This window comes from Hordeum vulgare, chromosome 2H (assembly GCF_904849725.1).
Source record: "Hordeum vulgare subsp. vulgare chromosome 2H, MorexV3_pseudomolecules_assembly, whole genome shotgun sequence".
NCBI classification, from domain to species: Eukaryota; Viridiplantae; Streptophyta; class Magnoliopsida; order Poales; family Poaceae; genus Hordeum; species Hordeum vulgare.
This window is the reverse complement of record NC_058519.1, coordinates 116,405,767-116,477,855: the sequence shown is the minus strand read 5'-3', so window position 1 is coordinate 116,477,855 and position 72,089 is coordinate 116,405,767.

The following is a 72,089-nucleotide window of genomic DNA, read 5'->3' as shown; positions in this document are numbered from 1 at the left end:
CACAACTACACAGAGGCTTGACTCGTTTTGAGTCGGGTCGCTACAGTTGTATGTTGTCTTTCCTCTAGTGGTGTTATGTGAACGTCGACTACATAACACTGCACCATTATTTGTTCCTAGAGGAAGGCATTGGGAAGTAGTAAGTAGATGATGGGTTGCTAGAGTGACATAAGCTTAAACCCTAGTTTATGCGTTGCTTCGTAAGGGGCTGATTTGGATCCACTAGTTTAATGCTATGGTTAGCATTTGTCTTAATTCTTCTTTCGTAGTTGCGGTTGCTTGCGGGAGGGGTTAATCATAAGTGGGATGCTTGTCCAAGTAAGGGCAGTACCCAAGCACTGGCCCACCCACATATCAAACTATCAAAGTAGCGAACGCGAATCATATGAACTTGATGAAAACTAGCTTGACAGAAATTCCCATGTGTCCTCAGGAGCGTTTTACCTCCTATAAGAGTTTGTCCAGGCTTGTCCCTTGCTACAAAAGGGATTGGGCCACTTTGCTGCACCGTTTTTACTTTTGTTACTTGCTACTTGCTGCGAATCATCTTGTCACACAACTACTTGTTACCGATAATTTCAGTGCTTGGAGAGATTACCTTGGTGAAAACTACTTGTTAGTTCCTTCTGCTCATCGTTGGGTTCGATAGTCTTACTTATCTAAAGGACTATGATAGATCCCCTATACTTGTGGTTCATCAAGGAGAAGGACAATATTCCACTCTAGTGAAACCGTCACTAATGCAAGACCCACATGCTTTCGGAGAACAAAGTGAAGGCCCTCAACCTTGTGATCAAGATCAAGGACAAGATCAACCTCATGATGGTGGTTCACCAAGTGATGTACTCAAGCTCACACCTCCGAGCAAGCTCAAGATCAAGACCAAGCTCAACATCAAGAGCGAGCTCAAGATCAAGAGCAAGCTCCCGACGACGGTCAATGTCACAAAAGTGTTCCTTCTCAACTTTCCATGGAGGAGATTCGAGAAACACGTGATGCCAATAGTGTTGCCAAGCGTCAAAAGAAACAACATGTGTTGGTGAATGTTATGGTATCTTGCAGAGAGGGGTAACCACTCGTAGACAATTAACAAACTTTAGTGCACATCATGCATTTGTTTATTGCATTCAACCCCAAATGGTACAAGAAGTGCTCGAGGACATGGAGTTGCTGAAGCCATGCATGATGAACTCAACAACTTCGAGCGCAACAAAGTGTGGCAGTTGGTGCCAAGACCAAAGGAGAACCACAGTGTCATTGGAACCAAATGGATCTTTAAGAACAAGGAAGACAAAAACGGTGTCATCATTCACAACAAGGTAAGATTGGTAGCACAGGGCTACTCCCAAGTCGAGGGTATCAACTACGGTGAAACATTTGCTCCTGTTGCTCGCCTTGATTCTACTCGCATGTTGCTTGCATTTTCTTCTCATCATAAATTCAAATTATATCAAATGGATGTGAAGAGTGCATTTCTTAATGGTCCCCTTAAGAAGTTGGTATATGTCAAGCAACCCCCGGGGTTCGAGGATCCAAAGTTCCCCAATCATGTATACGTTCTCGATAAGGCACTCTATGCCCTTAAACAAGCCCCACATGCTTGTTACGAGTACCTTACCGAGATTTTACAAGATCATGGGTTTGAAATTGGGAAAATTGATCGCACTCTTTTCACAAAAAGGTCAAAGGGAGCTTATTCATATCCAGACTATATGTTGATGATATTATCTTTGGTTCTCCTAACAGAGCTTTCAATGAAGAGTTTGTCGCACTAATGACCAAAGAATTTGAGATGTCTATGATGGGAGAGTTGAAGTTCTTCCTTAGATTCAAAGTCAAGCAACGAAGTAAAGGAAGCTTCATCAATCAAGCAAAATATATTGAAGACATGCTCAAGAGGTTCAAGATGGATAATCTCAAACCGGCCAAGGCAGATACTCCCATACATATGAAATGCCAACTTGACTTAGTTCCCAATGGTAAAGATGTGGATGAAAATGTATATTGCTCTATGATCGGTTCTTTTCTTTACCTTTGTGCATCTAGACCGGATATTATGTTGAGTGTGGGAATTTGTGCATGATTTCAATCCACACCAAAGGAAAGTCACCTGGTGGATCTCAAGTGAATCTTTTGATATTTGGCTTATTCCCCAAACTTTGGCTTATGGTATCCCAAAAGGTGCCTCATTTGATCTCATAGGATTTTTGGACTCGGATTGGGTGGGAGGTGATACGTCTCAAACGTATCTATAATTTTTGATGATTTCACGCTGTTATCTTGCCTTCTTTGTATGTTTTATGTACCTTTTTATATCTTTTTGGGACTAACTTATTAATTCACTGCCAAGTGCCAATTCCTGTTTTTTCCGTGTTTTTGACTCTTTTCAGATCTGATTTTGGAACGGAGTCCAAACGGAAGAAAAACCCCGAAATGATTTTTTCCCGAACGGAAGAAGTCCACGGGGCTTTTGGGCCAAGCCAAGTGGGCTCCAGGGAGCCCACAAGCCCCCACTCCGCCACCAGGGGGAGGCGGCGCTGGGCAGGCTTGTGGCCTCCCTGGCCGCCCCCTGACCTAGGTCTTTAGCCTATAAATTCCCAAATATTCCGCAAAAAATTAGGGGAGCCTCGAAAATACTTTTCCTTCGCCGCAAGCTTCCGTTTCCGCGAGATCTCATCTGGAGACCCTTCCCGGCACCCTGCCGGAGGGGACTTTGGAGTTGGAGGGCTTCTTCATCATCATCATCGCCTCTCCAATGACTCGTGAGTAGTTCACTTCAGACCTACGGGTCCGTAGTTAGTAGCTAGATGGCTTATTCTCTCTCTTGGATCTTCAATACAAAGTTCTCCATGATCTTCATGGAGATCTATCCGATGTAATCTTCTTTGGCGGTATGTTTGTCAAGATCCGATGAATTGTGGACTTGTGATCAGATTATCTATGATATATATTTGAGTCTTTGCTGATTTCTTATATGCATGATTTGATATCCTTGTAAGTCTCTCCGAGTCTTGGGTTTTGTTTGGCCAACTAGATCTATGATTCTTGCAATGGGAGAAGTGCTTGGTTTTGGGTTCTGCCATGTGGTGACCTTTCCCAGTGATAGTAGGGGCAGCAAGGCACACATCAAGCAGTTGCCATCAAGGGTAAAAAGATGGGGTTTTTTATCATTGGTTTGAGATTATCCCTCTACATCATGTCATCTTGCTTAAGGCGTTACTCTGTTCTTATGGACTTAATACACTAGATGCATGCTGGATAGCGGTCGACTTGTGGAGTAATAGTAGTAGATGCAGAAAGTATCGGTCTACTTGTTTCGGACGTGATGCCTATAGAAATAATCATTGCATAGATATCGTCAGGACTCTGCACAGTTCTATCAATTGCTCGACAGTAATTTGTTCACCCTCAGTCTACTTGCTTTCATGAGAGAAGCCACTAGTAAACACTACGGCCCCCGGGTCTATTCACATCCATCGTTTACATCTCCGCTTTTACTTTGCTTTGTTACTTTGTTGCTTTCAGTTCTCACTTGGCAAACAATCTATAAGGGATTGACAACCCCTTCATAGCGTTGGGTGCAAGCTTTTGTGTTTGTGCAGGATCTTGAGATACTCCTCCGCCGGATTGATACATTGGTTCTCAAACTGAGGGAAATACTTACCTCCGCTGTGCTACATCATCCTCTCCACTTTGAGGGAACACCAACGCAGAAGGATTCCTAGTGTCGTCAACGTGCCCATTTATGGCGCCACTGGAAGGTCTTTTGTGCAGTAGCATTTCTGGCGCCGTTGCCGGGGAGGAGAAATCAAGATCTATCCAAGTAGGTCTCACAAACTCTTCTCTTGCATTTAGTTTTGTTGCCAGTTGCCTCTCGTTTTCCTCTCCCCCACTTCACATTTGCCGTTTTCATTCGCCTTTCTCCTTCGCCGTTTTCTCTTATCCTTGCCGTTTTCCTTTGCCGGTTTCTTGCTTGCTTGTGTGCTTGTTTGTTTGTTGAAGACATCATGTCTGAAAACACCAAACTTTGCGACTTCTCGAGCACTAATAATAATGATTTTATTAGTACTCCGTTTGCTCCCGCCACTAGTGCGGAATCGTATGAAATCAATGTAGCTTTGCTGAATCTTGTTATGAAAGAGCAATTCTCTGGCCTCCCTAGTGAAGATGCCGCATCCCATCTCAATACCTTCCTTGAGCTTTGTGATATGCAAAAGAAAAGAGATGTGGATAATGACGTGATTAAGTTGAAACTTTTTCCTTTCTCGTTGCGAGATCGCGCAAAAACTTGGTTTTCTTCGTTGCCTAAAAATAGTATCGATTCTTGGGATAGGTGCAAAGATGCTTACATATCCAAGTATTTTCCGCCAGCTAAGATCACCTCCTTACGTAATGATATCATGAATTTCAAGCAACTTGATCATGAACGCGTTGCACAATCTTGGGAGAGGATGAAGCTTATGATTAGAAATTGTCCTGCTCATGGCTTGAGTTTGTGGATGATTATACAAATCTTTTACGCTGGCTTGAATTTTTCTTCTTGCAATATCTTGGACTCCGCCTCAGGTGGAACGTTCATGGAAATCACGTTAGGAGACGCTACAAAACTCCTAGACAATACCATGACCAACTACTCTCAGTGGCACACTGAAAGGTCGCCTGCTAGCAAAAAGGTACACGCTATAGGAGAGATTAACTCGCTTAGTGCTAAGATGGACGAGTTGATGAATTTGGTTGCTAGTAGAAACGCTACCGTAGATCCTAATGACATGCCACTATCTTCTTTGATTGAGAGTAGCAACGCTAGTTTGGACGTGAATTTTTTTGGTACGAACAATTTTCGCAACAATAATGCTTTCAGAAGAAACTATGTTCCTAGGCCTTTTCCTAGTAACTCCTCTAACAATTATGGAAATTCCTAAGACAACACTTATGGAAATCATAACAAATTACCCTCTGATCTAGAGAGTAATATCAAAGAGTTCATTAACTCTCAAAAGATTTTCAATGCGTCCATAGAGGAAAAACTACTCAAAATAGACGATTTGGCTAAGAGCCTTGTCACACCCTGTTTTTCACCACAAGTATTTTATGTTGCAAAAATCAGAGCTTGTTAAAACCTTTTCAAATAATGTTGTGAGTGAAATGTAAGCCCTTGTTTGAGTGAATGCTTGCTTGTTTGATGACTCAAACCCATGAAAAACTTATTATTTTGCTCTCTTCAAAAAACCCTTTTTCCTTTATATCAAGATCACCTTCATCATGTTGGGATACACTACTAGCTCATGAAGCCAAGTGGCACTTCCAACCAAAGTTGGTGATCTGATCCACATATTATTTTCATTCATTAAAAACATTAATTGGTGATTTAAAATACTATTTTCCTATTTTATATTTATGTCTCTTTCTAAGGCCAGGAATGATATTCCCACAAGGAAAATTACTTTCCTGCCTTAGAAAATTCTGAGTAAATTCATGGAAGCTCAGAAGGACATATATTTTCCATATATAAGATTTTCAACCCTATTTTATATTAATATTATTTGAGTAAAACCCTGAAAACCATTTATGTCTGTTTTAGCTTTTTGAGATGTTTCCAAAGGAAATGATCTAAGTAAATTCCCATAAAATTACAGGAGCCCTCCCAAGCCATATTAGGTGCTCACATAAAATCTCACCTTGATCCAAGGTGGGAAAGTGCACCTAATGAGCACAAAACGCTCTGTGTCCAGAGAAGAGTTGGAACAACTCTACATTGCAAAGTTTCTCCAATGGAGCTGAAACTTTGCAGAGGTATTTGACACCCCAAATGAGGACTCCACACCAAAGATGGGATTTGTGAGACTCTGATTGGCCACACTTCCTTTGTAAAGGACAGTACTGGTCATTTTGAGGCACTTTCAAGTTTACAAAGCCAAACTTGTTCAATGGAGCTCAAATTTAGTGAAACCCCATGTTTTTACCCCAAGACCAAACCTGTTTAGTTTCAGTTCCAGTGGTGGAGTGGAAGCACCCAAAGTCACTATCGAACACCTACTAACAGGAAGGTAAAAACCCTCCTAGCCACTGTTTTACCCAATGGCAAGGCCCCAAACTTGGTGAGATAGAGCCCCAGAACACCCTAAGCACCCAGTCAACCAGCCCCTCCCCAACTCCAAGAACTAGTGACAAGAACTTCAATTTGAGCCGCAGGGCAGTATTGGCAACACTAGTGTTCCTTGCCTCCCTTGACCAGCTCAAGCTCCCAATAACACACAACGGCTAGGCACACTCCCAGCAACACTCATGACATGGAGGACACATCCCAAGTGCCCCAGAGCGCGCCAGCATGCCGTGGCATGCCAAAACTACGCTCTGGGCGCGCTGCAGAGAGCCTCCAACAAGGGGACGTCGCCCCGGCCAGTCCCAACCTCCCTAGTAATGTCCAAACGCTCCCCCGACAGCCATTCAGTGCAAAGCTACCACCAGGGACCCTCTCCCCTCGCGCAAGAGCTCAGGCGACGTGTGCCCGCGCGCGCCCGACGTGGCCGAGCATGCACGGTCGCTGCGGCTCGACCCCACTCGCTTTCCCTCTGCGGCCGATGCACCAGGAGGTCCTAAACCACGTCCCGAACCCGTGGTTTCGCGGCCAGCACCTCACTGTGCTCGCCCACGCGCCACGGTGAGTCACCGGCGCGCCCGAGTTGGCTCACCGCCACTGGCCTATAAATAGGTCCCCCCGGCACCCCAGCACCCTCCAGACAGCTTCAGCACAACCAGTAGACTCCCCCTAGACACCCAATTGATCTCGCAAATCCCCGGTGCTCGAGATCGACCGAGGCCCCTCTGCCTCGGAGCTCCGGTCGATCTCCGGCTACACGCCGGCTCCTGCGCTGCCCGACCTCCCATTACACTCCCCTTGACGCCAGGACCATTTCCTCCAACTTTCCCGAGCGAATCCGTGCCCCTAGCCACTAGTTCGATGCTAACCCGAAACCCTTCCGCCACGGTCGCCTCGTCCTCGGTGACCCAGACCACCTCCGGTGACGTCCCGAGCACGAGCAGGTAGGCGGAGGAACGACGGATCCATTCCCACTCCTAGACTGGCCTGAGGACAATGGTAGCCTCGCCGGCGTCCGTCTCCACCTCTCTGGCTAGAGGTAGGAGAAGGACACGACAGGTGGAGCCCACCTGTCGGTGTCCTGGGGTAGCCAGCGTGCGCAGCCGCTGACACTGACCCCAGGGGCCCGCAGGTCAGGTTTGAACCTGGCCCGCGTGCGCGTGGTGGCCGGTCTGCTGGCTGGGCCGGCTGGGTCTCCCCCGTGGCCTTTTTCTTTTTATTTTTAACCTGCAACTTAAATGATTTTTATAAAAATATTTAGCCAGTAGAAAAATATGATTCTTCCACCAGTAATTTTCTAAAAATGTGTAGTAATTGATTCTGTAGAGTTTGACATTTATCAAAAACAGAAACTGTTTTGGTATAATAAAATGATATTAAAAGCATTTGTTTGCTTCTGTTTGCTTTTAAATAAATATGCTTAGCTAATAAAAACCATAGGAAACATTTGCCAAAATAATAAACTGAATTTATTCAAGCTTTGCAATATTTTTAAAAGCACCTTGTGATCTGTTTTAGTGTGAGCTATTATTTATTTATTCCTTTCTCGACGGTAGAGTTACCGAGTGACGGACTCGAAGACCCCGGATACCTAGCTGACCAAGGCAAGCATCCCTTTGACCATGACTTGAGCACAAACATTCTTGCATGCTAGTATAGTTGGTATTTTTTCGTTGCATGTGAACACGTTGCCGGTTCATCATTGTGGTGATGGCACCGGAGGCTTCTTCAAAGCCCTTGCATGATGATGATGTTATACCATGTTGACAAGTAAAGATAGAGCATATTATCATGAGCATGATGATGAGTTAAATAAAGAGTTCATGAAAACCCCGTCGGCTGCCACTAATGCCCAGGGTGATGATGAGTTGGTGATCACTTTTGGTGAAGTGATGCACCGGTGTTTTGGTGTGAGTATGGTTTCGGAAATGGGATTAGATTTATGATGTGTCGACCGTCCCAACCTTACCAGTACGGCCACGATACCCCTGTATGGGACGGGGCTTTGTTGATTACTCTGGCCAGTACTAGCAAAGAGCCACATTACTAGTGGCGCGAGTGATCGGTGTCACTCTCGTGATCGGGTCGTGCCAGGTAGGACGACTATGCCATTATTATGAGTTCCAGGCACACCGTTGGTCCCCGCATGGTTGATACAGTCCAGAGTCGGTGCTCGTAAGACGTACAACATGTGGGCTGGGTACCAATCGAGTGGACCTCTTTGTCTAGTATCGTCAGGGGAAAGATGATGATCGGGTACTTACCTCGGGTATATGTGATATACCGCGAGTCGTGGATGACACGGAAGTTTCCCGTTTCTCGTGGGTCCAGCGTACTACCTCTGCAGAGTGTAAACTATTCGAATAGCCGTGTCCGCGGTCAAGGACAGTTGGGTGGTGCTGCTTAAACTACGTCCAGCGTTTCCGCATAAACCAAGTGTGTGTGTGGTGTTAAAAAGGTGTTGTTATGATAATCAAAATAATATGACCAAGTCCGATGACTTGGCATATAGGGTAAACCCAGATGGTTTAGTCCTCATTAATACATTGAGATTATGACAAATCCGATGACTTGGCATATAGGGTGAACCCGGTGTGTTCAGCCCTGGGTCAGATATGTCGATATCTGTAACCTGTTCTTAAAGAGTAATTCTTTAACTTGTTGCATATACCTGATCATTCCACCAAATTGCATTCCACCAAAGATATATGTTACTGTTATTCTTCGCTATAAATGTTCATACCATGGGTTGTTTGCGAGTACATTCAAAGTACTCATTGGCTTGCCACTGGTATATTATTGACCAGACATGGAAGGACCGGAGTTTGGCGGCGAGTACGCCGTCGGAGACGAACCTGGGATCTAGGACGCTTCCAAGTCAGAATGCCTGTCGGTGTAGGCTTGATGGCATGGGCACCGCTTAGCCCTTACGAGTTTCCGCTACTCGATGTATCTGTTTAATTTGGCTTTAGGCCTTGCTCTTGAACCCGACCTTTTGGTCGTTTGATGTAATAATTTCGGTACTTGGATGTAAGACTCTATTATTCAGTATGTGTGTTCAGTGAACATTGATCCTTGAGGTCACTGGGCACGGCGAACTCGACTTGCTAGTCGGGGTCCCCACAGAACTGGTATCAGAGCCATCCTGACTATAGGAAGCCTTAGATAGCATGGACGTTAGCCGAGAACGTTAGAACGCCAGCCTTGCACAAAACTTTTGCACATACAACCTTCTGACTTCTCTCCTATGCCTTGTAGATGGCTGCCGTACCTGAGACGCTTCTGGAGACCGGCTTTCCACTACTTCTGGTGGATTGTCTCGAGAAGTGCCACGTACGTCGCATGCCCATCTTCCTCTACCAAGAGCACTGGGTCAACGCGACACTAAGGAATATCACATGGACGTGATAGTGAAGGCTAATGACTCCCCGTCTAGTTGGTTCTTTGAAGGACCACAGATGGGAGAGCTGATGTTGGCAGTGGAGACGGCCGCACGAGAGGCGCTCGTGCGTCTCCGCAGCATCCTCCCTGAGATGGCTAATGAGCCTGTTACTCGTCACCTACCCTTCATTAAGGAAGGAGTGGATGAGAGTTGGACACTCACCCCAGCCACGGAGGATGGGATGCCATTAAGGTTTCAGACCTACTTCAGCCTCTCATCGGACAACCTGACGCACTTCCTGGTTAAGGAATCAGCCAAGCTTCGCCAAGAGCTGCACCTAGTCAAGGGCATGCTCCACACTGAGAAGATGCAGATCCGCAAAGTAAAGAAGGCAGGCGCACCTGAAGGGAGGACAGCTATTGCCACTAGGGGTGGTGTGTTACCGATCCAGGCAGTCCTCTTCGGAGTCGCCGCCTAACAGCAGAAGAGTACACTGAGATCTTCGCCGCCTCGTCTAAGAGACGCCGTGATGTGCGGATTCTTTCTTCCACTCCTATAAAGGAAGAAGATGTTGATGAAGACGAGGACAAAGATGAGGATCCTGTTGAATCCGCCTTTGAGACCGAGCAGTCCGCCGCGTAGGATTTAGTGTAGACAATTAGGAGTACCCCAAGCATAGGGTATCCATGTATCCATTTCTAATTTGCGTATGTGTGCATGATGTAAGTCACATATTGCCTTAGGCAACCTGTAAGTGACTACATCACCTAGTTTTTATGAATGCAATTTCCGTTTGTCAAAAACTTTGGTTTTGAAAACTTGGCACATGCACGTATTGGACCCCCTCTTACTAGGAGCGAATCCTTGTATTCCCGAGCAAGGTGGCATTTTGACCTGTCTGTTTCTATGACAGGATGGTGAATGAAACCCGCAACAACACCTTCGGCAACCCCGGCGCCGGCTCCTCAGGGACGCCGCAGGGAACCGAAGGAGAAGCTCACGCTGGAGGTCACCACGAGCAGCCTAGAGACCTTCCGCCACCACCTCCTCCTGAGGACTTGACGATGGCTCAGTTCCTTCAAGCTCTTCGGGAGGAGTGTCAAGCCAGCAATGCCGCTATTCAGCAGCTGACTCAAGTCCTGGTGGACAACCCGCCGCGGAATGGGAATGGCGGTGGTCGCTCTACTCTTTCTGAGTTCATGCGGACTACGCCCCCCATATTCACGGAGACGACTGAACCACTGGACGCCGATGACTGGATCCGCACCATTGAAGACCTCCTTGCGCTGGTCAAGTGCACCGACGATCATGAGAAGGTCCTTTATGCTTCTCACTGTCTCGGAGGCACCGCCAGGGCATGGTGGGATGGATTCCAGATCATGCGGATAGGGCAAGTCATCACTTGGGTGATGTTCAAGGAAGGATTTCGCGCGGCTCACATTCCACCTGGACTGATGACCATTAAGAAGCGGGAATTCCGAGCCTTGAGGCAGGGCAGTGGAACTGTTAAGGAGTACCTGCAGAAGTTTAACCTCTTGTCGAGGTACGTGCCCGAAGATGTTAACACTGAGGCCGCTAAGGTGGAATGCTTCATGGAAGGGTTACAACAGTCCCTGCAATACCAACTGGTGGTTTGCGACTGCCATACTTTCAGCAAGTTGGTTAACAAGGCGCTTATGCTGGAAGACAAGCGTCGTGCGATGGACGACACCCGCAAGCGCAAACTGATAGGCAGTGGAGGACCCAGTAGCGCAAGACCAAGACCATGGCAGTCAGCACCTGCAAGACCCAACTTTCAGCAGCAGCAGTACAAGCATCCGATGTTCCGCCAGAATTATCAGCCTCGGCAGCAAGCCAAGCCAGAAGTCAACCCGCCGAACAACGATGGAGTCAAGACCAACCCTCCGGGCAGGTCACCTGCTTTGGGTGTGGTCAGACTGGGCACTATTCCAGGCAGTGCCCCAACAAGAAGCCTGACGCACAGCGCCCCAATGCACCCAACCCCGGTCAAGGTGCACCAGGAAGGAACCAAGCCCCCCACAACCAGCAGTTCAATGGCAGGGGACGGATCAATCACATCACTGTAGAAGAGGCGCAGGAAGACCCGGACTGCATTCTGGGTACGTTCCTCGTCAACTCAACTCCAGCAACAGTGTTGTTTGATTGTGGTGCCTCGCATTCTTTTGTTACTCAAGGGTTTGCGGAGAAGTGTAGTTTAGAACCCACTCTACTCCATGGACAGATGGCAATTCAAACCCCGGGAGCAGTATTGAGGACCAACCTAGGGTGTAGAAGGGTCGAGATAGTTATCAATGGGACGAGTTTCTTGGCAGACCTCATTGTGCTTAAATCGCAAGGTGTAGAAGTAGTCCTCGGCATGGATTGGTTGGCCAAGCACCAGAGTCTTTTGGACTGTGCCAACAGGGCCATTACCATGCCAAGCAACCAAGGGGTCAAGGTCAAGTTTGTCTCCGAGCCAGTATCGGCTCAAGTGCCTCGAGTCAACAGTCTATCCGAGGTAGAGCTTGATCAAGTGCCTGTAGTCTGTGAATACCCGGACGTCTTTCCTGACGAGCTACCCGGAATGCCTCCTGACCGAGACATTTAGTTCATCATCGAGCTCATGCCCGGATCAAGGCCTATATATAAAAAGCCTTACATGATGGGTTCCGAAGAGCTGGCAGAGCTGAAGAAGCAGCTGGATGAGCAACTCAGGAAAGGGTTCATCCGTCCAAGTGCATCACCTTGGGGATCACCCGTTCTATTTGTTTCAAAGAAGGATGGTACCATTCGACTCTGCGTCGATTACCGTTCTCTTAATGAAGTCACAATTAAGAACAAGTACCCGCTCCCCAAGATTGAAGACCTGTTTGACCAGTTAAACGGGGCCAGGGTATTTTCCAAGATCGATCTTCGATCGGGATATTACAAGTTGAAGATTCGACCTAAAGATATACCCAAGACTGCATTCGTGACCCGATACGGTCTATATGAATGCACGGTCATGCCCTTCGGTTTGACAAATGCCCTAGCCTACTTCATGTACCTCATGAACAAGGTCTTCATGGAATATTTGGACAAGTTTGTCGTCGTGTTCATCGATGACATATTAATCTTCTCCAAGTCTGAAGAGGAGCATGAGCAACACCTGAGGTTAGTTCTGGGAAAGCTTCGAGAGCACCAGCTTTATGCCAAATTCAGCAAGTGTCAGTTCTGGCTGAACAAAGTTGGATTTCAGGGTCATACCCTGATGGCACGCGGTTTGGCTATAGATCAGTCCAAAATTACTAGAGTGACCAACTGGGAATCACCAAAGGACGTGAAGGATGTCAGGAGTTTCCTCGGGCTCGCGGGATACTACCGCAAGTTCGTAGAAGGATTCTCCAGCATCGCTTGACCTATGACTCAGCTCTTGAAGAAAGGCCGAAAGTTCGAGTGGACACCGGCGTGTGAAGCAAGCTTCCAGGAGTTGAAGAAGAGGCCAACTACCGCCTCGGTATTGGCTACCCCAGACATCAACAAGGAATTCGTGATATATTATGATGCCTCTGGAACCGGGCTCGGTGGAGTCCAGGATGGCAGAGTCGTGGCGTACTTGTCACGGCAACTGCGACCGCATGAGGAGAACTACGCCACCCATGATCTCGACCTAGCAGCTGTAGTGCATGCTCTGAAGACGTGGCGACATTACCTTCTGGGGAAGCGATGTGAGATATATATACAGACCACAAAAGTGTGAAATATATCTTCACTCAAAGGGAGCTGAATATGAGGCAGCGGAGATGGTTTGAGTTAATTAAGGATTACGACCTCAGCATTCACTATCATCCCGGCAAGGCGAACGTGGTAGCCGATGCCTTAAGCCGGAAGGCAGGTTCCTTGAACGTCACGCTCAAGGAAAGGTTACCCGTCTTGTATGAAGAGATGGAGGGCTTCGGGCTTGAGATAGTCGAACCAGGATACCTGGCCAACCTCGAAGTCAAGCCTACTCTGGCAGACGACATCAAGGAAGCCCAGAAGGGGCACAAGAGTATCGAGGGCCTCAAGAGGAAGGTGCAAGAAGGCACAGCCCCAGGAATCTCGATTGATGAGCAAGGAGTACTGTGGTACGGGAAGCGCTTGTGCGTACCTAACAAGGCCGAACTTAAGGACTTGATCCTGCAGGAGGCTCATGACACACCGTACTCTATCCATCCAGGTGGTACCAAGATGTACCAAGACATCCGAGAACGATTCTGGTGGCATGGCATGAAGAGAGAAATTGGCTCCTATGTCGCTAAATGCGACGTATGCCAACGAGTCAAGGCTGAACACCAGCGACCTGCTGGATTGCTGCAACCTCTTCAAGTGCTGGAATGGAAGTGGGATAAAGTCGGCATGGACTTCATCACCGGGTTGCCCCGGTCGAATAAGGGTCATAACTCCATTTGGGTCATAGTCGATCATTTGACCAAGGTGGCCCATTTCATCCTCGTTAACACCACCTACGATGGCAGCCAGCTGGCCAGTCTATACATTCATCGAGTGGTGAGTCTCCATGGAGTTCCCAAGGAGATCGTGTCCGACCGCGGCACGCAATTCACCTCAAGATTCTGGAAGAAGTTTCAAGAAGCTCTCGGAAGCAAACTCTCCTTCAGTACGGCTTTCCACCTGCAGATGGGCGGACAGACCGAGACGGTAAACCAGATACTTGAGGACATGCTCCGCGCATGTGTTTTGGCTCATGGTGCCAAGTGGGAAGATTGCCTGCCGTTTGCTGAGTTTTCTTACAACAACAGCTACCAGTCCAGTCTTCAGATGGCCCCATTCGAAGCGTTATATGGGCGGAAGTGCCGCACCCCGCTCAATTGGTCCGAAAACGGTGAAGGACTAGTTTTCGGACCAGAAGCACTGCAGGAAGCAGGGGACAAGGTTCAGCTTGTCCGAGAGAACTTGGAGGCAGCTAAGTCAAGGCACAAGAGCTATGCGGACCCTCGCCGCAGAAACGTGGAGTTTGTTCCCGGAGACCAGGTGTACTTGCGAGTCACGCCTCTCAAGGGGACCAAGCGTTTCCACATCAAGGGGAAGCTAGCTCCAAGGTTCATTGGACCCTTCAAGATCACGGCAAGGCGCGGGGAAGTAGCTTATCAGTTGGAGCTACCTCCTGAGCTTTCGGGCGTGCACAACGTGTTTCACATGTCACAGCTCCGGAAGTGCTTACAAGTGTCGAACTGTCCCGATCTTTACAAGGACATTGATCATCAAGCTATTGACCTTCAACCGGACCTTACCTACTGCGAGAAACCGATCCGCATTTTGGATGAAGCTGAACGTTGCACCACAAGCCGCACCATCAAGTTTTTCAAGGTTCAGTGGAGCAACCATACTGAAGCAGAAGCCACGTGGGAACATGAAGACTATCTTCGATCAGAATTTCCCGAGCTATTTAACGCTTAGCTTAGGAATCTCGGGGACGAGATTCTTGTAAGAGGGATAGGTCTGTCACACCCTGTTTTTCACCACAAGTATTTTATGTTGCAAAAATCAGAGCTTGTTAAAACTTTTTCAAATAATGTTGTGAGTGCAATGTAAGCCCTTGTTTGAGTGAATGCTTGCTTGTTTGATGACTCAAACCCATGAAAAACTTATTATTTTCCTCTCTTCAAAAAACCATTTTTCCTTTATATCAAGATCACCTTCATCATGTTGGGATACACTACTAGCTCATGAAGCCAAGTGGCACTTCCAACCAAAGTTGGTGATCTGATCCACATATTATTTTCATTCATTAAAAACATTATTGGTGATTTAAAATACTATTTTCCTATTTTATATTTATGTCTGTTTCTAAGGCCAGGAATGATATTCCCACAAGGAAAATTACTTTCCTGCCTTAGAAAATTCCGAGTAAATTCATGGAAGCTCAGAAGGACATATATTTTCCATATATAAGATTTTCAACCCTATTTTATCTTAATATTATTTGAGTAAAACCCTGAAAACCATTTATATTTGTTTTAGCTTTTTGAGATGTTTCCAAAGGAAATGATCTTAGTAAATTCCCATAAAATTACAGGAGCCCTCCCAAGCCATATTAGGTGCTCACATAAAATCTCACCTTGATCCAAGGTGGGGAAGTGCCTAATGAGCCCAAAACCCTCTGTGTCCAGAGAAGAGTTGGAACAACTCTACATTGCAAAGTTTCTCCAATGGAGCTGAAACTTTGCAGAGGTATTTGACACCCCAAATGAGGACTCCACACCAAAGATGGGATTTGTGAGACTCTGATTGGCCACACTTCCTTTGTAAAGGACAGTACTGGTCATCTTGAGGCATTTTCAAGCTTACAAAGCCAAACTTGTTCGGAGCTCAAATTTGGTGAAACCCCATGTTTTTACCCCAAGACCAAACCTGTTAAGTTTCAGTTCCAGTGGTGGAGTGGAAGCACCCCAAGTCACTGTCGAACACCTACTGACAGGAAGGTAAAAACCCTCCTAGCCACTCTTTTACCCAATGGCAAGGCCCCAAACTTGGTGAGTTAGAGCCCCAGAACACCCTGAGCACCTAGTCAACCAGCGCCTCCCCAACTCCAAGCACTAGTGACAAGAACTTCAATTTGAGCCACAGGACAGTACTGGCAACACTAGTGTTCCTTGCCTCCCTTGACCAGCTCGAGCTCCCACTAACACACAACGGCTAGGCACACTCCCAGCAACACTCAGGACATGGAGGACACGTCCCAAGTGCCCCAGAGCACGCCAGCATGTCGTGGCATGCCAAAACTACGGTCTGGGCGCGCTGCAGAGAGCCTCCAGCAAGGGGACGTCGCCCCGGCTAGTCCCAACCTCCCCAGTAGTGTCCAAACGCTCCCCCAACAGCCATTCAGTGCAAAGCTACCACCAGGGAGCCTCTCCCCTCGCGCAAGAGCTCAGGCGACGCATGCCCGCGCGCGCCCGACGCGACCGAGCATGCACGGTCGCTGCGGCTCGACCCCACTCGCTTTCCCTCTGTGGCCGATGCACCAGGAGGTCCTAAACCACGTGCCGAACCCGTGGTTTCGCGGCCAGCACCTCACTGTGCTCGCGCGCGCGCCACGGTGAGTCACCGGCGCGCCCGAGTCGGCTCACCGCCGCTGGCCTATAAATAGGTCCCCCCTGGCACCCCAGCACCCTCCAGACAGCTTTAGCACAACTAGTAGACTCCCCTAGCCACCCAATGGAGCTCGCAGAGCCCCGGTGCTCGATATCGACCGAGGCCCCTCCGCCTCGGAGCTCCGGTCGATCTCCGGCTACACGCCGGGTCCTGCGCTGCCCGACCTCCTATTGCACTCCCCTTGACGCCAGGACCATTTCCCCCATCTTGCCCGAGCGAATCCGTGCCCCTAGCCACTAGTTCGACGCTAACCCGAAGAGAGGTAGGCAGAGGAACGAGGGATCCATTCCCACTCCTAGACTGGCCTGAGGACAACGGTAGCCTCGCCGGCGTCCGTCTCCACCTCTCTGGCTGGAGGTAGGAGAAGGACCCGACAGGTGGAGCCCACCTGTCGGTGTCCTGGGGTAGCTAGCGCGCGCAGTCGCTGACACTGACCCAGGGGCCCGCAGGTCAGGTTTGAACCTGGCCTGCGCGCGCCTGGTGGCCGGTCTGCTGGCTGGGCCGGCTGGGTATCCCCCCTGGCCTTTTTCTTTTTATTTTTAACCTGCAACTTAAATGATTTTTATAAAAATATTTAGCCCGTAGAAAAATATGATTCTTCCACCAGTAATTTTCTAAAAATGTGTAGTAATTGATTCTGTAGAGTTTGACATTTATCAAAAACAGAAACTGTTTTGGTATAACAAAATGATATTAAAAGCATTTGTTTGCTTCTGTTTGCTTTTAAATAAATATGCTTAGCTAATAAAAACCATAGGAAACATTTTCCAAAATAATAAACTGAATTTATTCAAGCTTTGCAACATTTTTAAAACCACCTCGTGATCTGTTTTAGTGTGAGCTATTATTTATTTATTCCTTTCTCGACGGTAGAGTTACCGAGTGATGGAGGATCCGGAGCGGAAGACCTGAAGACCCCGGATACCTAGCTGACCAAGGCAAGCAGCCCTTTGACCATGACTTGAGCACAAACATTCTTGCATGCTAGTATAGTTGGTATTTTTCCGTTGCATGTGATCACGTTGCCGGTTCATCATTGTGGTGATGGCACCGGAGGCTTCTTCAAAGCCCTTGCATGATGATGATGTTATATGCATGGCTCCTCGGAGCACAAACAAGATGAGCTTGACCCTACCATCTATGAGGATCACGCTACTGTCATGTTGACTAGTAGAGTAAGAACACTGCATTGAGCTTGACCCTACCCCTTGAGGGTCATGATAATACCATGTTGACAAGTAAAGATACAGCATATTATCATGAGCATGATGATGAGTTAAATAAAGATTTTATGAAAACCCCGTCGGGTGCCACTAATGCCCGAGGGTGATGATGAGTTGGTGATCACTTTTGGTGAAGTGATGCACCGGTGTTTTGGTGTGAGTATGGTTTCGGAAATGGGATTAGATTTATGATGTGTCGACCGTCCCAACCTTACTAGTACGACCACGATACCCCTGTATGGGACGGGGCTTTGTTGATTACTCTGGTCGGTACTAGCAAAGAGCCACAGTACTAGTGGAGGGAGTGATCGGTGTCACTCTCATAATGGGGTCGTGCCAGGTAGGACGACTATGCCATTATTATGAGTTCCAGGCACACCGTTGGTCCCCGCATGGTTGATACAGTCCAGAGTCGGTGCTCGTAAGACGTACAACATGTGGGTTGGGTACCAATCGAGTGGACCTCTTTGTCTAGTATCGTCAGGGGAAAGATGATGATCGGGTACTTACCTTGGGTATATGTGATATACCGCGAGTCGTGGATGACACGGAAGTTTCCCGTTTCTCGTGGGTCCAGCGTACTACCTCTGCAGAGTGTAAACTATTCGAATAGCCGTGTCCGCGGTCAAGGACTGTTGCGTGGTGCTGCTTAAACTACGTCCAGCGTTTCCGCATAAACCAAGTGTGTGTGTGTGGTGTTAAAAAAGGTGTTGTTATGATAATCAAAATAATATGACCAAGTCCGATGACTTGGCATATAGGGTAAACCCGGATGGTTTAGACCTCATTAATACATTGAGATTATGACAAGTCCGATGACTTGGCATATAGGGTGAACCCGATGTGTTCAACCCTGGGTCAGATATGTCGATATCTGTAACCTGTTCTTAAAGAGTAATTCTTTAACTTGTTGCATATACCTGATCATTCCACCAAATTGCATTCCACCAAAGATATATGTTACTGTTATTCTTCGCTATAAATGTTCATATCATGGGTTGTTTGCGAGTACATTCAAATTACTCATTGGCTTGCCACTGATATATTATTGACCAGACATGGAAGGACCGGAGTTTGGCGACAAGTACGCCGTCGGAGACGAACCTGCGATCTAGGACGCTTCCAAGTCAGAATGCCTGTCGGTGTAGGCTTGATGGCATGGGAACCACTTAGCCCTTACGAGTTTCCGCTACTCGATGTATCTGCTTAATTTGGCTTTAGGCCTTGCTCTTGAACCCGACCTTCTGGTCGTTTGATGTAATAATTTCGATACTTGGATGTAAGACTCTATTATTTAGTATCTGTGTTCAGTGAACATTGATCCTTGGGGTCACTGGGCACGGCGAACTCGACTTGCTAGTCCGGGTCCCCACAGAGCCTTGATAGGATGTCTTGTGATATTGATGCTTTGAAAGTTAGATGCGCTCCTCCCAAGATCAACTTGGATGAAACTTTGAAAGCTATACGTATCTCCATGAATGAGAGCAAAGAAAGAACCGCCCAAATTCGCGCTAGACATGAATGGCTTAAAAGGGTGCGTTCTAGTGATGCAAATCACGAAGATCTTAAAGTGCTTGGTGTGTCTCCTCTTGAATCTTTGTTTTCGCGTGTTAAACCTACTTATGAAGGGGCTGGATATGAATCCACTTTGGTTGAAAAATGCCCCGTTGATTCGGAGTCCACCTATCTTGATGATAAAGGTGTGGAGAGTTGGAGTAGAAGAAGTCAAAATTTTGGGTAGTAATGAAACTCCCACTTTGGATTTCAAGGAATTCAATTATGATAATTGCTCCTTGTTTGAATGCATTTCTTTGATGCAATCCATTGCAAACTCTCCACATGCTTATAGCCAAAGTAAAGCCTTTACCGCGCATATCGTAGATGCTATGATGAAATCTCTTCAAGAGAAGCTCGAACTAGAAGTCTCTATACCTAGAAAACTTCATGATGAGCGGGAACCTACTATCAAAATCAAGATTAAAAACTATGAGTGCAATGCTTTGTGTGATTTGGGTGCTAGTGTTTCCGCGATTCCAAAGTCTTTATGTGACATTCTTGGTTTTCATGAGATTGAAGAGTGTTCTCTTAATTTGCATCTTGCGGATTCTACCGTAAAGAAGCCCATGGGGAGGATCGATGATGTTCTTATTGTTGCAAATAAGAACTATGTACCCGTGGATTTCATTGTACTTGACATAGATTGCAATCCTTCATGTCCCATTATTCTTGGTAGACCTTTCCTAAGGACTATTGGTGCTATCATCAATATGAAGGAAGGGAATATTAGATTTCAATTTCCCTTAAAGAAGGGCATGGAGCACTTTCCTAGAAATAAAATAAGATTGCCTTATGAATCTATGATGAGGGCTACTTATGGTTTGAGTACAAAAGATGACTATACATGATTCCATCACTTTCGCCTAGCTAAGGGCGTTAAACAAAAGCGCTTGTTGGGAGGCAACCCAACGAATCTATCCTTTTTCTTTCTATTTTGTGTTTTCCACACTTTCATAATTCTGTTATGATTTTGTTTTTTGTGTTTCTTTTTGCGTTTGTGCCAAGCAAAACCGTTATGATTAGTCTTGAGGATGATCGTTTGGTCATGCTGGGAAAGACAGAAACTTTCTGCTCACGAAAAGAATTTTCATTTTTGTTCTGTAAGAGCTTTTGAGTTGATTCTTTTCGCTGCTGATTTCTATGCAAATTCTTCATACTGTCGTAATGTTTCATAATTTTTGAAGTACCATAGGTATACGAAACATACAGATTGCTACAGACTGGTCTGCTGTTAACAAATTCTGTTTTTGTTGTGTTGGTTGCTGATTTTGATGAAACTATGGATAGTATCGGGGGGGGGGGGTATTAGCCATGGAAGATTGAAAGTACAGTAACCCAACATCAGCACAAGAAGAATTTAAGTTTGCTACAGTACCTAAGGAAGTGGTGGTTTGCTTTCTTGTACTAATGTTATCATGAGTTTCTGTTTAAGTTTCGTGTTGTGAAGTTTTCAAGTTTTACGTGAAGTTCTGATGGACAAAAAGATAAAGAGTGGCAAGAGCTCAAGCTTGGGGATGCCCAAGGAACCCCAAGAGATTCAAGTATGCCGTAAAAGCCTAAGCTTGGGGATGCCCCGGGAAGGCATCCCCTCTCTCGTCTTCAATCCATCGGTAACGTTACTTGGGGCTATATTTTTATTCACCACATGTTATGTATTTTTGCTTGGAGCGTATTGTATCGTAGGAGTCTTTTATTTTCGTTGTGTCACAATCATCCTTGCTGCACACCTAGAGAGGGAGACATGCACACACCATGATTTTGTCGTGCTTCACTTATATCTTTTGGTAGACAATTCAGCTCACATGTGCTTCACTTATATCTTTTGAGCTAGATACTTTTGCTCTATGTGCTTCACTTATATATTTTAGAGCGCATCGTGCGTGGCTTGGTAGTTGATTTATGCTTTGAAAGTAGTCTCAAAAGGGGTATTTATCCAAAGGGATACGAAAACTTCCACCTTCATGTGCATTGAATAGTTAGAGAAGTTTGATTCATCTCAATTAGTTTTGAGTTGTGGTTATGGTAGTATTGAAGTCATGCTAGTAAGGTGTAGTGGATCTATAAATACTTGTGTTGAATTTAGTGATTCCCGTAGCATGCACGTATGGTGAACCGCTATGTGATGAAATCTGAGCATGATTAGTATATTGATTGTCATCCTTTGCGTGGCGGTTGGGATCGCGTGATGGTTTATACCTACCAACCCTTCCCCTAGGAGCATGCATTGAATGCTTTGTTTCGATTACTAATAAAACTTTTTCAACAAGTATATGAGTTCTTCATGACTAATGATGAGTCCATGGTTTAGATGCACTTTCACCTTCCACCATCACTATCTTCTTAGTGCCGCGCAACTTTCGCCGATGCACAAAACCCACCATTAGCCTCCCTCAAAACAGCCACCATACCTACCTACTATGGCTTTTGCAAAGTCATTCCGAGATATATTGCCATGCAACTACCACCATGACATGTGCCACCACGTCTACATTGCCTTTGCACGATCGTAAGATAGCTAGCATGATGTTTCCATTGATGTCTATTCCATGCTAGATCATTGCCACGGTACACTACCGAAGGCATTCCATATAGAGTCATAGTTGCTCTAAGTTTTGAGTTGAAAGTGTGATGATCATCATTATTGGAGCATTGTCCCAGTGAGGATATAAAAGAGGCCAAAGAAGCCCATAAAAAAGAGGCCAAAGAGCCCACCAAAAAAAGAGAAAAAAAGAGAGAAGGGAGAATGCTACCACTTTTTCCACACTTGTGCATATTGAGCACCATGATCTTCATGATTGAGAGTCTCTCGTTTTGTCACCATCATATAGCTAGTGGGAAATTTTCATTATATCACTTGTCTTGTATATTGCAATGATAGGCTTCCTCAAAATTGCCTTAGGTCTTCGTGAGCAAGCAAGTTGGATGCACACCCACTAGTTTTCTTTAAGAGCTTTCACATACTTGTAGCTCTAGTGCATCATTTGTATGGCAATCCCTACTCATTCACATTGATATCTATTGATGAGCATCTCCACAGCTCATTAATATGCCTAGTTAATGTGACTATCTTCTCCTTTTTTGTCTTGCAACCTCCACCACATTCCACACCATCTATAGTGCTATAACCATGGCTCACGCTCATGTATTGCGTGAGAGTTGAAAATGTTTGAGAAAGTAAAGGTGTGAAACAATTACTTGGCCAATACCGGGGTTGTGCATGATTTAAATTCATTGCGCAATGATGATAGAGCATAGCCAGACTATATGCTTTTGTAGGGATAACTTTCTTTTGGCCTTGTTATTTTCAAAGTTCATGATTACTTTGCTAGTTTGCTTGAATTATTATTGTTTCCACGTCAATAGCAAACTATTGTTTTGAATCTAATGGATCTGAACATTCATGTCACATAAGAGGAATTACAAAGGACACCTATGCTAGGTAGCATGAAAGCATCAAAAATTCATTCTTATCACTTCCCTACTCGAGGACGAGTAGGAGTTAAGCTTGGGGATGCTTGATACGTATCAAACGTATCTATAATTTTTGATGATTTCATGCCGTTATCTTGCCTTCTCTGTATGTTTTATGTACCTTTTTATATCTTTTTGGGACTAACTTATTAATTCAGTGCCAAGTGCCAGTTCCTGTTTTTTGTGTGTTTTTGACTCTTTTCACATCTGATTTTGGAACGGAGTCCAAACGGAAGAAAAACCCCAAAATAATTTTTCCTGAACGGAAGAAGTCAAAGGGCTTTTGGGCCAAGCCAGGTGGGCTCCAGGGAGCCCACAAGCCCCTAGTCTGCCACCAGGGGGGAGGCGGCGGTGGGCAGGCTTGTGGCCTCCCTGGCCGCCCCCTAACCTAGGTCTTTGGTCTATAAATTCCACAATGGGAGAAGTGCTTGGTTTTGGGTTCTGCCATGTGGTGACCTTTCCCAGTGATAGTAGGGGAAGCAAGGTACACATCAAGATGTTGCCATCAAGGGTAAAAATATGGGGTTTTTATCATTGGTTTGAGATTATCCCTCTACATCATGTCATCTTGCTTAAGGCGTTACTATGTTCTTATGGACTTAATACACTAGATGCATGCTGGATAGCGGTCGACTTGTGGAGTAATAGTAGTAGATGTAGAAAGTATTGGTCTACTTGTTTCGGACGTGATGCCTATAGAAATAATCAGTGGATAGATATCGTCACGACTCTGCACAGTTCTATCAGTTGCTCGACAGTAATTTGTTCACCCTCCGTCTACTTGCTTTCATGAGAGAAGCCACTAGTAAACACTATGGCCCCCGGGTCTATTCACATCCATCGTTTACAACTCCGCTTTTACTTTGCTTTGTTCTTTGTTGCTTTCAGTTCTCACTTAGCAAACAATCTATAAGGGATTGACAACCCCTTCATAGCGTTGGGTGCAAGCTTTTGTGTTTGTGCAGGATCTTGAGATACTCCTCCGCCGGATTGATACTTTGGTTCTCAAACTGAGGGAAATACTTACCTCCGCTGTGCTACATCATCCTCTGCGCTTCGAGGGAACACCAACGCAAAAGGATTCCTTGTGTCGTCAACGTGCCCATTTCTAGCGCCACTGGAAGGTCTTTTGTGAAGTAGCATAACGGACATCATGAGGCCATGGATAGGAAGTCAACTTTCGTAGGTTTCCAATTCCTTGGTTGCTCTTTGGTTATTTAGTCTTAAAATAAACAAAAATGTGTTTCTCTCTCATCCATCGGTGTCGAGTATGTAGCTTCTGCAAGTTGCTATGCTCACTTACTTTGGATGAGGCAAACTTTAAAGGATTATGGTGTCACTTGTGACAATGTTCCTATTTATTGTCATAATGAAAGTGCAATCTTGACCTCCAACAACCCGGTACAACACTACAAGACGAAGCATATTGATCTCCGTCACCATTTCATCCGGGATCATATCAAGCGTGGGGAGATTGACCTTCTTCACCTGAACACTAATGAACAACTTGTAGATATTTTCATGAAGCCATTGGATGAAGCAAGATTTTGCGAGTTAAGGCATGAGCTAAATATCATTGGTTCAAGTAATGTGAATTGTAATTAGGTACATTCCACCACTCTCATCATTCCATCTTGTTTAGATGTAGGCATGGATTTAGGGGGGAGTGTTGTTCTCTCAATGAACTCTCCCTTCCCCTATTATGCATAAATCAGTCAAGTCTTTCACATTAGTCATCTTAGATGACACTTGTGCTTCAAATATGAGTTTTAATCACGGGCGCAAGGTTAAAAACTTCGTGGTGCCATACCAATTGACTCAAACATAGGTGGCCTCGGCCACCGCCCCCTTCGAGTGAGGCATTTGCTTTTGAGAGCGTATTTGTGTGCTGAGTCACTCCAAGGTTTGCTTTCTTCTTGTTTGTGCCATTTTAAATTGGAGTGTCTCTAATTGTATTGAATGTTTTGAGAGTCTTCGTCTTGAGTTTTCTTTTTTCTCTCAAATAGTTGCATAGGTCATGTTTTTCTTTTGCTGGTAGGCTGTTTTGCTAGTCGCAAGCGACACTACTGCTCTTAGGTCGATAATACCATGCAAGAGGTACTACCGCTTCGGGGACTCCTGGATGGTTCAAGTGATGGGCGTGGGGAGTTTTAACTGTCCCCATAACTATTCACTCCTCCTACCCTCGAGTTTTCTCCCTGTGGCGACCAAGAACACCTCCGGAGACCGGCTCCGAATCTCCCATTCCATGACGAACTTCACATTTCCGTGCGGTGGGATTATTCCCCTCGTCTCCCTCGTGCCATGGACATTGGTACTTCCATGGATCATTTGTATCTCTTGTTTTAATATTTGAATCTCAACTCTAGGGCAATGCATGCATATTCCATGACTGGTTTGCATTTTCTTGGTATGGGATGGACGTGAACTGGATGCTAGTTGAAGTAGAGTAGATAGTTACAGAAAGTTTTGAATTTTATGGAACCGGTAGTGTCGTCGTCTTGCCATAGAATTTTTCTGCAGTCTGGGTGGTACTACCGCTCGTGCATGATTGGTACTATCGCTGCCGTGGAAGTACCGCTCCTGCACCCGCGGTATTACCGCTCGAGCTACAGGACCCAAGTTTCCATGTGTCTCTATCTAGTATTTTATTTTTTGTTTCCTTGGCTTACAGTTTACAGCTTTTGTTCTTGTTCTTCTTTTTGTGAGTTCCAGGTGATGGTAGACCTGCTCCTGTTGCACGCATGAACCCTCTCCGTGGCCCCAAGCTTTCCAGCACATGTGGTGATGGAGAGACTGGTTCTAGTGCTCAACCTCAACGATAGTGTGTGAAGAAAACTTTGAGCAAAAAGAAGTCTCCCAAAGATCCGAAAGTTATTACTCAAGAAGAGTTTCTGTTTTTTCGTGAGCATGATCCCTATTGCCTTCCTCGGGACGAGGCACTTTTTGGGTGTCCTTTTTTCAACAAGGCCCAGTCACTCATTTATGTGGGTGTTCTCAAGTTCAAGACGAACCTCTATGTGGATGTCAAGTCTATTGATACATACATGGGCACCTGTCCTCACACGAAATATTTTGCTGAACCTCGTGCTCTCTGTCAATAGTGGGTTCTTGGTCCTACCATCATCTTCAACAAGGACTTTGACACCGAGATTGTGGCTCAATTTTGTGCCAATGTTCACTTTCATCAAAATGAAGAGAGGAGCGTGACATGGATGACTGGTCGCCGTGTGTTGCACTTCAACTGGAAGACCCGTATGAACTCTCTGGGCTAGGCTGACCGAGGCTTGGATGAGGCTATTGGACTGAGGCAACACACTGATGGTGTTGCAGCTATTCACAAGCCAAGATTATTCATTACTCTAGAGTTGTGAATACTGCCAAGGGTGATCGCATTGAGCTCATTCCCATTCAGGACATCATGCATCGGAAACACTCTGTTTCCTCGTGTTGGAAACAAGCAGCAGGTTCATTCTTATCTTGTGAACCTGTTACTTCTCTACATCAAGGAGCGGGGCCACCAGTCCACTTTGAATGTTTCCCACATTATGTGGATGGAGCTATGTTCAGCTGTTCTTTACATGAAGGTGCTGATCTATGGCCCTTATCTCTTCAAGGTGATTGAGGATACCTAGACTCCTACATTCGCTGACGAGCCTCTGGTGACTAATCACTTGGTGCACCATGGTATTATCATGCTCCGAGTGAAGGGGAACTGGGGTATTCCTCTTGCAATTCCTCAGATTTCCCCCATTGACTCTGATGATGAGCCAGAGCCAGACTATGAGTTTATTCCCAGGTCTGAGAATGAACCTTCATGGGCATCCAAGCTCACAAAGAAGATGAAGAATCTTCTCTGCTTTCAGGCTAAGGGAAAGTATAAGGCAAATGTAGAGGCCAAGAAGGCACGTAGTCGTGACAAGCTGATCATGAGGAACATTGGCCTTGATGTCTAGAGTGGGTCTGAGCACAGGATCACTAATGAGGAGTACTAGATCAAGGTGCATTATTGATGGACTGAGTGTGAGGACGAGGTGTGTGCTGCTTCTGCCGAGTCTAAGGGAGATGATGGCGAGGAGGACTGAGCTCAACATCATTTTGGCGTGCTTTCATCCTCTATGCCACTTTTGTTGTCTCAATGCCAAAGGGGGAGAGAGTGGTTAGCCTGGATTTGCTGAGTCATGAGAGTTTTATCTTCTATCTGCTATTTCCTCTCGTGAACACATTTTATTTCCCTGCTTTGGTTTGTGTTACCCATACTTATGTGAACTAAAGTATGGTGTAAGACATATGCTATCTCTCCTACTCTGTTATGTATACTTTAGTTATTATGTGAGATCATATTTCTATACTTGCTTCCATGCTTAACTCATTTCCTGTTTATGCAAGTATATGTGAGATCTATATGCAAGTATGTGAACTCTGAGTGGTTGAAAGAGAAGATGGTGTTTTCTATCGATTTAGTGTTGGTGGACTTGAGTCATACGTAAACTCGCACTATCAAGAGGGGATCCGCGTGTGGAAAGGTTGGGAGGAACAAACACGTACACATTTGCACCCCGTCCGGTTCCCGACACAATGGAGCTTATATTCCTCTCTAGCATCTTCGGTGCTTTTCCCATTTGGATCGGAAGTACCGCTTGGAGGTGAAAGGTAGTACCGCTCTAGCGGTACTGCCGCCCTCCCCTTCCGACCTCTCTTCCGCTTAGTTTTATTTTTGGTGCCATCGGTGCCGTTAGTCTAGTTTGAGAGGAAGTACCACTCAGAGCAGCATGGTAGTACCGCTCTAGTGGAACTACCGCCTCCCTGGTTGTGTCCTTTTGCCTTTGGTGGCCGATACTTCCATGCAAGCAGATGTACTGCTCCCTTTAGTGGTACTACCACTTATCTGCGTCTTCAGCGAAAAAACGGACAGGTTTCTCCATCTCTATATATAGGTCTTACTCCCCCAAGAGACCTTACCTTTCTTCCACAAGAAGCTCCATTGTAGCTCCTAATATCAATCCTGCCCGACCTCTCTCCCTAGCCATCAATTCTTGTTGATGCTCTAGGGTTGGAGGAGAAGGCCTAGATATACACTTCCACCAAGATAAATGTTGTTCCCCCCCAATAATCCCTGGTGGATCTTGCTACTCTTAGGTGTTTGAGCACCCTAGATGGAAGAGGTCACCCCAAAGCCATAGTCCATTGTGGTGAAGCTTCGTGGTTTCGTTGGGAGCCTCCAATTCAGTTGTGGAGATTGCCCCAACCTTGATGGTAAAGGTTCGGTCACCGCCTTCAAGGGAATTACTAGTGGAATAAGGGCATCTCGCATTGTGTGAGGGCGTGAGGAGAATACGATGGCCTTAGTGGCATCTTGGGGAGCAATGTGCCTCCACACCACTCTAACGGAGACGCACTTCCCCTCAAGGGAAGGAACTTTGGAAACACATCCTCATCTTCATCGGTTCCACTTGTGGTTACTTCTTACCTTTACTTGTATTTGTTACTTGTTTGTTGTTGTTGTTGTTAGAATCATATAGGTTGCTCAGTTAGTTGCATATCTAGACAACCTATTTGTTGCTAAACTTAATTTGTTAAAGAAAAACTTAAAATTGGTATTTTCTTAATCACCACCCTCTAGTCAACCATATTGATCCTTGCACCGTGAATATCGCATAACTATCCTCTTTTCTATCAATTTCCCAAAAGTAATTTGTTTACCCAATGTAATTTTTTTCATGAGAGATGCCACTAGGTAAAACTACAGCCCCGAGATCTATTCACCATATATTTACAAAACCTTCAATACCTTGCTTCCATTTACTTGTTTTCATTTTATTTTGCAATTTACAATTATCTACACATCTCACTTGCTTGCTAATAACAAGACCAAGGGGATTGACAACCCTCTTGCCCGCGTTGGGTGCAAGTTGTTTGTTCTTTTGTGTGCAGCCGTTGAAGACGGTTGTTGTTGATATTCCTATTGGTTTGATAAAAATTGGTTTCATAAGTGAGGGAAATACTTACCCACATTGTGTTGCGGTAACCCGTTCCTCTTCATAGAAAAACCAACACAAATCACAAGTATTAGCCCACCAGCCGCTGGTGGGCTGGCCGCCCCTCCCACCTAAGGCCCATGGGGCCAAGGAGGTGGGCTGGCCCAAAGGTTGCCATCACCCACCCAACTTCGTGGCCGCCGCCCCATCGTAGGGGAAACCCTAGGGATCCAACCCTCCTATCTTCCCTCTCTATATATACCAGAGGAGAGGGAGGGTAGCCGCACCTGAAAGCCACAGCACAACCCTCCCCCCTCTCTCTCTCGTAGTTCTTCTCCCTCGCTTTTGTCATGGCACCGCTTGGATAAGCCCTACTAGGACAACTCCACCACCAACACCACCATGTCGTCGTGCTATCGGCTACGACTTCACCATCGCTCACTGGATTGAGGAGGTGAAGGCGTCATCGAGTTGTACGTGTGCTGAACACGGAGGTGCCACCCATTCGCACTTGATCGGGACTGTCATGACTGAATCGCGAGACAGATCATGATTGGATCGCAAAGATGTTTCACTACATCAACCATGTTTCTTAATGCTTCCTCTTAGCGATCTACAAGGGTATGTAGATACACTCCCCCTCTCATAGTTGTTGATCTCCATGGATTGATCTTTGGGTGAATGTAGGAATTGTTTTGTTTCCCATGCGATATTCCCCCTCTCATAGTTCTTGCTTGTAATTGTTGTTATTAGCATCATATAGGTTGATCACCTAGTTGCATATATAGACAACCTATTTGTTGCTAAACTTAATTTGTTAAAGAAAAGCTAAAATTTGGTAGTTGCCTATTCACCCCCCCCCCCCCTCTAGTCAACCATATCGATCCTTTCAATTGGTATTAGAGCTACTTCTCTTGATTAAGTGTTTCACCATGCAAAGAGTATGATTGATAAAGGCGATCAGGTTGTGGAGTCACCTGAGGTCAGATCCAAATGATGATGTGTCCTTACTTAGATCCTAAGTGGCTACCAAGGTCAGATCCAAGCTTAAAGATTTCCTTGAAGGGCTCAAAATTCCTACCGACTCGTTGCGAGTGGTTAACCCCAATCCTTCGGGGTCGGATGGCAACTCCGATAAGGAGAGGGTTAGTAGTGATAAGAGTAAGTTGCCTCAAGCAACAAGTGTAACACCCTGGATTTTGCCCATTTATTTTTCTTTTGATTTTGGTCTGGTTCTCCTTTTCTACGGCTTAATAGTTTTGAAACATAAAGGGATCACCCTTGATTCCTCTTCCCTAGTGGCTTGCCAACCTCCAAACCATCCCAAGACCTTGCCAATTTCATATTGAGCCAATCCCAATAATCTTTTCCCTGGGAATATTCCTTTTTCTTTTAAAAGGAATAATCATGTTTGCTCTGGGTTGTGAAGCAACCCACATTTCTATCATTCCAAAAATTCCCCAATAGTTCTCATAAATCTCTTGGGTCATATATTCCTCAGATATGACAAAATCCTTACTGGCCATGTTCAAAAATATTTCTCAAATATTCCTTTTCTGATTCTGCTCTATCTGTCAGGTTGTGAAGCAAGTACCCTTTATATGTGCTTGCTTGCTCTCAAACTTTGTGGTCACTCTTTCCTATCCATATCATTGCCGCATGACAAAATTCAACTCAATTTGGCTAGTAAATATTTCTTGGCAAATTTACAAAGTTTCTGATCCACAAGAAGCTTTGTGAAGTAAGTGCTAGCTAAGAGTATGCAAATGAGTTGACACTTTTCCATCATCTCAATATTCTCAAATCCTGCCTCTCCACCAAATTTGAGCATCATCTCATCAACCATGTGACCACAGCATCAAATCTTTGTCTCTGGTCACTATTTTGGATTGTGAAGCAACTATGCTTTATGTTGCTCCATAATTTCTGAAATTTTACGAGGACCTTCTCCTATCTATAAAACATCTCTCAACCAAATTTGAGCTCATTTTATCTAGCCATTTCCCCTCAGTAATTTTCCTAAGATTCTGTCTAGTGGGATGCTGTGTGAAGGAAGTACCACTTTGGTTTATCCAGATGGTATGAAATTTATACATTATCTTAATAATCTTAAATAATTCATCTCCTCCAAGTTCCAGCTCCATCCAAGCCAGTATGTGAGTGACACATCAAAATATTTGTTCTGGACCAGATTGGTTAGTTGCAAAGTAACTATATTAAATCTTGGTCCTGTGCTTATCCAACTTCATATGATTGTACTCCTTCCTACCCTAAACCTCCCAGACATCTTATTTAGCCCTTATCTCTTCTTTGTTGATCATAGTAATAGAGCCAATTCTGCTGCAGGAAATTTCCAGTGAAGCCTCCCATCATCTCTTGGTGTCTAATGGTGATCTATCACCTCAGTAGGACGCCTCCTTAGAAGGACTCTCTGCTCGACATGGTTCTGCATGCCAGGGTGCACCGTGTGCACCAGCTCACGCGGTGACCATGCAGCCGGCGTGCAATAGTCGTGCTTTGTCCAGTTTCTTCTCTCCCTCGACCCCTAGGCGTGTCCAGCAGCTTCCCCGCGTCATCTCCTTCCTCTTGGACCCCTCTCCCCTCCGGATTCTTCCTCTGCGCGCCGCAACGAGCTCCACCCTGTTCTGCCCGTGACCTCCATTGTCATCTTCCTCCTCGAGATCTCCCGAAGCCTCCCCGAGCTCCCTCATATGCCCTAGACCCTTCCCGACACCGCAAGAGGCCAGCCACGTCGCCCTGGAGCACCAGTGTGCGGCTAAGGACGCCATGGCAGTCGTGCTAATCCGGTTACTATGGACGACTATAAATAGACACGGTCTCGAGCCTCCTTGGGCATCGGCAGCTTCCCATCAGTCTCATCTCCCTCCAAGACCCCTTCCATCCCAAGCAATCGAGCCCTTGAGCTCGGATTGCTGCCCTCTGGTCGAAGCTTTGCCGCCGGCCTCCGCTTAAATTCGAGTCGTCCGAGCTCTTTTCCTCCCTCTAACCCTCACCAATGCCTTTTCCTAGCCACCCCAAACCTCCCCATGGCCTCGGGCTCTCCTCTCTGTGGCCATGGCGCCCTGCCCATCTTCATCGACGTCGGTCGTTGCCATGGCCAAGGGTGCGCTCGCGCTGGTCCTCTCCAAACTTCGTGCCCTACCTGAATGGATGCGCCCCGTCGCGCCGAGCTCGCAGGTAGGCTGGGCATCGCGAGTGGTGGACCTCGCCGTCGGCAATCATCGCCGGAGTCTGCTGCTACCTCGGCCGGGCCCACGAGCGAGAGGTAGACGAAGGCTCTGCGAGCAAGCCCCACGCGTCAGCGGGTTAGCCAGCCGGGCCCAGCAAAGTGGAAGCGTAGTCCACTGGAGTGCGGTTTCCAATTGTTGAAAGCATACTGTGCTGCTGCTTCGAGTGAAAATGCGCTTCCCCTCAGATGAAGACGTATTCTGCCCGAGGGCGCTTTCAGTTATTCTAGCCAGGGGCCTATTTGTAGAGTTTATTTTTATAGATTGGTTCCTGAACTTCGTCTAGCCATATCTTTGCATCCGTGACTCCGATTCTGGTGATTTCGAAGCCCACATGTTCGTCTCATCGAGCCTGTCATGCTGGTACCATATTCACTATGTGTTCACACAATGGAAATGACCATGTTGACCTTGCCCGTAAAGAGCTCCTCCAAGAGAGAACTGTTTCCGGCAATCAATTGCGCGGACTCTCTGCACCTCTCCCCGATGGTTCGTTCATCCCCAGGCAAGCCACAACCCTCATTTTCATAATTACAATGCATATCATAGTTTAACCTATTACTCTAATCGCAATTATAATTATTCATAATATGGATTAGGTTATGCAAACTCTTGAATAGGTGACTATCATAGTGAGTACGGGATTTTTAGTGACTAGTGTCTTACCCACTAGTCGATGCCATGATGTTGAGATTACTGTCTATGATTACTTTGGGTTTCATCCGACAGTTTATGGATATGAACTAATAGTAGTGGCTTGAGCTTATTGGTCATTGGATTACTATGATATCGGGGTGTCAACTATGACAGAAATATTATTCGGGGATAAGATACTTAGTGGTTGATCGGGAGTCACCTGTCCGGGCTTATCCGTGCAACCACATTTTTCGGTATGGGACGGCCTTGACTTGGTCTGATTGCATTCTCTTTCACCGGTACCTCCAAAGAGGGAGGGTTATGCACGCGCGCTACCCTGATCAGGTAGGCGGTGATAACCCTATGAGCCAGTTGATTGTTTGACCCGGGAGTCCCCGTTTGGGACAATTTAGTTTGGCCACGATGGTGGCAGGTGTCATGAGGACACAGGGGCCACCTAGGGCAGGACTCCAGGGAAGGATGAATGTCAGAGGTACAATGGGAGAGTCACGGGTCAGACAATTTACATTGGAGCAACACTGTTCCACCCGAATGGGATCACGAGGTCAGTACTCCATGGTGTGGGTAAAGTGTGCAACCTCTGTAGAGTGTCAAATCTATTTGAATAGAGGTGTCCACGTTATTGGACAGCCCGTCCAGACCTCAGTAGGTGGTCAACCGTAACTATGATATTAATGATCGAAGAACTCGTATGAGTATGGTAGCAGTTGGGCATCAGGCCGGTGACAAGTCTTGGTGTCCGACTTGAGGATATTCATTAAAGGTTATTGGTAAGATCACAAGAGTTGGTATCACCAGAGTACGGTGAGAGTAGCCTGGTATAGTTATTTTCAACTCCAGAGTACGGTGAGAGTAGCCTGATATAGTTATTTTCAACTCCAGAGTACGGTGAGAGTAGCCTGGTATAGTTATTTCCAACTATCCGTTAGTGATGATAAATCTTTACCTAATCTTGATTGCTATGATGTTGTCTTGCCTTAATGCTAATGTTTGTTGTGAGCTTGCGAGTACATTCAAAGTACTCACCTGGCGTGTCATACCAGTTTGTAGGTCACGCCATGATTGCTTGCTTATCGAGGATTCTGAGTTGCGAGCTAGGACACACGTTCCAGCCAGAGTCCCTACGGAGTGGAGTTCATCACAATCGTTGTTGTTCCACTTATAGCATAGATTTTACCATAGGCAGGTGTACTATCGTCGTGGCAATGTAATCTAAGTACCCTTGTAATCTTTTCCATAGTAATAAAGATCTGATTTGTTCTATTGCAACGGTGCCATATTCCAGAAGACTTGTCCCTGGGCTGGAATACGGGGCGTTCCGGTTTCCTCTGAGGCGGGGCGTCACAACAAGTGGGGCGGATACCTATGCCTCGGTTCCCCTTCCCGTGGTCTACGCAGGACCGACTCACCAACCGCATATTATTAACCTTTGTCCTCCACCCAAACTTGTTAAGAATGATTTTGCTAATTTGGTTTTTGTATCAAGGCTCTTTTGAATCACAACCCAACACAACTTTGGAGAATCATTGAGCAAGGGTACTAACCACATGATCCAAGCAACCTCACTCCAAGACAAGAGGTCGACAATCAACTCAATCACTCTGCATTGTTCATCCTTCAAGCGGGTGTCCCCATTGAAGACCTTCCTCACTTGCGTCCTTTCACTCATGCTATAGATGGTTGGGAACACATTATTTTAATATACAAGGGTAGCTCGAGTATTCCAACTTTGAAGTGATCCTTGATGAGGCCGATGAATTTGTAATGCTTGATGGTGAGGACCCTCATGAGCTTTATAGGAGAGTGACAACTCTTGTCGTTTCTCTTCAAGATCATGGAAGCAAGGATGTGGATGACAATTGGATCAAGTGGAAGTTTCTCAAGGCCATCATGCCATTCAACAAGGCCATGTCCTCCGTCATCTCTCAAAGACCGGACTTTCAGTCTTTGTCCTCAAGTGATGTGTTGGATGAGTTCATTGCCATGAACAAATTGAACAAGACCGCCGACAATGCTCTAGCCTGTGTCCAATGGTCAAGAAAGGCTCTCCCAACCTAGCTTTGAAAGCCAAGGTTGTTTCGTAGGAACACGAAGAAGAAGAGGAGGAATGTTGTCCCGAAGACAACAAATATCCTTACCACGAGCACATGGCTCTTGCGTCAAGATAATTTTGGGGAAAAAATAAAAACTCAAGACCCAACTTATCCAAGAACAACTCAAGTGGTCCCAAGGGCAAGCATCATGTGTGGACTTGCTAATTGTGTCAATGTGAGTCACTTTGTAGGAGATTCTCCATACGAGAAGAGGGAAGACAATAGTGGCAAGGTTATTAGCAAATACAAGTCCAAATCCTTCCCCAACAAGAACAACATCTTGATACGTCTCAAAAGTATCTATAATTTTTTATGGTTTCATGCTATTATCTTGTCATCTTTGGATATTTTATGTACCTTTTATATCTTTTTTGGGACTAACTTATTAATTCAATGCCAAGAGCCAGTTCCTGTTTTTCTGTGTTTTTGGCTGTTTTCAGATCTGATTTTGGAACGGAGTCCAAACGGAATAAAATCCCCGAAATGATTTTTTCCTGAACGGAAGAAGATCAGGGGGCCTGTGGGCCAAGCCAGGAGGGCTATAGGGAGCCCACAAGCCCCCACTCTGCCACCAGGGGGAGGCGGCGGTGGGCAGGCTTGTGGCCTCCCTGGCGCCCCCTGACCTAGATCTTGCGCCTATATATTCCCTAAAAATCAGAAAACAAATTAGGGGAGCCTCGAAAATACTTTTCCGCCGCCGCAAGCTTCCGTTTCCGCGAGATCTCATCTGGAGACCCTTCTCGGCGCCCTGACGGAGGGGACTTTGGAGTTGGAGGGCTTCTTCTTCATCACCATCGCCCCTCCAATGACTCATGAGTTGTTCACTTCAGACCTACGGGTCCGTAGTTAGTAGCTAGATGGCTTCTTCTCTCTCTTGGATCTTCAATACAAAGTTCTCCATCATCTTCATGGAGATCTATCTGATATAATCTTCCTTGGCGATGTGTTTGTCGAGATCCGATGAATTGTGGATTTGTGATCAGATTATCTACGATATATGTTTAAGCCTTTGCTGATTTCTTATATGCATTATTTGATATCCTTGTATGTCTCCCCAAGTCTTGGGTTTTGTTTGGCCAACTAGATCTATGATTCTTGCAATCGGAGAAGTGCTTGGTTTTGGGTTCTTACCATGTGGTGACCTTTCCCAGTGACAGTAGGGGCATCAAGGCACACATTGAGTAGTTGCCATCAAGGGTAACAAGGTGGGCTCTGTCGTTGATATGAGATTTTCCATCTACATCATGTCATCTTGCTTAAGGCGTTACTCTGTTCTTTTGGACTTAATACACTAGATGCATGCTGGATAGCGGTCGACGTGTGGAGCAATAGTAGTAGATGCAGAAAGTATCGGTCTACCTTTTTTGGACGTTATGCCTATAGATATAATCATTGCCATAGATGACGTCACGACTTTGCACGGTTCTATCAATTGCTCGACAATAATTTGTTCACCCACCGTCTACTTGCTTTCATGAGAGAAGCCACTAGTAAACACTACGGCCCTCGGGTCTATTCACATCTATCATTTACACCTCCGCTTTTACTATGCTTTGTTACTTTGTTGCTTTGAGTTCTCACTTTGCGAACAATCTATAAGGGATTGACAACCCCTTCATAGCGTTGGGAGCAGGTTCTTTGTGTTTGTGCACGCACTTGTGATACTCCTTCACTGGATCGATACCTTGGTTCTCAAAACTAAGGGAAATACTTACCACCGCTGCGCTACATCACCCTTTCCGCTTCGAGGGAACACCAACACAAGGCTCCAAGGCCACGGGGAAATCCTTTGCATATTTACCTAGGAAGTCCCTAAAGGCGTAGCCGTAGGAGAAGGATTCCTAGTGCCGTTGCTGAGTAGAATCAAGACAAGAACAGTCTCCCGTCAGCACGTGTTTCTGGCGCCGTTGGAAGGTCTTTTGTTGCAGTAGCAGAAGTATGTCTAGCACCGTTGCCGGGGAAGGAGAGATTGATCCAAGTAGGTCTCACAAACTCATCTCTTGCATTTACTTTTTTGCCAGTTGCCTCTCGTTTTCCTCTCCCCCACTTCACATTTGTTGTTTTCATTTGCCTTTTTCGTTCGCCCTTTTTTCTCGCTTGCTTTTTGTTCGCTTGTGTGCCATGTGCCTTTAATATGGTTGCATCTTCGCTTGCTGAAAATCTAGTGATATGGATCCTCATCCACTAGCTAATCTCTTTAAGAGACCCAGTTATGTGGAACGAATTGCTAGTGAATTGAGTGCACTTGACTATCTTTATGGAGTTTCGCTTGAGTTGCATGAATCTGAAAATTGTGAGGAAGAAATTTATGAAGTTATTCACGAGGGCTCCTTGGATGAAAAGCATGATTGCAATGGTTTCACTATAAATTCTATTGGTGACAACCATGCCAAAATTATGCAAAACCCTAAGCTTGGGGATGCTAGTCTTGCTATGACCACTACTTGTTGCAAAGATCATGAGTGGGGTGATGATTTTTCTTTTGATCTTGAAAATTTGTTCAAGCCTCAAGATGAATATGATATTTGCAATATTATTGAAAGTGGGTTTGGGGACGTCATGACTTTAGTTGATGATAATCCCACTATTTTTGAAGAGCATCAACTTTGCATGCATGTGGATGATGAAAAGAATATCCTATGTGTAGTTACATTGTTGAATTCGAATATGATCCCACATGTAATTATTATGAGAGAGGAAAATATGGTGGTAGAAACTTTCATACCACTAAATCACCTCTCGTTATGTTGAAATTGCTCTTGTCTCTTTCTTCTTCCTTGCATTTGATAACTATTGGTTGTCTCGCCAATTTGTTTTCCTATAAAATGCCTATGCATAGGAAGTATGTTAGACTTAGATGTGATTTTCACATGCTTTATGATGCTCTCGTCGTGCTTCAACTCTTGTCTTTTGTGTGAGCATGATTGATGCCTAGCTAAGGGCGTTAAACAAAAGCGCTTGTTGGGAGAAAAAAACGAATCTACCCTTTTTATTTCTATTTTTTGTTTCCACACTTTCATAATTCTGTTATGATTATGTTTTTTGTGTTTCTTTTTGCATTTGTGCCAAGCAAAACCGTTATGATTAGTCTTGGGGATGATCGTTTGGTCATGCTGGAAAACACAGAAACTTTCTGCTCACGAAAAGAATTTTCATGTTTTTTCTGTAAGAGCTTTTGAGTTGATTCTTTTTGCTGCTGATTGCTAAGCAAATTCTTCAGACTGTAATAATATTTCAGAATTTTGGAAGTACCATAAGTATACGAAATATACGGATTGCTACAGACTGGTCTGCTGTTAACAGATTCTGTTTTTGTTGTGTTGGTTGCTTATTTTGATGAAACTATGGATAGTATCGGGGGGTATTAGCCATGGAAGATTGAAAATACAGTAACCAAACATCAGCATAAGTAGAATTTAAGTTTTCTACAGTACCTAAGGAAGTGGTGGTTTGCTTTCTCATACTAATGTTATCACGAGTTTCTGTTTAAGTTTCGTGTTGTGAAGTTTTCAAGTTTTAGGTGAAGTTCTGATGGAAAAAAAGATATAGAGTGGCAAGAGCTCAAGCTTGGGGATGCCCAAGGCACCCCAAGAGATTCAAGGACGCCGTAAAATCCTAAGCTTGGGGATGCCCCGGGAAGGCATCCCCTCTCTCGTCTTCAATCCATCGGTAACGTTACTTGGGGCTATATTTTTATTCACCACATGTTATGTGTTTTTGCTTGGAGCGTTTTGTATCTTAGGAGTCTTTTATTTTTGTTGTGTCACAATCATCCTTGCTGCACACCTAGAGAGAGAGACATGCACTCACCGTGATTTTGTCGAGCTTCACTTATATCCTTTGGTAGACAATTCAACTCACATGTGCTTCACTTATATCTTTTGAGCTAGATACTTTTGGTCTATGTGCTTCACTTATATCTTTTAGAGCACAGCGGTGCGTGGCTTGGTAGTTGATCTATGCTTTGAAAGTAGTCTCAAAAGGGGTAGTTATCCAAAGGGATACGAAAACTTCCACCTTCATATGCATTGAATAGTTAGAGAAGTTTGATTCATCTCAATTAGTTTTGAGTTGTGGTTATGGTAATATTGAAGTTATGCTAGTAAGGTGTTGTGGGTCTAGAAATACATGTCTTGAAGTTAGTGATTCCCACAGCATGCACGTATGGTGAACCGCTATGTGATGAAATCTGAGCATGATTAGTCTATTGATTGTCATCCTTTGCGTGGCGGTCGGGATCGCGCGGTGGTTTATACCTACCAACCCTTCCCCTAGGAGTATGCGTTGAATGCTTTGTTTCGATTACTACTAAAACTTTTGCAACAAGTATATGAGTTCTTCATGACTAATGTTGAGTCCATGGTTTAGATGCACTTTCACCTTCCACAATTACTATCTTCTTAGTGTCGTGCAACTTTCGCTAGTGCACAAAACCCACCATTAGCCTCCCTCAAAACAGCCACCATACCTACCTACTATGGCTTTTTAAAAGTCATTCCGAGATATATTGCCATGCAACTACCACCATGACACGTGCCATCACGTCTACATTTCCATTGCATGATCATAAGATAGCTAGCATGATGTTTCCATTAATGTCTATGCCATGCTTGATCATTGCCACGGTACACTACCAAAGGCATTCCATATAGAGTCATAGTTGCTCTAAGTTTTGAGTTGAAAGTGTGATGATCATCATTGATGGAGCATTTTCCCATGTGAGGAAATAAAAGAGCCCAAAGAAGCACACCAAAAAAAATAAGAGGCCAAAGAGCCCACAAAAAAAATGAGAGAAAAAGAGAGAAGGGACAATGCTACCACTTTTTCCACACTTGTAAATATTAAGCACCATGATCTTCATGATTGAGAGTCTGTCGTTTTGTCACCACCATATAGCTAGTGGGAAATTTTCATTATATAACTTAGCTTGTATATTCCAATGGTAGGCTTCCTCAAAATTTCCTTAGGTCTTCGCAAGCAAGCAAGTTGGATGCACACCCACTAGTTTTCTTTAAGAGCTTTCACATACTCTTAGCTCTAGTGCATCATTTGTATGGCAATCCCTACTCATTCACATTGATATCTATTGATGAGCATCTCCAGAGCTCATTGATATGCCTAGTTAATGTGACTATCTTCTCCTTTTTTGTCTTGCAACCTCCACCACACTCCACACCATCTATAGTGCTATAACCATGGCTCACGCTCATGTATTGCGTGAGAGTTGAAAAGGTTTGAGAAAGTAAAGGTGTGAAACAATTACTTGGGCAATACCGGGGTTGTGCATGATTTAAATTCGTTGTGCAATGATGATAGAGCATAGCCAGACTATATGCTTTTGTAGGGATAACTTTCTTTTGGCCTTGTTATTTTGAAAGCTCATGATTACGTTGCTAGTTTGCTTGAATTATTATTGTTTCTACATCAATAGCAAACTATTGTTTTGAATCTAATGGATCTGAACATTCACGTCACATAAGAGGAGTTACAAAGGACATCTATGCTAGGTAGCATGAAAGCATCAAAAGTTCATTCTTTATCACTTCCCTACTCGAGGATGAGCAGGAGTTAAGCTTGGGGATGCTTGATACGTCTCAAACGTATCTATAATTTTTGATGGTTTCATGCTGTTATCTTGTCGTCTTTGGATGTTTATGTACCTTTTATATCTTTTTTGGGACTAACTTATTAATTCAGTGCCAAGTACCAGTTCCTGTTTTTTCTTTGTTTTTGGCCCTTTTCAGATCTGATTTTGTAACGGAGTCCAAAGGGAATAAAATCCCCGAAATGATTTTTTGCCGAAAGAAAGAAGATCAGGGGGCGTGTGGGCCAAGCCAGGAGGGCTACGGGGAGCCCACAAGCCCCCACTCTGCCACCAGGGGGAGGCGGCGGTGGGCAGGCTTGTGGCCTCCCTCGCACCCCCTAACCTAGATCTTGCGCCTATATATTCCCTAAAAATCAGAAAAAAAATCAAGGGAGCCTCGAAAATACTTTTCCACCGCCACAAGCTTCGGTTTCCGCGAGATCTCATCTGGAGACCCTTCCCGGCGCCCTGCCGGAGGGGACTGTGGAGTTGGAGGGCTTCTTCGTCATCATCATCGCCCCTCCAATGTCTCGTGAGTAGTTCACTTCAGACCTACGGGTCCGTAGTTAGTAGCTAGATGGCTTCTTCTCTCTCTTGGATCTTGAATACAAAGTTCTCCATGATCTTCATGGAGATCTATCCGATGTAATCTTATTTGGCGGTGTGTTTGTCGAGATCCGATGAATTGTGGATTAGTGATCAGATTATCTATGATATATATTTGAGTCTTTGCTGATTTCTTATATGCATGATTTGATATCCTTGTAAGTCTCTCCGAGTCTTGGGTTTTGTTTGGCCAACTAGATCTATGATTCTTGCAATGGGAGAAGTGCTTGGTTTTGGGTTCTTACCATGTGGTGACCTTTCCCAGTGACAGTAGGGGTAGCAAGGCACACATTGAGTAGTTGCCATCAAGGGTAACAAGGTTGGCTCTGTCGTTGATATGAGATTGTCCATCTACATCATGTCGTCTTGCTTAAGGCGTTACTCTGTTCTTTTGGACTTAATACACTAGATGCATGCTGGATAGCGGTCGACGTGTGGAGTAATAGTAGTAGATGCAGAAAGTATCGGTCTACTTGTTTTGGACGTGATGCCTATAGATATAATCATTGCCATAGATGACGTCACGACTTTGCGCGGTTCTATCAATTGCTCGTCAATAATTTGTTCACCCACCGTCTACTTGCTTTCATGAGAGAAGCCACTAGTAAACACTACGGCCCCCGGGTCTATTCACATCTATCGTTTACACCTCCGCTTTTACTTTGCTTTGTTAGTTTGTTGCTTTCAGTTCTCACTTTGCAAACAATCTATAAGGGATTGTCAACCCCTTCATAGCGTTGGGAGCAGGTTCTTTGTGTTTGTGCAGGCACTTGTGATACTCCTTCACTGGATCGATACCTTAGTTCTCAAAACTGAGGGAAATACTTACCACCGCTGCGCTACATCATCCTTTCCGCTTCGAGGGAACACCAACGCAAGGCTCCAAGGCCACGGGGAAATCCTTTGCATACTTGCCTAGGAAGTTCCTAAAGGCATAGCCGTAGCAGAAGGATTCCTGGTGCCATTGCTGAGGAGAATCAAGACAAGAACAGTCTCCCGTCAACACGTGTTTCTGGCGCCGTTGGAAGGTCTTTTGTTGCAGTATTACTTCTCCAATAAGATGCCCCGAAAGGTGTTGGTGGCTCAATAAGAGTACATCTCCGATGACGATGATGATGATGATATAAGTGGTGAAGTAATGGCAATGGCCACGATGGCCATTGCATCCTCTTCTCCAAGCAAGGTGCCCCTCTTCAACACCCCAACGAGAACCGCATTGCCAAGTGCCTTATGTACAAGGCATCCAACAAGGTAACCTCCAACATCAATACTACCATTTCCACTACCCCTTCTCCTATGGATAGTGGAGATGAAAAATAGGAGGTAAATGTTGGGGAAAATTCCTTTGGTAGATTCATGAGAAAGATCAAGGGTAACACCAAAAAGCATTTTGTTACCCTCTAAAAGAGTCTCATGCTCAATTCCAAGTAAAACTTACTAAGGAAATAGCCACATGTTCTCCTTTTGTGCAAATTGATAATGTCAATGCTATGAACCCTTGTTGTGAGCATGTGCATCTTGTGGAGGAGAACGCTAAGTTGAAGGAGCAACTTGAGAAAGGCCTTGTGACATGCATCCAAGGTGAAAAGAATTTTAATGGTCTTTTGAGTAATCAAAAGAAAGTGGTTGCAAAGGAAGGAGCTGGGTTTACTCCCAAGTCCAAGAAGAACAAGAAGATCAAGATCAAGCAACCTTCCCTGCTCATGGAAACCTTTGTTAAATATGGGGAGGGTACTCGTGAGAAGAAGAAGAAGGACAAAGCTAAGGGTGGTAATGCCAATAAGGGCAAAACCCTCCCTTCCAACAATGCCGACGACTTTAATCCCTCTTGTGTTTTATGTCGTGCTAGTGGTGGAAATGTCTTATGAGTACATTGAATGGTCTATTTGGGTTCCTAAGATCCTTGTTACTAACTTGAAAGGACCAATTAAAGAATGGGTACCTAAATCCAAGCATTGACCTCATGTAGGAGTTTGCTTCCGGTGGAGTGTCATGGTTGCTTGATAGTGGAGCAACAAATCATCTAACCAAATGCAAGGACTTGGTGGTGGACGTTCATCCTGACCCATCTATGGCCACTCAAGTGTCCTTTGGTGATGATGCAATATCAAAGGTATTGGGTCTTAGCAAGGTGGCAATCTCTTCAGAACTTTCCATTGAGAATGTCATTCTTTGTGAGACTAATGCATACAATTTAGTTTCCATTCATCAACTTGAAATCATGGGCTTTTGTACCTTATTTGGTGTTGACACCGTGGCCCTTTTGTGGATCACGAACTTAAAGTAGCCTTTGTTAGGCATGTCGAGAATGGTCTCGATGTGGATAACTTTTCAGAGCGACCCACTAATACCACAACTTGCTTAATAGCTAAAGTTGATATGGGATGGCTTTGCCATCGCCGACTAGCCCATGTCAATATGAGATCTTTGCAAAGTATCCTAAAAGGGGAACACATTCTTAGACTAAAAAATGTGAGTTTTTCCAAACATCATGCTTGAAGTGCGTGCACTGAAGGAAACCTACATGAGACAACTCACGCACCCACGACTATCGTCTACTCGAAGAGGACCTTGGAGCTCCTTCACATGGATCTCTTTGGTCCTCCAAATTTTGATAGTTTGAGGGGAAGAGAATATTGTTTGGTGATTGCGGATGATTACTGAAGCTATACTTGGGTATACTTCTTCAACACGAAGAGTGAGAGCCAACAAACCATCCTCAACTTTGCCAGTGAAGCTCAATGTCAACATGAGGCAAAGATATTGATGATTAGAAGTGAAAATGGCAACAACTTCAAGAACTACACCTTGGCTGAGTTTCTAAGTGATGAGGGGATAAAGCACGAATACTCCGCACTATATACCCCTGAACAAAATGGTGTTGCAGAGAGGAAGAACCCGACATTGATGGATGCGACAAGGACAATGATTGCGGAATTCAAATCTTTGTGCAACTTTTGGGCCAAAGCCATCAACACCGTTTGTCATGCATATAATAGGCTCTACGTCCTCAAACGCTTGAACAAGATTCCTTATGAAATTCTTACCTGTAACAAGCCCAACCTCAAGTACTTCCGGGTGTTCGATTGTAAGTTTTTCGTTCTCAAGAAAGGTGCTCGTTTGTCTAAATTTGGACCTAGAGCTCTAGAGGGCATATTTGTTGGTTATGCTACAAACTCTCATGCTTACTGTGTTCTCAAAAAGTCCACTGGACTCATTGAGGAGACATGTAACGTGGAGTTTGATGAAAACAATGGCTCCCAAGCGATGCAAAGTGGTATTTGTGAAGTAGGTGATGAAATTCCTCCCCAAGCTATAGGAAGAATTGGTGTGGGACACTTCCTACTCGTTGAAGAACCCCTTGTGTCCGATCGAGAAGGACAATGTTCCATGCAAGTCGAACCATCACCGACGCGAGACCCACAGCTTCCGAAGAACTAAGTGAATGCCCTCAACCTCGTGATCAAAATCAAGGAAAATATCAACCTCATGACCGTGGTTCACCAAGTGATGTCCTTGATCAATATCACACCTCTGAGCAATCTCAATATCAAGAGCAAGCTCATGATGGCGGTCAAAGTCACAAAATTGTTCCTCCTCAACTTTCCATGGAGGAGATTCTAGAAAGACGTGACGCCAAGATTGCTGCCAAGCTCCACAAGAAACAACATATTTTGGAGAATGTCTACGGTAGCTTGAAGAGAGGGGTAACCACTTGTTGTTAATTAACAAACTTTTGTGCACATCATGCATTTCTTTATTCCAATGAACTCCTAAAGGTATAAGATGCGCTTGAGGACATGGAATGCCTTGAGGCCATGCATGATGAACTCAATAACTTCGAGCGCAACAAAGTGTGGTGGTTGGTGCTAAGACCAAAGGAGAACCACAACGTCATTGGAACCAAATGGATCTTTAAGAACAAGCAAGATGCAAATGGTGTCGTCATTCACAACAAGGAGAGATTGGTAGCACAAGGGTACTCCCAAGTCGACGGTATCGACTACGATGAAACATTTGCTCCCGTTTATCACCTTGAATATATTCACATGTTGCTTGCATTTCTTTCTCATCATAATTTAAACTATATCAAATGGATGTGAAGAGTGCATTTCTTAATGGTCCCCTTAGGGAGTTGGTATATGTCAAGCAACCCCTGGGGTTCGAGGATCCCAAGTTCCCCAATCATGTACACGTTCTCGATAAGGCACTCTATGGCCTTAAACAAGCCCCACGTGTGTGGTATGAGCACCTTACCAAGATGTTGCAAGATTGTGGGTTCGAAATTGGGAAAACTGATCTCCCTCTTTTCACAAAGAAGGTCAAAGGGAGGTTTTACGTATGCCATCTATATGTTGATGATTTTATCTTTGGTTCTCCTAACAAAGCTTTTAATGAAGAGTTTGTCGTACCAATGACGAAAGAGTTTGAGATGTCTATGATGGGAGAGTTGAAGTTCTTCGTTGGATTCGAAGTCAGGCAACATAGTCAAGGAACCTTCATCAACCAAGAAAAATATACTCAAGACATGCTCAAGAGGTTCTAGATGGATGAACTCAAACTAGCCAAGGCAAACACTCCCCTGCCACTCAAATGCTAACCTCACTTAGATCCCAATGCTAAAGCTATGGATCAAACGGTATATCTCTCTATGCTTGGATCTTTTATTTACCTTTGTGCATCTAGACTTGATATTATGTTGAGTGTGGGAATTTATTCATGATTTCAATCTGCACCAAAGGAAAGTCACTTGGGTGATGTCAAGCAAATCTTTTGATATTTGGCTCATTCCCCAACCTCTGGCTTATGGTATCCCAAAGGTGCTTCATTTGATCTCATAGGATGTCTGGACTCGGATTGGGCGAGAGACCGTGTGGAGAGGAAGTCAACTTATGGAGGTTGCCAATTCCTTGGTCGCTCTCTGGTAAGTTGGTCCTATAGGAAACAAAATTGTGTTTCTCTATCATCCACCGAGGGTGAGTATGTTGTTGCTGCAAGTTGTTGTTCTCAGTTGCTTTGGATGAAGAAAATTTTAAAGGATTATGGTGTCACTTGTGAAAAAGTGCCTATTTATTGTGATAATGAAAGTGCTATCTCGATCTCCAACAATCCGGTTCAACACTTCAAGACGAAGCACATTGATATTCGTTATCATTTCATATGGGATCATATCAAGCGTGGGGAGATTTATCTTATTCACCTCAACACTAATGAACAACTTGTAGATATTTTCATGAAGCCATTGGATGAAGCAAGATTTCGTGAGTTAAGGCATGAGCTAAATATCATTGATTCGAGCAATGTGTATTGAAATCAGGCACACCCCGACCACTCTCATCATACTATCTTTTTTAGATGTAGGCATGGATTTTGGGGAAGTGTTGTTATCTCAATGAACTCTCCCTCCCCCTATTATGCATAAATCAATCATGTCTTTCACCTTAGTCATCTTATATGACACTTGTGCTTCAAAGATGAGTTTTGGTCATGGGCCCAAGCTTAAAATCTTCACGGTGCCATACAAATTGAGTCAACCATAGGTGGCTTCGTCCAACGCCCCCTACGAGTGAGGCATTTGCTTTTGAGCGCTTATTAGTGTGCTGGGTCACTCCAAGTTTTTCTTTCTTCGTGTTTGGACTCTTGTAACTTGGAGTGTCTCTTATTATAATGAACGTTTTTGAGAGTCTCCTTCTTAGTTTTTATCTTTCTCTCAAACTAAATAGATGCATAGCTCTTGGTTTTCTGTTTCTGGTGGGCTGGTTTTTGGTCGCAAGCGGTACTACCACTCTCAGGCCGGTACTACCGCGCTGGACCATGGTACTACCGCTTCGAGGACTCCTGAATGGTGCAAGTGGTAGGCAGGGGGAGTTCTAACTTTCTCGTACCCATCCACTCCTCCCCCCTTGAGTTTTCCTTGCGTGGTGACGAAGAACTCCACCAGAGGCCGGCTATGGATCCCTCATTCGTGTCGTCCTTCGCATTTCCGTCCGATGGGATTATTCCCCCCTTCTCCCGCTTGCCATGGACACCCGTATTTCTCTCGTTCGTTTTCTCTTTGGTTTTAAATTTTGGATCTTAGATCTAGGGCAATGCATGAGGTTTCCATGTTATTTAGCATTGTCTAGGCATAGGATGGACGTGAAATGGATGCTAGATTAAGTATAGTAGATGGCCACCACAAGTGTTGGCTTCTACGACACCAGTGTCACCGCCCCCCACCATGGAAGTTTTTTCGCGGTATGGGCGATACTACTGCCCGTTCATGACCGGTACTAACGCTCCGGCGGAAGTACCGCTCCTGCACTATGGTACTACTGCTTGTGCCACAGAACCCAAGTATTTTTTATTTTTCATATCTATTCTCATTTTTTCTTGTCTTATGCAGTTCTTCTACACCTGTTTCTCCTCGTTCCTTTTTTGTGAGTTCTAGGTGATGCTAGCTCTGTTCCTGCTGCTCGTCGCGTGAATCCTGGCGATGGCTCCAAGTGTTTCCGCACATCTAATGATGCAGAGGCTTGTTCTAGTGCTCAAACTCAATGACAGTCTATGAACAAAATTGTCAGCAAAATGAAGTTTGCCAAAGATCCTCAAGATATGACTACAAGGGAGTTTCTGGATTTTTGTCAACGTGATCCATATTGCCTTCCTCAGGACAAGACTCTTGCTGGGTGTCCTTTCCGGAACAAGGCTCAGTCACTCATTTATGTGGGGGTTCTCAATCACAAGACGAACCTCTATGTGGATGCCAACTCTATTGATATAGGGTACATGGGCACCCGTCCTCACACTGAATATTTTGCTGAAGCTCGTGCTCTCTATCTACAGTGGAGTATTTTCCCATCATTAGCTTCAACAAGGACTTTGACAGCAAGATTGTGGCTCAATTTTATGCCACTGTTCACTTTCACCAGGATGAATAGAGAAGCTTGACATGGATGACTGGTGGCCTTGTGTTGCGCTCCAACTGGAAGACCTTCATGAACTCTATGGGCTACATTGATCGAGATCTGGAGGAGCCAATTGGACCTAGGCCACACACTGAGGGAGTTCAAGCTATTCACAAATTCAAGCTTATCCATTACTCCGGGGTTGTGAAGACTACCAAGAGTGATCGCACTGAGTTCATTCCCTTTCTAGACATCATGCACGTGATCTTTTGCAACACTCTGTTTCCTCGTGTTGGGAACAAGGACCAGGTTCATTCTTATCTAGTGAACCTGCTACTTTTGTGCATGAGGGAGAGGGGCCACAAGTCAACTTTGGATGTTTCCCACATAATGTGGAAGGCACTGCATTCATCCGTTCTTGACAGGAAGGTGCCTATCTATGGCCCTTATCTCTTTAAGCTGATTGAGGATACTTGGATTGCTGCATTCCTTAACGAGCCTGTGATGACCGACCATTTGGTACATCATGGCATCCTTAAGCTTCGTGTGAAGGAGAACTGGGGGATTCCACCTTCGGTTCCTAAGATTGCCCCCACTTACTCGGATGATGAGCCAGAGCCATATTATGAGTTTGTACCAAAATCTGATACTGAACCTTCATGGGGTTCCAAGCTCAAGCTGAAGATGAGGAATCTTCTACGCTTCCAGGTTAAGGGACGGTATAAGTCTCATCTAGAGGCCAAGAAGGCTCGCAGTCGCGATAAGGTGACAATGAGGAAGATTGGCCTGGATGTCCAGAGCGGGTCTGAGGAGAAGATCACTGATGAGGAGTATAGGATCAAGGCACACTGTCCATGGACGGAGTATGAGGAGGAGGTGTGTGTTTCTTCTGCCGAGTCCGAGGGAGATGATGATGAGAAGGACCGAGCTTACCATCGTTTTGGCTTGTTTTAGTCCTCCATGCCCCTTTTGGTGTCTCGATGCCAAAGGGGGAGAGAGTGTTTAGGCTGGATTTGCTTTGAGTCACGATTGTTTTAGCTTTTATCTACGTGTTTCCTCTCACGAACTCATTTTATTTGCTTGCTTTAGTTTATGTTGTCCTGACCTATGTGCACTAAAGTATGGTGTAATACATATGCTACCTCTCCTACTCTGTTACGTCTACTTTAGTTATGTTGTGATATCATTTACTATACTTGCATTTCTGCTTAACCTATTTCCTGTATGTGCAAGTATACGACCATGTCTATAAAATATAGGGGGAGTGTTGATCCTAGTGTGTGCTTTTTGCATTCCAAAAGCATATTCAAATAGAGCATAAATCTAGGGGGCCTGTCTGTATTTTGTAGATATCGTGTTTGTCTAAGTACGTCTGTTTATTCTTGAAATGGCAAATCCCATATTGTCATCAACCAAGCAAAAAGGGGAAGATTGTAAGAGGATAATTTTCCCTAAGTAGTTTTCGTGGTTGACGACAATACCCCTTGCGAACTAATCGTGTGCATTAAGATTTCAGAGATTATCAGGTGGCACGAGACATTTTTAATCCCCTCGGTTGTTATAAGAGAAGATAGTGTTTTTCTATCGATTTAGTGTTGGTGGACTTGAGTCATAGGAAAACCCGTACTATCAAGAGGGGATCCGCATTTGGAAAGGTTGGCAGGAACTATCACGTACACATTTGCACCCCATCTGTTTCTCGACACTTTGGAGCTTTTGTTCTAGCCCAAAGACCCTCAGGGTCATATAAGTGGTAGTACCGCATTGTAGAGCGGTAGTATCGCCCAGTGGCTCTGCCGCCCTGCAGTACTGGGTCTTCTACCGCTTATATTACCTCTTTGGTGTCTTCGGGTGCCTTTTCCCGTTTACAACAGAAGTACTGCTGGGAGCGGATCGGTAGTACCGCTCGGCCAGTATTGCCATCCTCCACTTCTGGCCCCACTTCCGCTTATTTTTTCCCTCTATTTTCTTTGGCGCTTGAGGATATTCTGAGCGGCAGCAATAAGTGGAAGTACCGCTCTGAGAGCACTAAAGCGCAATCCTCCTCATTTCTGCTAAGTGTGGGCTTCCATCAGTGCTAAGCGAAAGTACCGCTGGCGAGAATGGTAGTACCGCTCCTACGGAAGTACCACCTCGTGGACTATATCTAACTGTGTGTGAAGCCTAGTACTTCCATGCAAGTGGAAGTACCTCTCCCCTTTGCGATACTACATCTTATGCACGACATATGGGCAGAAAAACGGTCAGATTATGACTCCTACATAAGTGGGCCTTCTTCTCCAAGAGACATTACATTTCTTCCCCAAAAGGATCCATTGTTGCTCCTAATCTTATTCTTGCCCGATCTCTCTCCCTGGCCATCGATTCTTGTTGATGCTCTAGGGTTTGGAGGAGAAGGCCTTGATCTACACTTCCACCAAGAGAAAAGTTGTTCCCCCATTAATCCCTTGTGGATCTTGTTACTCTTGGGTGTTTGAGCACCCTAGACGGAAGAGGTCACCTCGAAGCCATATTCCATTGTGGTGGAGCTTCGTGGTTTTGTTGGGAACCTCCAATTAAGTTGTGGAGATTGCCCCAACCTTTTTTGTAAAGGTATGGTTGCCGTCTTGAAGTGCACCACTAGTGGAATCATGGCATTTCGCATTGTGTGAGGGCATGAGGAGAATATGGTAGCCTTAGTGGCATCTTGGGGATCATTGTGCCTCCACACCGCTCCAACAGAGATGTACTTCCCCTCAAAGGGAAGGAACTTCGGTAACGCATCCTCGTCTTCATCGGTTCCACTTGTGGTTACTTCTTACCTTTACCTTATATTTGTTTTTGCTTGTAATTTTTGTTGTTAGCATCATATATGTTGCTCACCTAGTTGCATATCTAGACAACCTATTTGTTGCTCAACTTAATTTGTTAAAGAAAAGCTAAAAATTGGTAGTTTCCTATACACCCCCTCTAGTCAACCTTATTGATCCTTTCAATGGCCTATCCGGGTGCCTAAGACCCTTGTTACTAACTTTAAATGACCCATTAAAGAATGGGTACCTAAATCCAAGCATTGATCTCTTGTAGGAGTTTTCTTTCGAATGAGTGTCATGGTTGCTTTATTGTGAAGCAACAAATCATATGACCAGAAGTAAGGACTTTGTGCTGGGCGTTCATCCTAACCCATCCTTGGCTACTCAATTCTCCTTTGGTGATGATGCAATTTCAAAGTATTGGGTCTTGGCAAGGTGGAAATATCTCCCGAACTATCCATTGAGAATGTCATCCTTGTTGAGACTCTTACATACACTTCACTTCCCGTTCAACAACTTGCATTCATGGGCTTTTGTACCTTCTTTGGTGTTGACACTGTGGCCCATTTGTGGAGAAAGACTCTTAAAGTAGCCTTTGTTGGGCATGTCGAGAACGGTCTCTATGTGGTTAACTTTTTGGAGTGACCCACTAAGACCACGACTTGCTTAATGGCTAAAGTTGATGTGGATAGTTTTGGCATCGCTGTCTAGCCCATGTCAATATGATATCTTTGCAAAGTCTCCTCAAAGGGGATCATGTTCTTGGACTAACAAATGTGAGTTTTGCCAAAAATCGTGCTTGCAATGCTTATATTTAAGGAAAGATGCATGAGATTATTCATCATCCCACGACTACCATCTAATCGTAGAGGACCTTGGAGCTCCTTCACATGGATCTCTTTGGTCCTCCATCTTTGAATGGTATTGCGGGAAGAAAGTATTGCTTGGTGATAGTGGACGATTATTCAAGATATACTTGGGTATACTTATTCAAGAGGAAGAGTGAGGCCCGACAGACCGTCATCGATTTTGCCAATGAAGCTCAACGTCAACATGAAGCAAAGATATTGATGATTAGAAGTGACGAAAGCACCGAATTAAAGAATTACACTTTGGATGAGTTTTTTAGTGATGAGGGGATCAAGCACCAATATTCCGCACCATATACCCCTCAAGAAAATGGTGTTGCGAAAAGGAAGAACAGAACGTTGATGGGCGCGACAAGGACCATGATGGCAGAACTCAAATCTCTATACAACTTTTGGGCTGAAGCCATCAACACCGCATGCATCTAATCGGCTCTACCTCCTCAAAGGCTTGAACAAGACTCCTTATGAAATTCTTATCGGTAACAAGCCCAACCTTAAGTACTTCCGGGTGTTCAGTTGTAAGTGTTCCATTATCAAGAAAGGTGCTTGTTTGTCTAAATATGAACCTAGAAATCAGGAGGGGGTATATTTGTTGGTTATGCTACGAACTCTCATGCTTACCATGTCCAAGATAATATATGTGTATGTGATTTTTATCCTTCCTTATACTAGTCTTCCATGAATTGCTTGTATGACTGCTACTTCTCAAACAATAGCGCCAGAAATTGACACGTTGATGGAGACTTGCTTGCGTTGGTTTTTCCCTTGAAGAGGAAAGGGTGATGGAGCACAGGAGCAGTAAGTATTTCCTCAGTTTGAGAACCAAGGTATCAATCCAGTAGGAGAATCTCGTCAAGTCTAGAGTACCTGCGCAAACACAAAAGAGCTTGCACCCAACGCTTAAAAGGGGTTGTCTATCCCTTCAAGATTGTTTGGAAAGTGAGATCTGAAGGGGGAAAGTGCAACGAAGTAAAAAGTGTAAGGCTGAAAATATGGTGTGGAGTAGACCCGGGGGCCATAGTGTTCACTAGAGGCTTCTCTTAAAATAGCAAATATCACGGTGGGTGAACAAATTACTGTCGAGCAATTGATAGAACCGCGCAAAGTCATGACGATATCTAAGGCAATGATCATACATATATGCATCATGTCCGAGACAAGTAGACCGATACTTTCTGCATCTACTACTATTAATCCACACATCAACCGCTATCCAGCATGAATCTAGTGTATTGAGTTCATGACGAACAGAGTAACGCCTTAAGAAAGATGACATGATGTAGAGGGATAATCTCAAACCAATGATGAAAACCCCATCTTTTTACCCTTGATGGCAACAACACGATGCGTGCCTCACTACCCCTTCTGTCACTAGGTGAGGTCACCACACGGTATGAACCAAAAACCAAGCACTTCTCCCATTGCAAGAATCATAGATCTAGTTGGCCAAACAAAACCCACAACTCGAATAGAATTACAAGGATATGAAATCATGCATAAGAGAGATCAGAAGAAACTCAAATAAGATTCATAGATAATCTGATCATAAATCCACAATTCATCGGATCTCAACAAACACACCAGAAAAGAAGATTACATCGGATAGATCTCCATAAAAATCATGGAGAACTTTGTATTGAAGATCCAACAGAGAGAACAAGCCATCTAGTTACTAGCTATGGACCCATAGGTCTATGGTGAACTACTCACGCATCATCGGAGAGGTCATGGTGTTGATGAAGAAGCCCTTCGTATCCGAATCCCCCCTCTGACAGGGCACCAGAACGTGCCCCAGATGGGATCTTGCGGAGACTGAAGCTTGCGGCGGCGGAAAAGTACTTTCGACGATCTCTTGATTTTTTATGGATTTTTAGGGAATATATAGGCGCAAAACCTAGGGCAACGGAGCCTCACGGAGCCCACAAGCCTGGTGGTCACGGGCCCCCCTGGCCGCGCCGTGAGGGCTTGTGGGGTCCCTGGTGGCCCCTGCCCTGATTCTCCGGCTCCCCGATCTTTTTCTGTTCCGGAAAAAATCTTTTTGGCAGTTTCATTCCGTTTGTCAAAATCCTCCTCTGAAAAAGGTCAAAAACATGGGAAAAACAGGAACTGGTACTTGGCACTGAGTTAATAATTTAGTCCCAGAAAATATATAAAAGGCATGCAAAACATCCAAAGTTTGACAAGATAATAGAATGAAACCATAAAAAATTATAGATACGCTGCAGACATATCAAGCATCCCCAAGCTTAACTCCTGCTCGTCCTCGAGTAGGGAAGTGATGAAGACTGAATTTTTGATGTGGAATGCTACCTAGCATAGTTGTCCTTTGCAACTTCTTTCACGTGACATGAATGATCAGATCTGTAATATTCGAAACAATAGTTTGCTATTGACATGAAAACAATAATACTTCAAGCAAACTAGCAAGGTAATCATGAACTTTGAAAATAACAAGGCCAAGGAAAGTTATCCCTACAAAATCATATAGTCTCGCTATGATCCATCATCCTCACACAACTAATGTAAATCATGCACAACCCCGTTATTGGCCAAGTAATTGTTTTCGCACTCTTAGTTTCTCAAACTTTTTATAACTATCACGCAATACATGAGTGTGAGCCATGGATATAGCACTATAGGTGGAATAGAGTGTGGTGGTGGTTGTGAGACAAAAAGGAGGAGATGGTCACATTGACTCGGCATATCAAAAGGCTATGGAGATGCCCATCAATAGATATCAATGTGAATGAGTAGGGATTGCCATACAAGATATGCGCTAGAGCTATAAGTATGTGAAAGCTCAAAAGGAGAACTAGTGGGTGTGCATCCAACTTGCTTGCTCACGAAGACCTAGGGCAATTTTGAGGAAGCCCATCATTGGAATATACAAGCCAAGTTATATAATGAAGATTCCCACTAGCATATGGTAGTGACAAAGCAAGAAGCTCTCAATCATGAATAACATGGTGCTATTATGAAGCACAAGTGTGGAAAAAGATAGTAGCATTATCCCTTCTCTCTTTTTCTCTCTTTTTTTCATTTGGGCTCTTAGGCCTCTCTTTTTTTCTCTCTTCTTTTTTATTTTTGGGCTCTTTGACCTCTTTTTTTCCTCACATGGGACAATGCTCTAATAATGATGATCATCACACTTTTATTTACTCACACCTCAAAACTCAAAATGATGATGACTCTATAGGAAATGCCTCCGGCAGTGTACTGGGATGTGCAACGATCTAGCTTGGCGTATGACGTTGAAACATATCGCTAGCTATCTTATGATCATGCAATGGCAATATGAGAGTGACGGCACAAGTCATGAGACGGGACGCTGTGAGTTGCATGGCAATATATCTCGGAATGGTTATGAAAATGCCATAGTAGGAAGGTATGGTGGCTGTTTTGAGGAAAGCATATGGTGGGTTTATGTACCGGCGAGAATTGCGCGGCACTAGAGAGGCTAGCAATGGTGGAAGGTGAAAGTGCATCTATACCATGGACTCACATTAGTCATGAAGAACTCACATACTTGTTGCGAAAGTTTTTATTAGTAATCGAAACAAACGTGCTAAACGCATACTCGTAGGGGAAGGGTTGGTAGGTGTTAACCATAGCGCGATCCAGACCTCAACACAAAGGATGACAATCAATAGATCAATTATGCTCCGACTTCCTAACATAGCGGTTCACCATACGTGCATGCTACGGGAATCACTAACTTCAACACAAGTATTTCTAGATTCACAACACCCTACTAACATAACTCTTAATATTACCGAATCCACGTCTCAAAACTAATTGAGAGGAATCAAGACTTCTCTTTCTACTCAATGCACATGGAGATGGAGGTTTTTGTATCCTCTTTGGGTACCTATCACCTTTGGAACTACTTTCATAGCATAATCCAACCACCAAGTCACGCACCGCCGTGCTCTAAAAGATGTAAGTGAAGCACACGGAGCAAAAGTATCTTGCTCAAAAGATATAAGTGAAGCACTATGAGCATTCTAGTAAAATCACGATGAGTGCATGTCTCTCTCTCTCAAAAAGGTGTGCAGCAAGGATGATTGTGACACAACAAAATGAAAAGACTCCTATGATACAAGACGCTCCAAGCAAAACACATATCATGTGGTGAATAAAAATATAGCTCCAAGTAATGTTACCGATGGATTAAAGATGAAAGAGGGGATGCCTTTTCGGGGCATCCCAAGCTTAGGATTTTTTGTGTCCTTGAATTTGGCTTGGGATGCCTTGGGCATCCCCAAGCTTGAGCTCTTTCCACTCTTTATCTCATCGTCCATGAGAACATCACCCAAAACTTGCGAACTTCACAACACAAAACTTAAACAGAAACTCGTGATAACATTAGCACAAGAAAACAAACTACTACCTCTTTTGGTACTGTAGAAAACTTGAATTCTATCTATATTGGTGTTGGGCTACTGTATTCTCACTTTTCCATGGCTAGTACCCCCACGGTACTAACCATAATTTCATCAAAAGAAGCAACCAACTCAACAAAAATAGAATCTGTCAAAAACAGACCAGTCTGTAGAAATCTGTATACTTCGTATACTTCTAGTACCTCAAAAATTCTGAAATATTACAAGTGCATGGGCGAAAGGCATATTAACCAGCAGCAAAAAGAATCAACTCAAAAGCTCTTTCTGAATAAAAATGAAAAATCATCCCGTGAGCGAAAAGTTTCTATCTTTTTCCAGCAGGATCAAACAACCGTCACCAAGACTAGTCATAAAGGTTTTGCTTGGCTCAAACACAAAAAGAAACACAAAAAAATACAATCATAACAGAATTATGATGGTGTGGACGCAACAAAACAGAAAGAAAAAAGATAAATTCATTGGGTTACCTCCCAACAAGCGCTATTGTTTAACGCCCTTAGCTAGGCATAAAAGCGATAGAATCATGTATCATCTTCTTTGGTGCTCAAACCATAAGTGGCGTGATCACTTATCATCTTAAGGTTTTGATCTTTCTTGCTAGATGGTTCACCACTATTTTTGGGAACAAAAATAGACTTGTTGACCTTATTGTGGGCAAAGTTTGGAGTATTCTGCACAGCGGCAAAAGCGGAACCCAAGTTGGTTATAACGTCATCTAGTTTGCCAATCCTAACGGAATCATGACCTAGCTTTTCATTAACTGTGGGTTCCTTCTCCTTTAAATTTTTCAAAACCATTCCCACCTTGGATCCGTACTGAGTGATTTGATTGTGGATCTTTATATCCAAATTCTCAATGAGTTCTATCGTAGCAACTTTATTTTCAATGACGTCCAGCCTACGCATCACGTGTTCCAGAGTTAAGGTAGTTCCATTAACCATGAGTGGGGGTGAGCCTACCAAATTTATTACAGCTCCATAAGAATCAACGGTATGGATACCCAAGAAATTTCCACCTACGATGGTGTCAAGAATTTGTTTGAAATTGAGAACTTCTCTCTCGGGAGTATCATTCAAAGTGGTGGATCTAGCCATGAGGACAGGTAGACTATCCCACACAGTCGAACAGAAAACAATCGAAAGAAAAGGCAAACGAAAAAGGCAAATTGGTGAAGTGGGGGAGAGGAAAACGAGAGGCAACTGGCAAACAAAGTAAATGCAAGAGATGAGTTTGTGAGACCTACTTGGATGAGTTCTTGACTTGATTCTCACCGGCAACGGCGCCAGAAATCCTTCTGCTACTTCTCAAACAACAGAGCCAGAAATTGACACGTTGATGGAGACTTGCTTGCGTTGGTTTTTCCCTTGAAGAGGAAAGGGTGATGCAACACAAGAGGAGTAAGTATTTCTCTCAGTTTGAGAACCAAGGTATCAATCCAGTAGGAGAATCTCGCCAAGTCCAGAGTACCTGCGCAAACACAAAAGAGCTTGCACCCAATGCTTAAAAGGGGTTGTCAATCCCTTCAAGATTGTTTGCAAAGTGAGATCTGAAGGCGGAAAGTGCAACGAAGTAAAAAGTGTAAGGCTGAACATATGGTGTGGAGTAGACCCCGGGGCCATAGTGTTCACTAGAGGCTTCTCTCAAAATAGCAAATATCCTGGTGGGTGAACAAATTACTGTCGAGCAATTGATAGAACCGCGCAAAGTCATGACGATATCTAAGGCAATGATCATACATATAGGCATCATGTCCGAGACAAGTAGACCGATACTTTCTGCATCTACTACTATTACTCCACACATCGACCGCTATCCAGCATGCATGTAGTGTATTGAGTTCATGACAAACAGAGTAACGCCTTAACCAAGATCAAACCAATGATGAAAACCCCATCTTTTACCCTTGATGGCAACAACACGATGCATGCCTCGCTACCCTTCTGTCACTGGGTGAGGTCACCGCATGGTATGAACCCAAAACCAAGCACTTCTCCCATTGCAAGAATCATAGATCTAGTTGGCCAAACAAAACCCACAACTCGAAGAGAATTACAATGATATGAAATCATGCATAAGAGAGCTAAGAAGAAACTCAAATATGATTCATAGATAATCTGATCATAAATTCACAATTCCTCGGATCTCGAAAAACACACCGCAAAAGAAGATTACATCGGATAGATCTCCATGAAGATCATGGAGAACTTTGTATTGAAGATCCAAGAGAGAGAAGAAGCCATCTAGTTACTAGCTATGGACCCGTAGGTCTATGGTGAACTAATCACGCATCATCGGAGAGGTCATGGTGTTGATGAAGAAGCCCTCCATATCCGAATCCCCTCTCCGGCAGGGCACCAGAACGTGCCCCAGATGGGATCTTGCGGAGACAGAAGCTTGCGGCGGTGGAAAAGTACTTTCGATGATCTCGTGATTTTTTATGGATTTTTAGGGAATATATTGCGCAAAACCTAGGGCAACAGAGCCTCAGGGATCCCACAAGCCTGGTGGCCGCGGGCCCCCCTGGCTATGCCGTGAGGGCTTGTGGGGTCCCTGGTGGCCCCCTGCCATGATTCTCCGGCTCCCCGATCTTTTTCTGTTCCGGAAAAAATCTTTTTGGCAGTTTCATTCCGTTTGGACTCCGTTCAAAATCCTCCTCTGAAAGGGGACAAAACATGGAAAAAACAGGAACTGGCACTTGGCACTGAGTTAATAAGTTACTCCCAGAAAATATATAAAAGGCATGCAAAACATCCAAAGTTTGACAAGATAATAACATGAAACCATCAAAAATTATAGATACGTTGGAGAAGTATCAATGACCAATATTGTGATTGTCAAACTTTAGTAGATTTTACTTTCTAAACCCAATGGGAAACTACTACTAAGCATATAGCACAAGGGTAATTCTAGATTTATGATATTCAATTCATTCACAATTTACTCTTAGGATATAAGTGAAGAACGAGAGTAAATGAGAAACTACTCCAAAAGATATAAGTGAAGAACAAAGAGTAGTTAAGTAAATAGGTAGATATGTGAAGACTCTATCTCCATCAAAGATTTCAGATCTAAAAATTATTTCAAACAACAAACAAAACAAAAGGACACTCCAAGAATAGCACATACCATGTGAGGAAATAAAAACTTAGGATCAGCATAGACTAACTGATACTTGATGACGAAGAGATCAAGTGGGATGCCCAACTTGACATCCTAAATGCTTGAGGCTTCTTGTGATTTTAACTTGAGGGGCCTTGGAAATCCCCAAGCTTGAGCTCTTGTGCCTCATTAAGTCCTCTCATATCCCAGTTTCACCTAAGACTCAGAAACTTCATCCACACAAAACTTGACAAGAACTCGTGAGATAGGTTAGACACATAAGAATAAATCAATACTTCATGTATTGTCAAGACAAGTTTCATAATAATTTTCAAACATTAGCTATTGTATAGTATCATTTCCACAATTTATATCGACCAATATTACTCACGAAAACTAGAGTACAAGCGGATAACTAAACTATGACAACAATGTGTCAAAATAGAACAGTATGTAGCAATTAATTTTAAAAATGTACTTTTGTAACTCGATAAATTATGAAAATTTAGGGAATAGTAAATAATTCACATGAAATTGTTTTGTAAAATTTTCACAAACTTTCCATACTTGAGTAAAATATTTAAATTCAAACACTACAACAAAATTTAATGTTTTTGTACAATATACATCAAACATGCAATTCAAATTTCCTAAAGGAAAAACTTGGAGATTTTCTATTGAAAATAATGATTATAAAATAATAGCAATAAAAACCCAACAAAAATAAAATTATGCTCCAAGCAAAGCAAATATTATGTCATGAATAAAAATATAGCTCCAAGTGAGGTGTACCGATAGTATTGAAGACGAATGAGGGGATACCCCGGAGGGCATCCCCAAGCTTAGACACTTGAGTATTACTTGAATATTACCTTGGGGTGCCTTGGGCATACCCAAGCAAAGGGTATTGCCGCTGCTTATTCTCCTCATATCGGTATCTCACCCAGAACTTGAAAAATTAAATCATACAAAACTTAATGGAACTCATGAGATGTGTTAGTATAATAAAAATAGATCATTCACTTAGGTAGTTGTAGGATCAAATGTATGTCTAGAGGGGGGGGGGTGATTAGACTACTTGACAAGATAAAAACTTAGCCTTTTCCCATCGGCACAGTCATATTTAGCTAATAAAAAAATACTACCAGCTTCGCAAGCGAAACGTTTCAACAAGTCACAAAATAGTACCGACTAGCTTCACACACTAAACAAAGTATACCAAATTCACAAAAGAGAAGTAGCAACTTCACATGTATTTATCTCCCCTCTCAACACTAACTAGTTTCCTCTAAGGACTAACTTAAGTTCACACGGCTTATTCCTATTCATCTGCCCCTCCATGATGTAATGGGCTTTCTCTATCTTCAGTTGAGTCTTCTGTTGGGGCATAGTTTATGCCTAAGTAATTTTGGTGATTGATGACAGTACCGTAAAGGACTAACCGTGTGTGTTAAGGTTTCAGATAACACACGTCAACGGCACAAGACGACTCGCCTCCTCATTCATGGAATGGAAGCACGGCACTCTCTACGATTCTCTTTATTTTAGCCATAGGAAAGTCGTGCTATTAAGAGGGGAACCGTAGTGGAAAGGTTTGGGTGGAATCTATCTTTGCACGCGCAAACTTCACATATTTTCCCTTACCTTCATCTTTGGAGCGGCCCCCGCCACTGTGTTTCTTTCCTCCTTGCAAAATGGTCCCCAACGGTAGTACCGCTGGAATGCTAGCGGTAGTACCGCTGCAGCCAGCGGTAGTACCGCGGGCTGGCGGTAGTACCGCCCCTGGTCAGCGGTAGTACCGCTCCAGGAGCTTAGCACCGCCTGCCTAGCGGTTGTTCGTGGACGGACCTTTTTGCGAAGACTTTCTTGGCGGTGGTAGTGTCTTTGCACTACCAGGGGCCCAACGGTAGTACCGCTGGAGTGCCAGCGGTAGTACCGCTGCAACCAACGGTAGTACCGCTAGTCGGCGGTAGTACCGCCCCTGGTCAGCGGTAGTACCGCTGGAGCTCGAGCAGAGAGTGGGAAAACGTTTGGATTCCCCCCCACTATATAAAGGGTTCTTCTAGCTGTGGAACATCATCTCTTACCTCCCCAAGCTCCATTGTTGCTCCCTAAGCTCAAAAGTGCCCGATCTCTCTCCCTAGCCAATCAAACTTGTTGATTCTTTAGGGATTGGTTGAGAAGGCCTAGATCCACACTTCCACCGAGAGAAAAGTTGATTCCCCCACCAATCCCTTGCGGATCTTGTTACTCTTGGGTGTTTGAGCATCCCAGACGGTTGAGGTCACCTCGAAGCCATATTCCATTATGGTGAAGCTTCGTGGTCTAGTTGGGAGCCTCCAAGGTTTGTGTGGAGTTTGCCCCAACCTTGTTTGTAAAGGTTCGGTCGCCGCCTTCAAGGGTACCTATAGTGGAATCACGGTACCTTGCATCATGCGAGGGCGTGAGGAGAATACGGTGGCCTTAGTGGCTTATTGGGGAGCATTGTGCCTCCACACCGCTCCAACGGAGACGTACTTCCTGTCAAAGGGAAGGAACTTCGGTAACACATCCTCGTCTCCATCGGTTCCACTTGTGGTTATCTCTATCCTTTACTATGTGTATGCTTATGTTTGTGACTATATCTTACTTGTCTTAATAGCTCTCGTTGTTAGCTTCATTAGGGTTCACCTCATTGTTATAATATTTGTGAACCCATATGTTGTTTACCTTTACTTGCTAAGATTAATTAAAAAGTGGTCGTTGTCTATTCACCCCCCCTCTAGTCAACCATATCGATCCTTTCATCTTCTCCTTGTTCAGGACTTGTATTTCCTTCTTAAACTCGCTTATCTCGAGCTTCAGCGAGTCGACCTGACATTAAAAATTGAAAATCTTGTGATAGACAATGTCATTGTCATCGATAATCTTGTCCTTCTCCTTGTCTTGGGAGTCATTCAACTCCTGTAGGGCCTTGATGGTGGACTGATGTGACGCGATCAACTCGTGATTGATCATGTCCACGTCACGTGTTTCCTGCACAACGAGTGCTAGACAAGGCAGACCATCTCGTATGTATGCCTGACAAGGGTTTCAAATCATCAACAATTCATTAATGGTTAGATATATGTATGTTTGCAATGCTAGCTCATGCATGTTTTTTGGAGCCGTAATTACATGGTTGGTGCTCATGTCTCCTTTATCTCAGCCATACCCTGCAATGGTCAGAGGAGGTTATCCACAAACTAGAGTTTGCCATGCTACCAAACACATAAACATGAGACAAATTAAGTAAAAACGAATTACAAGTGTGCTACCAAACACATAAACATGAGACAGATTAAGTAATAATGAATTACGTGTGTGCTACCAAACACACATATATATATATGCTACCAAACACATGATTAACTAATTATAAGTGTGCTACCAAGCACATATGAAAAACTAATTATTCCTGTAGAGAAAGTCATGCCATTTGATGCATAGGATAGGGAGATCAAACGCAAAGCATGACACGGCGATTTTTGGCATGGTTCCAATAGGTGGCACTATCGTACGTCCATGCTAGTGGAGACTTGAACCGACGGAGTGTAACGGTTGCGAGAGTCCATGGAGGGCTCCACCCACAAGGTTTCCACGAATAATCGGCCTTGTCTATTCCACCACGGCTTCCAAAAGACCAAAACTTTCGAAAAAAAACTAATGATAGCAAATAAAGTCAAAAGCTCTCTCTCTCTCTCTCTCTCTCTCTAAAGAAGCCCGATTCATCTATACACTTATCCCCCTTTGGCAACAAGAACCAAAAAGTTCAATGGTCTAGTATAAGCGTCTTTCTCGGCACTATCTCCTCCGGTAGCCGAAGTAGGAGTAGACAAGAGAGCATCGACCAAGGCTTATGAAGATGTCACTGGAGCTGGAGGTGCAGGTGCTTGAGCAGGGGGTGAAGCTTGAGTTGATGAAGACGATCTTGCTTCCAGTACTAGCTCATCTGCTAACCAAATCTAGGTCGTGAACTGGGTGGTAGTACGAAGAGGTGAATCATCATCATCATCATCATCATCACTAGAGCGTGAAATCTTCACTGAGTCAACTTCATGCTGAAGCTGCTCGACATTGGTTGTGAACTCCATTATCTTCACATCCAGGGCATGTAATTTTGTCTCCACGATCCTCTATAGGCTCTTCTAGTTCAACAAGATCTCTGAAACTTTCTTCTCCATCCCTTGGATGATGCTGACCAAGAAAGACATTTGTTCTTCTCCGGTTCTGAGCTATAGTGGTTGAGCTGGAGCATCTCTAGCAATTTCTATAGTTGCTGCCTCTGCTGCCTCTCTGGCTGTAGCTGAGCTGGGATGGGTGTCATCCATCACAACTACATTGTCCTCAAACTCTGGCTGAAGTGGCAAATGAGGACGATCAAGCTGATATGCATGCTTGCCAATCTTGGCATTGATGAGCATCTGAATGTATGGTGCATATCCGCACGATCTCTTAAGATCTGCAGCAGTCCTCGTGACAGTCTCAGCAATCAATCCATCACCTTGGAGTGAGTGTGGTGTCTAGATGATCCACAATGTTGATGGAATAGCCTCTAATCATTTTGTCATCACATGACTTGGGCATCAGGGTATGTCTCAAGATAGTGTTGGTACTGGTTATCCCTGCTTGCAAAAAATAGACACAACCAATCTTGTGAGACGACAGATAGTCATTGGGCATTGGCTTGTACATATTAGCCATGGAGTTGTGATTCATCTTAGGATCTGAATACACATCCAAGTCTTCTTCACGTGCTTTTGGAGCACCAATGATAGTGGCTCATTCTTCAATTGTGGCTTCATATCTATGACCATCAGTCATCCAAACAATTATGCCATTTGCATGGAAATGAACGATTGAGTAGAATTGCATAATCATCTCATCATTCCATGCAGTCATCTCTCTGCCAACAAACTCTTCAATGTCAACAATATTGAAGTTTTCTCTCACATGGGGAAAGAAATCTTCATTGGCTTTGATGTATTCCCAATCGACATATCTCATGGCGCTGACTGCTGGAGTCTTGTCAAATAGAACTGTCTCATAGAAATCATGTTTTTCCCTTGTGTGAAAATGGGGATCAACGACAGTTCTTCTCCTCATAGCATATGGATGTACATATCTCCACTTCCTCAACCCTACTTCTCTCCTCTTCTTCATGTCCTGAGCAATTGGATGAGCCTCATTGTGTATTGGCAGATGAGGCCTTAGCTTCATGAGAATGGGTGCATCCTCTTCTTCTTCCTCTACAGCAAAGGCTCTGGAAGAACTGCCTTTCTCTTTAATAGCTGCAGGTATGTCCTTTGTAGTCCTCTTGGGAGCTACATGCTTCTTAGGAGTTGAAGACTTCTTTGGAGCGGAAGGCTTTTGTGGCATGGCATTAGCCATAAGCTTATTCTTCTTTGGAGGAGGGACCTCAGCTGGTATTTCTTCCTCCTCTTCCTCGGTAGCTTCTGGATCTTCATACATTGAAGTTTGTCTTCCGTCAACATGAATAAACCTCTTTCTGGCTCTATTTACACCTGGCTTCTTAGTAAGCCTATCCTGTGGAGCTTTAATGTTGGAAGGTTTCACATACCCCTTCCTTAGAGTCTTTCGGACAGCAGACTTCGCCTTGTGCTTCTGAGGAACAGACTCTACAGGAACAAAATCAGAATGTTCTTCACGAGAATTTAGCTTCTTCCAGGACCTGGTGGCAGCCTTGGGCATGCCATGGGAGCTGGGAGTGTGTGGATCAGAAGGGGTCCTCTCAAGACTAATGCCTCAATCACATTCAGCATGGGGCTCACTGAAGTTGTTCTGACAGTCATCAGAACCTGGCATCTTGCAAACCAAATAGACAAGCTGACACACGAACTGGATGACCCTATGAAAAGATATGGAAGAGCTTGAAAAGATAAGAATCACAAAATTGCAGAAGTTTTGTAAAATTTGAACTCTAAAAATTTAGGTTTAACTTTCAGCAAAATTGGATTTCGGTTCCACCGAGTTAAAAATTTCAGAGCCACCGAGACACATGTTCTCTTTTACTGAAACTTGGCACCACTTTTTGGTTTCACCGAAAAGAAGAACTCGGTTCCACCGAGAACATTCTTGGCAACCCTAAAACCAAAATCGGTACTGCCGACTTTTTCAACTCGGTGACACCGAGATTCAATCTGGCAGACTGTTAAACCTAATATCTTCATTGTTCGCTATTCTAAAGGATTTTTCTTCTCGATAGAATACTTGCAATCGTGTATTGAAATAGGCAGTACTTAATTTGCACAATAATTAGAAGGGGGCGCAAAAAGTGATCGATTCCATACCCTAAATTGGTGTGGATCCGCTACGGTGGAGATGGCAGTGAAGATCCCGTCGGCGGTGAGGAATCCAATGGCGAGGGCGCACAGGAGGATCAAGATTGATGTCTAGGGACTAGGGCGCGGCAGCAAGGGGTGCGGTGAGGCGATGTTTGTAAGGAATTTTTCAAAAGTTGGGTCCGCTGGTATTTATATCCCCTCACGGTCGGTAACGTCGAGTTGTGATTTTCGGTGGCACCGAGTTCCATTACTGTCAACTGAGAGGGAAACTCGGTGAGGCCTAAAAACCAAACTCGGTTACACTTAGATGAACAAAATTGATCAACCCTAAGCTTCGGTGGGACCGAGATTTTGAGGTTGGTCACACCAAGATGCACTTTGGGAGGTTTTGGAATAGAGCCCTTGTCGAGATGGATCTCTGAGTGCTCCTCACACAGAGTGTCCCTAAAGTGCTTGCTCAAATTTTTCGATGTAGCGTGAATATAATTTGACACGAGAAAACATAGATAGCTAGAGAAGGGTAGTTAGGCATTATTGTATATCTAATTGGCCAAATAAAAATTAAATCCAAATAACAACAATCATATATCCTCGAATGAGCAAATCATGCATACCAACATGCTCACACACTAAGATGTCAAAAAACATGGTGAACATGCAGAAACATTCTTGCATCTATCAAGCAGTTTGGCGATGACGAAGTCATCTATATATGAGTATATTGACATAGGAGCCAAGTAAGAATACTTGATCATAGGTCATACTCATCGATTAAGCACAAGTGGGGTTACCACTTTTACATAATGCATTAGTGTGTTCATATCTTTAGGAGATGCTTATACTCAAGATTTAGTGTGAAGCTCCCCCTAGATGTGACATCCCCCCTAAGAGGGATCAACTAACCTTGGGTTTTGTCATAGAAGACTTCAAGTAGGTGAACTAGTGGTGGATGCTCACTGTTAATGAAGTTCATCTTGATTTGGGAGCAATCCTTGTTGTTTCTTACTCCTCGCACCTACATGGGTTAATCCCGAAGAAAAAGGAAAAAATGCAAATATATCTATGGACATGGAGTGAACTACATGGGAGGTGATGTCCAAATATGCAATAATTACCTTGTCCCTAGCTCACCTTTGAGGGAATGTGCGACTCCTTTAACTAATGCATATGGTAGAGGTTGATTGCACGTAGTTCTTGCCAAAATGAATAAGAGTGAATTTCATTGGCGGAGTCACCCCTCAAGAACTTTCTAGTTCTTTATCTTGGGGACCCACATCACCTTGATGAGGATCCTTGGAGTTGTGGTAGCACTAGATGAGGTAGTGCTAGAAGTGTCATTGGGAACCCACTCAACCTTGGCTTGGGGTTCTTCCTCAAATGAGTCAATCTCCTCTTGAAGCTTTCCCTTGCCCTTCTGGTCTTGTGGCTGAAGGCTATCTTGAGAGCTCGTTCCCTTGGGAGGAGTAGGATCATACTTATCCTCTTGAGGAACAAACTTGGGAATGGGATATGGACCTTCTTCCCAAACATCTCCGTTCACGTTGAAGTAGCCAACACCTTGCTTCTTCCGATGTCCTCCTTGCTTGCACACAATTGCCTCGAATTGCTTACCTCCAGCAAGACGCTTGAAGACACCTCTCTCTATAATTCATTTCAATAAATAGTTTTCTTGCTCCGGTGTAACTTGGCTAAGAGAATCATTAGTGGAATCAAGAGAGCTACTAGCAACAACATCATTTGATCTAGCTTTAGTATTGTTGTTAGTAGATGAAGAAACTTTCTTGCCTTTGTTACTAGTGTTCTTGGGTTTAACTTGTGGAACAAAGGTAGACAAGAGTAATCGTTTAGCTAGATAAGAGGAACTCTTCTTTAGAAGATGATCATTGATTGCTTTTAGGAACTCGTGATCTTGATCTAAATTTAGCTTCTCGAAGCGTAGCTTCTCATGAGTTCTTGCAAGCTCTATATGATCTTATAGAGTAGTTTCGTGGGCTAACTTAAAAGTGTTTAATTCTTTATTTAGTCGTTCAATCTCTCTCTTATCATCATCATTCGATTTCTCTTGACTAGCATGATAATTAGCAAGTTCATTTTCAATGTTATCACTAGCTTTATCAAAGAGCAAGTCATCTTCTCCTAAAAATTCATCCTCATCACTATCAAAGTCAAAATACTTGGGGTGTGATACCTTGGGTTCTTTTTCCATGAAACAGTTTCCAATCCCTTCATTTGGTGAATGAAATAAGTCGTAGGAGTTGGAGGAAAAAAGTGCAATGCCGGCAACACCTTCATCTTGACTGTAGTCAGAGTTGGAGTGATAACTTCTCTCGAAGTGGTTGTCAGACTCGGAGCCAGAAAACAATTGACCAACATGAGCTTGATGTCTTCTTCTTGAACTACTCTTGGTGTACTTGTCCTTCTTCTTCAATTCTCTACCTCTTCAGGAGTGTCTTCATTCATAATGATCTTCTCTACTCCTTCTCTCTCTGTGAGGTGACTCATATCTTGAGCTGTGTCTTCTAGTTGACTCTTCTCTTCATTTGTGGGGATCCGAGCACTCATTGGAAAAGTGTCCGGGCTTTCCACAGTTGTAGAATTTTCGGTCATGACTAGACGAACGCTTGACATCATATGTTGAGCTTGATCTTCTTTCTTTGCCTCTACTCTTATATAACTTGTTGAATTTTCTAACCATGAGGTTGATCTCTTCATTTGTAACAAGGTTGTCACTTGAAGTAGCGGGAGCATCAACTGAAGCTTTTTAAGCACCGCTGGACTTGTTGTGCAACTCATCTTTGTCCTTGAGTGACATTTCATGAGCAACAACCCTTCCATTGACTTTAGTAGGCTTGAGATCCTTATAGTTGGGCATCATTTGGATTAATGTGCACACGGTGCCATACCTTCCATCCAAATCTCTAAGTATCTTCTTGATGATGAATTTGTTGGTCATCTCTTTGCTTCCTAAGCCGACAATCCCATTGGTGATGAGAGCTAGCCTAGAGTACATCTCATCGGCTCCTTCCCATCCTTCAACTTGAACTTGTCAAGCTGACTTTCAAGCACATCCAACTTAGATTCTCTAAAAGAATAGGTACCATCGTGCATATCAATCAAAGTATCCCGAATTTCCTTTGTATTCTCAAGGCGACTGATTTTGTTGAATTCTTTGGGACACACGTAGTTGAAGAGGATATCACATGCTTGAGCATTGAATTGCAACATCTTTAGTTCTTCTGTTGTGGCATCATGATCACGTTCTCTTACTTCTCCAAAGAAATCACCTTCATGTCAACATGAACAACAACCCAAATGGCAGGATTATGACCAATAATATGCATTTTCATTTTATCCTTTCAACTAGAAAAATTAGTGCCATCCAAATAAGGACCTCTACGATGATAATTTCCCTCGATAGACACCATACTCTCCTAGGTTGTGAAACCAATGCAATGGAGACCAAAGCTGTGATACCACTAGGATCGAAAGTATGTCTAGAGGGAGGGTGATTAGACTACTTGACAAGATAAAAACTTAGCCTTTTCCCAATTTTAAGTGCAAGGCAATTTTAGGAATTATGACTAGTCAAGTACACCCTACACATGCATATCTAAGAGTACTGCACCAGAATGTAAAACATGCAAGTGTATAGTAGAGGGTAAGGTAGGGAGATCAAACAAAAAGGTTGACACGATGATTTTTGGCATAGTTCAGATAGGTGGCGCTATCATACGTCCATGTTAGTGGAGACTTCAACCCATGGAGGGTAACGGCTGCGTGAGTCCACGGAGGGCTCCAACCACAAGGGGTCGATGAAGAATCGGCCTTGTCTATTCCACCACGGCTTCCGCCCACGAAGGACTAGCCTCACTCACGGTAGATCTTCACAAAGTAGGTGATCTCCTTGCCCTTACAAACATCTTGGTTCAACTACACAACACGAAGTAGGAGGCTCCCAAGCGACACCTGAACAATCTAGGATGCACCACCATCCAAAAGGTAATAGATGTGGTAGAACAATGAATTCCTTGCTCTTGTGCTTCAAAATATAGTCTCCTCGACATCCAATCATTCTCTCTCAAATTTGGTAGGGGTAGGATAGATTGACTTTGTGGAAAGCAACATGGCGATGCTAGACATCAAGGTTCAAATGATTGGATAGGAATCTCTTGATCTCAACACATGAGTAGGTGGCTCTCTCTCTGTGAGAAATATGGATCTAGAAAGTGTAAGTGTGTTCTGAGTGCTTCCTCTATGAGTGAGAGGTAGGTGGAGGGGTATATATAGGAATCCCCAAAAATCCAACCGTTACAACATTATTTCCCAACTCGGTGACACCGAAAAGAATCTCGATGGTACCGAGTTGCACTAAATGTGGCAACTTTTGAATTCTCGGTGAGACTAATATAGGAATCTCGGTGGTACCAATACAGTGACCTAGACTGGTTTACAAAACTCAGTGAGACCGATTTCAAACTCGAAAATTCCGAAACTTGAAATCATCTCAACAGAATGTTGGCCACCAAATCTCAGTGGCACCGATAGGAATGTTGGTTGTACCGAGATGGTGGGTTTGGCATAGGATCTGTCTAAGTGTAAAATCAGTAAGGCCGAGTAGGAAATGTTGGTGGCACCGATTTTTCTTATGTGGCTTGGGACAGATATATTTGGTGGTAAAGTGGCTGAGTATTTTTGGTGGCTACCTCTAAGCACTTGAGCAACCAATTCATCATAGTACCTCATCTGCTTTTAATAGTATTGGCTTTCCAATGGACTCAAAGTGATTTCTCAAAAAGTATAAAATTAAGAGTCTTCTTGCTTGAAGCTTTAGCCAATCCTATCACTTCCTTGCATCAAAGGGGCATCTCCACACAATCCTATAGACAAAGCATCTTTGAACTTTTCTGAAATGTACTTGAATAAACTCATTAGTCCAACGAAACATATGTTGTGATTAATTACCAAAACCACCTTAGGGGGCAATTATGCTTTCAGTAGTGTCAAGACAAGATTCATTATTTTTACTTACATAATTCCTATTTATCCCATCATTCCTATAATTTATATCACTAAATCGAAGCTATGGAAACATTAAAACAAGCAAACTATGCATGCCAAACAGAACAATCTGTAAAGATCTGAACTAAAACTATACATCCCTATATCTAAAAATTCTAAAAGATGACTACAACACTTGAAATTTTCAGAGAAATGCTATGCAAAACTTTCAGAATATTTTCACGCTATGGTAAAATCAGAGAATTAATATACGGGGCATAGAAGTTTGTGTTTTTGCACAGAATCAAACCAACAAGTATCCACATTGTCCCAAAGGCTTTACTTGGCACATTATTGAGATAAAATACATAAAACATGATTAATTTAATATCATAATCATGAGATCACACAAAAATAGTAGGTATCACTATTGGGTTGTCTCCCAACAAGTGCTTTTCGTTGATGTCTTTTAGCTAGGCATGATGATTTCAGTGGTGCTCACATAAGAATAGTAATTGAAATATGCAAGAGAGCATCATGAATCACATGGAAATAACATTTAAGTCTAATACACTTCCTATGCATGGGTTTTTTTTAAGAAAATAATTTATTGTAGCAATAATCAACTTGCATAGGAAGGCAAAACAAGCATAACTTCAAAATTTTCTACACATAGAGAGGAAACTTGGTACTATTGCAATTCCTACAAGCATAAGTTACTCCCTCATGATTATTTTAAGTAGAATCATGAAGGAATTCAAGAATCTAAATATCACATAAAGTATTCTTTTCATGATCCACAAGCATAGAAAATTTATTACTACCCACACTTATCATTCATCATATTGGGGGTATCATATGAAACTCGTATATTGTAAATTGTTTCCACATTAAAAAAGAAATGTTAATTAAAAGGGTATTCATAATTATGACAAGTTTTATAATAATAATCATCACTACTTTCATAACATAAGTATCATCACAATAATCATCATAAGTAGCAACTTTGTTCTGATCATAATCAATTGAAACTTCTTCCAAGTTAGTGGAATCATTACTAAATAAAGTCACAACCTCTCCAAATCCACCTTTATCATTGTGAAAATATTCAACACCCTCCATAATAGTGGGATAATAACCACCTAAAGTTGAAACTCTTCCAAACCCACTTTCACAATAATTGCAATCATCATAAATATGAGGCATAGTATCATAGAAAATTTGATTATTAAAAGTGGGGGAGCCAAAAATATCATATTTATTTACCATAGCATCACCAACCTTGGATAAACATTATTTGCAGAAAATACATTCTCATAAATTATAGCATCCCCAAGTTTGTGGTTTTGCATATCATTAGCATAATTGCTCTTATCATTAATCATTGAGTAGCACCAATCGTATAAAAATTATTATCTCCCTAGTTATCCAAGTTGGTGCCAATAATATTTTCAATATTACAAGGAGTATCATTATGTACCCAATCATCACTATCATGACAAGTAATAGGCATAAAAAATCATCATCAAGTGTATCTGTAAGTGCATCCAGTGCCACCCTTTGTTAGTTTTGGAGTATTGAAGACACACGTGGTTCAGGGACTAATGTATTTTGTGAGAGTTCACAGGTTAATGCAATTAATGCACATAGAAGTCCCTCGAGATTCAGTTTAACTATCGAAGACGACC